The sequence below is a fragment of the Pleurodeles waltl genome, chromosome 9 (assembly GCF_031143425.1).
Source record: "Pleurodeles waltl isolate 20211129_DDA chromosome 9, aPleWal1.hap1.20221129, whole genome shotgun sequence".
NCBI classification, from domain to species: domain Eukaryota; kingdom Metazoa; phylum Chordata; class Amphibia; order Caudata; family Salamandridae; genus Pleurodeles; species Pleurodeles waltl.
Genome location: NC_090448.1, coordinates 1,038,313,177 through 1,038,385,265, shown reverse-complemented (window position 1 = coordinate 1,038,385,265; position 72,089 = coordinate 1,038,313,177).

The following is a 72,089-nucleotide window of genomic DNA, read 5'->3' as shown; positions in this document are numbered from 1 at the left end:
GCATCTGTGCATGGACCCTTCTCTCCACTTCTGACCATTCAGATGCTTCAAGATCATTTCCCAGCAGACACTCTACTGGGAGGGCAGGAGCTACAGCTACTTTTTTAGGGCCAGTCACACCTCCCCATTCCAGACTCACCATAGCCATGGGATGGAGTTTGGTTCTGGTATCTGCATAAGTCACCTGGTGGAAGACACCAGGTAAGACCTGCTCTGGAGAAACCAGCTTTTCTGCAACCATTGTCACACTGGCTCCTGTATCTCTCAGAGCTTCCACTTCAGTCCCATTGACTTTAGGCCTCTGCCTATACCTCTGCATGATGGGAGGTAAGGTGGCCATAGTTGCAATGTCCACCCCACCCACGGATACTAAGGTGACTTCAGTGTACCCTGATTCCACCCCTGGGCCAACTTCCACCCCCAACCCTACACTAGCAATCCCCTGGGATTGCCCACCAGTGGGGGGCTTCTTGGTGCAGATAGCATCTCCTCTTTTATGTCCTGGCTGATAACAGTCAAAACACTTGCCGGCCTTAGCAAGCTCCTGAAACTTTCCTGCTTTAGCAGGATCAAAATTCTTTCCCTGATACCCTTTCCCTTTAAAAGTGAATTGGCTCGGGGCTCCCCCTCCCTGAGAAGTTTTTGGGGACTCTTGTGAGGACTCTTTGGGTTTTTTGTCATCTTTCCCCTGGTTCTTCCCCTGAGAAGAACCATGTCCTCCCTTTTTCTGATCACCCCCTGGGGGTCTCTGGTTAACCCTAGTTCTTAACCAGTCATCTGCTGCCTCCCCCAGCTCTCTGGGGTTGGTCAACCTAGAGTCTACTAGATACTGGCGGAGCCTCTCTTGGACACAATTAGTTAGAAGGTGCTCCCTCATAATCAAATTGTACAGCCCCTCAAAGGTACTTACCCTGTTGCCCTGTATCCAGCCCTCCAGTGCTTTTACTGAAATGTCCACAAAGTCCACCCAGGACTGGGTGCTTGTCTTTTGGGTGTCCCTAAACTTAAGCCTATACTGCTCTGGGGTTAGACCAAACTTTTTAGTCAAGCAACTCTTCATACTGGGGTATGAGTCTGCATCCTCCCCACTCATGGTTAGGAGCCTATCCCTCCCAGAGTTGGGAACTAACTCCCAAAGGAGTGAACCCCAGTACTGAGGCTTGACTTTCCTCATCTGGAGGGCCCTCTCAAAGGCCCCCAGCCACTTATCTATGTCATCCCCCTCTACATAGGCAGGAACCACCCCTTTGGGTAATCTGGGGGCAAAACCCCCACCCAGGGACACCTCAGTTTCTTTCTCGCTGCCTCCATCTTTTTTTTCTTTGCTTGCCCACTTTTTCTTTTCTAGGGCAAGCTTATCTGCTTCCAAAGCTATGTAGGCTAGCTGGGCTTCCAGCTCTCTTTCCCTGATGGATGGGTTCTCTCCTCCTGAAAGGACCCTCTTCCTACCACTAGCTTTGGGTCTGCCCCTAGTGACTGTATCCACTGAGGACCGTTGCTCCTCTTCCTCACTTGGGGTCTGATGCCTTCCCTCCCCTGAGTGGTTAGAGTTAGCATCTTCCTCTTTTTCTTCCTCCTCTGGAGCTTCCTCTGTCTCTACCTCTTGGGCCTCAGCCCATGCTGTCAGGGATTTAATCAGGATTTGCTTCCTGAGATCAGGGGTTGCAGGCAACCCCCTCTCAATACACAACCCCCTAAGCTGGACTACTGTCAGTGTGGGTAGGCTAGCCAGATCAAGCTCCATGGTTCCCTAGTTTTGTGTCAACAAAAACTTTTTGCAAAAATTGGAAACAAGAATTTAGAAAAATTACAAAAATTCAATAATTGAAATTAATCCAAATTAATTAAAAAAAAATTAAAATTAAAAATTAAAAACAATTTTTGCACTAGGACAATTTAAAGGATTTTTAATTTGTTTTATCTAAAACTGTAACGTGATATTGAACACAAGTACAGGATCCCGTCGCTGCTTCCAATTATGTTGGAAAATGGGTTATTGGTAGGGCAGGTAGGTACCTACACCTAGCAACAAGCCACAAACCTCCACATAAGTACAGTTAGGTCTCAGTAAATTAATCCCAGCTCTACCCTTGGTAGCTTGGCATCGAGCGTCAAGGCTTAACTTAGGAGACAAAGTGTAAAGCATTCAAATATCACACAACAGTAATTAAATAAAACACAGGAAACAGTTTAAAAATCCAAAACCAATTTATAAAAATAGCTTATATTTTTATCTTTAAAATGACACAAAAACGATTAAAATCGGTTCAGGGGAACCGGAGATATGAATTTTTAAAGTATTATTATTTTCTAGCGCTTAGAAACAAAAAGCGCCAATCGGGTCATCTGGTTGCACCAGGACCGGGGCAAAGTCAAACTTTCAGGCCGACCGCGATGGAGCCCTGCTCGGCTACAAGTCGCGGGAGGCCTCGGTTAAAAAGTTACCTTCTGACTTAGTCTCTTTTTTGATGTTTTTCTTCCCCGGGACGAACCTGCCAGTTGGATCCGACCTCCTGGAGCCCTTGTCCGGATACGCGAAGTCGGTTTCCTCGGTGGTGATTTTTACCTTCGGACTTAGTCGTTTTTTCGAGATGAAAATCCTTCGACCGGGGTAAACCTGGATCTTGATCCGACGTCCGTGGAGCCCTTCTCGGATACGATGGCTGGAAGGTCCCGGTCAACTTTTTACGTTCGGACTTAGTCTCTTTTTTGGATGTTTTTCTTTACCGGGACGAACCACGAAGTCAGGCCGGGTCGCGGTTGAGGCAAGCCGGCTAGAATTTCCGCGTCGGGTCGGTCACTTTATGGAGCTTTTTTTCAAAAATTCTCCAATCTTTTCCAAACTTCTGGGGCTTCACCCAGATGTTCTTTTAAGGTTCTTTTGGGGTCCACAGCTCACCCCAAGGGTCCAGAAGTTCTGTGATGGTCCTTGGGAAGTGCGGACTTCAACTCCCAGAATGCACCTGGCGCAAACTCCTTTTTGGCCACTGGACAGTGGTCAGCTGGTCACTTTTTCAGGAGTTGGTGCAGGGGACTCTGGATAGCAATTTTTCACCTGTAGCAAACAGGGAGTCCCTCCTTGAACCAGTGGAAGCCAGGTAAAGTCCTTCTTGTGGTGAAGCCCAAGTGTGCAGCTGGTGCAGTCTTTCTGAGTGCAGGGTCCAGGTGCAGGCCAGGGGTCCAGCAGGGCAGTCCTTCTTCTCCTTGTAGTTCCTTCTTCTTGAAATTTGGTGGGGATCTGAGGCGTGGGTGCAGGTCTGCCAGTTTTATCCTTGCTCCTGGGTGAAAAGCAGGGGGGCCCTGGTTCTCCAATCAGGGACAGGGTCGTCCCCCTGTGATGACCACTTCCTGGGAAGTGTGGCAAAAATCCATCCCAGAAGGCAACAGTCTCTAAAAATCCAAAATGGATGAATCTGATTTTTGGAGGAGAGATCTGGCTGAGCCCACCCACTGGTGTGGCTAAAAATCATAAACACACCCCTCTCCTGCCCTCTCCTAATCTAATCAAGGGGGCACCTAGCTGTCTGGGGTTGCAGGATGTGGGGGTGTTGCTGGGTGCTGCAAATGTCCTTCTCTGCCTTTGAAGACCAGTTTGGCAGCCCTCCCCCTTCCTGCCTCACCATCTGCTGAGGGGAGATTCTCTCCCCCAAGCACATTCCTTTGTGTGAAGCCAGGCCACTTCACACCTCATTAAAGTAGCCTGGCAGAAGCTGCTGCAGGCTGGCCAATCAGAGCACAGCAGCAAAAACAATGCAGAGCTGAAATTGGCAACTTTTTAGGTAAAGTCTAAACTTTTTACCTGAACTAGTTATATTAAATCCAACAACTGGAAGTTGTGGGATTTATTATAACAATCAATTTGATACCAAATTCTTGGTATGTAACATTTAAGGAGACTTTAAAATTTAAAATAAAGTCTGCCCATTCTAGCCTATGAAGGCCATTTACTTCAATGAGGGAAAAACGAATTTGGCTGTTTTTACCTCACCAGGGCTTATAAATCTATTTTTATAAAGTCCCTGCTTATAGTTACATGGCACCCAGCCCTAGGGGCACATAGGGCACACCTTAGGGGTGACTTATATGTAAAAATAAGGTAGTTTAAGACTTTGGAAGTACCTTTAATTCCAAAGTCGAATTTGCATATAACTTTAATTTAAAAGCAGCCAGCAAGGCAGGCTTGCTTTTAAAATGACACTGGGCACCTCAGCAATGTACCTAGGTGTGCACCACCTATGCTGTGGTCCCTAAACCTACATGCCCTACCATATACTAGGGACTTATAGGTAGGTTAACTTAGCCAATTATAATTAGCCTAATTTGCATATCCATTTTACACAGAGCACTGGCCCTGGGACTGGTAAGCAGTACCCAGGGCACAGCCAAGAGTCAGTAACCACCAGTACCTATCCAGAAAGAGTGGGGGTGATCAGGCAAAAAAAAAGGACTTTCCTACAGGACACATTTCCCAAGATGGGTCCATGTGAGGATCAAACACTCATGAAAGCAGGCGACTAAGATCGGAGATTTGAAGGCCCTGAATGGGGCCCCTGGGCAAGAAATGCTTACATGGTGGTAACAAGATGGCAGTCTCTTGCCATCCAGGTTTAAGGGAGTGGAAATTACATCACTCCGCTGGTGGTAGTAGTCATGGTGGAAGGCGGTGTTCACCGCCATGCACCTAATCATTAGATTACATGGTTGTCAATGGGGAACGTGGGCTTATCATGATTACCGCTGGCTGTGACGGTGCACACCGCATCGGAATGTACGCTACGTCTTCATACCCTTGACTCCTGATTCCCGTGCAGAGCAGTATTCCACTGAGTGTGCTGCTGTGTCCTGAATCTGGTCCCTGAAATGGGGCGAGTCACAGGGGAACGTGGCCCCAGCCTTCACCATGGATGAGCTTGAGAAGCTGGTGGACAGGGACCTACCACTGTATGCCAAGTTGTATGGGTGACGAGAGGAGCAGGTGAGTTGGCGGCTGTCTTTCATGGATGTGTGTGATGGTGGCGGATGCCTCTATGCATGTGTGTTCGATTGTAACTGCACAGCCGTACATTGTGTGGTATGTACTGTTTGTGAGTTGGTAACATGACTTTTTAAAATGTCTGTTCCATAGCGGACAACATGTCATCTGTAATAGGAGCACACATAATGACATCTGTTTTTCTGCTCTGTGTGTCCCATGCAGGTCAGCACCCATCAGAAGAGAGGGCTGCTGCAAGCCATCACCAAGGAATTGCGGATCCTGGAGGTCTACAACTAGTGGAGCACCCACTGCAGGAAGCGGTGGGAGGACCTGAGGCGCTGGGCCAGGAATACCAGCAAGGCCCATCTGGGGAAGGCCTCCCAATGAGGAAGGGGTGCCCATCGGACCCCAAAGCCCCTAATGGCCCTCATTCTGGCGGTGGCCTATCTGGATTTGGATGGGCGCTTGAAGGCAGCACAGCAGCAAGGGGGTGAGTACCAACACTGTTGTAATACTACCTTGATGGAAGTGTTTGGGTGCTGTGGTATGTATACTGTCTAGTGCCAGGCACTCGGACAGGTGTGTTCCTGCAGTCCTGCCCCCTCATAGACCAAGGGATGGTGTGGAGCAGGTGTGGGGGGTCCCAATAAGCCCATGGGGGTTCACCTTTCTGTAATCTTGGATGCTTTGTAGGCTCATTGATTGGTGGATTGGCTGGGCATGGTCCCCCATGTGTGTACGCCACACAGTTTCTCAGGTTTCTGTTTCCTGTGGGTAATAGTGTGAATTCTGGGGTAGTAGACACTAGTCAGGGGCACAGTCATGACTATTGTTGTAGGTGCTGTGTGTAGGTGTGTGACCTGGATGGGAGTGTGTGAGAGCCAGGGATGTACATTCATTCAGTTATTTATAGATTTCTTTCATGTTTTGTCTCTCCACCCCTGTGCTCTTGTGTCCTTTGTGTACATCAGCTTCATCTGGCGAGGGTGCAATGGCACCGGTGAGTGGGGATGCAGCCGCCCATGGTACCAAAGAGGCAGAGTCAGCAGAGGCCAAGGGCACCAGTGGGTTGGAGGGTGAGGGGAGTACTACAGGTGAGGCAACTACCACTGGCGGTAGTGACACTGATACCTACCCCAATGGGAGCTCCCTGGTGGTGGCAGACCCTACTGGGCACACTCATTCTATGTCATCTTCCATCCACCCAGTTGCTCCCCACCCGATGTCCGCTCAACTAGGAGGGTGGGTGTCTCCTTCTCCCCAGGCACATTATCCCCTGCCCCAGTCAGCCCTGCTGCCCTCACAGAGGAGGATATTGACCTCTTGAGAACCATCTCTGTAGGGCAGACAACCATCGTGATTGCCATCCAGGGGCTAGCATCCCAGATGCAGCAATGCAATGCATACTTGGAAGACATTCACGGTGCCATGTCTGGCCTACAGAGATATTTTCAGGCTCTGGCATCCTCTTTGACGGCAGCCAATGTCCCCGGTTTTTCCATCCCCCCTCTCACCACCTCTACTGCTTCCAGCAGCCCACTCCCTTCACCCATCCCAAGCACACATCCAGACAGCCATGCACACACCTCAACACACAAGAAGCACACAGACAAACACTAGCACCACACTTCCCACCACAGGCATACACACACCCAACATACAAAGGCACACACAACATCCACTTCCCCACTGTGTCCACCTCTCTTGCCTCCCTGTCTGTCAGCTCAACATGCACACCCACAAGCACTGCACCATCCGTCACTGCTGCTGCCCCCATTCCTGCAGTCACCACACATCTGACATCCAGTTATCCACCCCATACACAACACCTGCAATCACCACAACTTCATTGACAGACACATGCAGCACACTCACCAGACCTGCAGACACCCAGACAACATCTATATACACTGGCAGCCTGTCCTGTCCCACTGTGTCCATCCCACTCCTCCCGAAACACTCAAACTTTCACAGCCACCCACACAACTCACATCCACCACACATTAGCACACTTTACAGGCATCTGCATCCATGCACGGCACACCTACGCCTGGTACAAGCACTCTCTTAACCTCCACTCCCAGAACTTCCTCCAAATCCCCCCAACTGCCCCTAAGAAGCTTTTCCTCTCCCACGTTGACCTGTTTGAACCCACTGGCCCACTCCGTCTGATCCCTAAACATGCCCATCTTCTTGATCAGTCCGCTCGTTCCACGTCCAAGTCCGCCCTAGTCCGCCCTTCCCATTTCCGTGCCCCTTCCCCTGGGAGGAAGAAGCCCCATGTTGCCCCAGGTCCCTCTGTCACCAACTGGTCCAAGCCCACTCCCCCACCTTCCAAGGGCAAGCCCAGACCCCCTCCACCTCCCAAACCTAAGCCTAAGCCCCTTCCAGATGTAAGTCCCCACCCCACCACCCCCTACCCCTGTTGCCTGAGGTGCCTGGCTGCCCCATTGATGTCCCTTCACAGTGGAGTACCCTGTGTACTTGTGGGAGTCAAATCCAGCCTATTTAGGCCCTCCAGGGTATTCAGAATGGACTGGCCAATGGCCTTATTTGGACTTTACATTTTTCTAGTTTTATTAAACTTTGAGTACTCAGTGGTTTCATTGTGGGGGTGTGGTGTGCACATGTTTGTCCTTTGGTGTAGGTCTTTGATGCCTTGTGTTGAATAAGTACATCTTATTCTGGTGTGTATGTTGTAGGATGGTGTGAGGGGTTGGGAGTGCATTGCAGAACGGGTGGGGTGGAACTGACGGCGGTCTTGTGCTTCATTATTTGGTGGACAGGTAGGACCTTTCCGCTGGCCTGTGGGCGGCCTCTTTTACTGACCTCACATGCCAGACACAAAAGAGTTTTGTCACTCTCGTGTCACTTGCCAAGCCAGTGGGAATACCGATGGTGCTCCAAAGACCCCCTTAATCCCACTGCCTGTGTTCAGGGTGCCCTTTGAGAGGGTGGGAAATTATATTATTGCCCCGCTTGATCCTCCAACTGCTTCTGGAAACAGATTCATCTTAGTGGTAGTAGACCAATGCACAATATATCCAGGAGGTATCCCTCTAAGGACCACTACAGCATCTGCAGTGGCAAAGGCCCTCCTGGGAATATTTTCCAGAGTTGGCTTCCCCAAAGAGGTAGTATCAGACAGTGGTAGTAACTTCATGTCTGCGTACTTAAAAACAATGTAGTAGGAATGTGATGTAACCTATAAATTCACCACACCTTATCATCCACAAACAAATGGATTGGCTGAGAGATTTAACAAAACTCTCAAAGGCATGATCATGGGACTCTCTGAGAAACTCAGAAGGAAATGGGATGTCCTCCTGCCATGCCTCCTTTTGCCTACAGTAAGTTACCCCAGAAGTTAGTGGGCTACAGCCCCTTTGAGCTCCTTTTTGGTCACCCTGTTAGGGGTCCACTTGCACTTGTCAAAGAGGGGTGGGAGTAACCCTTAAAGTCCCCTAAACAAGACTGTGTACTTGCCCTAAGAAAAAGAATGGCTGAGTACATGAAAAAGGCCACCAAAAACCTTCAGGCCAGCCAAGAGCTCCAGAAGCAATGGCATGACCAGAAGGCTGTCCTGGCTGAGTACCTCCCAGGACAGAAGGTGTAGGTATTGGAGCCTGTGGCACCAAGAACACTCCAGGACAAATGGAGTTGACCACATCTTACAGTATCTGGTGGACCTAGGCACTCCAAGAAGTCCCCTAAGGGTACTTCATGTGAACCGCCTGAACCTTACTATGATAGACCAGACTTAACACTACCCATTGCCACTGATGAGGGGCAGGAGGAAGAGAGTGACCCTCTTCCTGACCTCTTCTACAACACTGAAGCTGATGGCTCAGTGGAGGGAGTTGTTCTTGCAGACTGCCTCAAAGCAGAGCAAAAGAGGAGTGCAAGAACCTCCTAAGTCAATTATCTGAACTCTTTTCACTACTTGGTGTTAGCATACTATTGATACTGGAGACAGTGTGCCTGTCAAAGGTAAGATCTATAGGCAGCCTGACCATGTCAGAGACTGTATTCTGAAGCTCATAAGATGTTGGACCTTGGAGTAATTGAGCACTCAGGTGGCCCCTGGTTTAGCCCAGTGGTGCTTGTCCCCAAACCTCAAAGTCAAAATGGTAAAAGAGAAATTAGGTTTTGTGTAGACTACAGAGGGCTCAATACAGTTACAAAAACAGATGCTCACCCCATACCCAGGGCAGATGAGCTGATAGATACACTGACATCTGCCAAGTATCTGAGCACTTTTGATTTGACTGCAGGGTATTGGCAGATCAAACTATCAGAAGATGCAAAACCTAAAACTGCATTTTCAACCATTGGAGGGCATTACTAATTTACAGTTGTGCCCTTTGGTCTAAATGCACCTGCCACTTTCCAATGGCTGGTAAATACAGTCCTCCGAGGTCTGGAAGCATTCTGTGCAGCATAGCTAGATGATATTGCTGTATTTAACGCCCCATGGGATGACCACCTGGTCCACCTGTAGAAAGTTTTGAAGGCCCTGCAAAAGGCAGGCCTCACTACCAAGGCTTTGAAATGCCAGATAGGGCGGGGGAAGGTGGATTATCTGGGAAAACTAGATGGAGGGGAACAGGTTGAACCACTACAGGGAAAGATTCTGACTATTTTAGACTGGTCTCCCCCTACTGCTCAGACCCAGGTCCGAGCCTTTCTTGGTCTCACTGGGTATTACAGGAGGTTCATTAAGAACTATGGCTCCATTGTTGCCCCTCTTAATGACCTCACTTCAGAGGAAATGCCCTAGAAGATAATATGGACAGCCAGCTGTCAAAAAGCTTTTGAGGAGCTTAAGCAGGCAATGTGTACTGCACCTGTCCTGAAAAGCCCAAACCATTCAAAGAAGTTCATTGTCCAGGCAGATGCTACTGATGCTTCTGAGGAAGGGGTTGGTGCTGTTTTATCACAACTAAATTCAGAGGGCCAGGATCAACCTGTTGCTTTCATTAGTAGAAGCTTGCCCCCTAGAGAAAAGCGTTGGTCAGCCATAGAGAGAAAGGCCTTTGCTGTGGTCTGGGCCCTGAAGAACCTGAGACGATACTTATTTGGCACTCCCTTCATAGTTCAGACAGACCACAAACCTCTCTTATGGTTAAAACAGATGAAAGAAGAAAAACCTAAATTGTTGAGATGGCCCATTTCCCTACAGGACATGGACGTTAAAGAGGAACATAGACCTGGGAGTAATCACTCCAATGCAGATGACTCTCCAGATATTTCCACTTAGACAATGAATACTCATCTGGGCAAGGTTAGCCTTATTGTCCCTCATTTGGGGGGGGGCTGTGTAGGAAAGTACCATCTTTCTTGGCATGTTACCCCCAAATTCTGCCTGATTGTCAGTGTGTTTTGACTGTGTCACTGGGATCCTGCTAGTCAGGACCTCAGTGCTTATGGTTTGTGGCCTGCTTACCAGTGCACTTGCTAATCAGAACTCCAGTGCACATGCTCTCTCTGTTCCTAAATTTGTCACTATAGTCTAGTGACTCCATATTTCACTCCAAATTTGCATACTGGACCCCCCTTTTAATGTCCCTAGTATATTGTACCTAGGTACCCAGGGCATTGGAATCCTTAAGGGCTGCAGTATTTCGTTTCCACCCATAAGGAGACCATACAAACACTTCTTCAGGACTGCCACTGCAGCCTGAGTGAAATAGTGTAAGCACTATTTCACAACCATTTTTACTGCACCAGGTCACTTATAGGTCACCTATATGTCTAACCTTCAGACCCTGAAGGTTAGCTGCATAGTACCTGTGTGTGAGGGCACCCTTGCACTAGCAGAGGTGCCCCTACGTCATCCAGGTCCATTTTCCCGGACTTCGTGAGTGCAGGGTCGCCATTATAATTGTGAACTACATATAGGTCAATACATATATGTAGCTTCACAATGGTAGCTCCAAATATGGCCATGTAAGGTGTCTAACAACTGGGAATTGTACTCCAATACTGATTCTGGTATTAGAGGGCTAATTCCATACACCCTGGGGGCTTAACCATGGACCCCCAGTACTGCCATACCAGCCTTCTGAGGTTTGCATTGCAGCCCCAGCTGCTGCTACCTCACAGACAGGCTTCTAACCTCCTGGGGTTTGCGCAGCTCAATCCCCGGAAGGCAAAACAATTAATTTCCTTTAGGAGAGGGGTGTTACACCCTCTCCCTTTGGCAATAGGTGTTACAAGCATGGGAGAAGTATCCTCCCTCAGCCTCTGGAAATGCTTTGATGGGTACAGATGGTGTCCTCCTTGCATAAGCCAGTCTATAACGGTTCAGGGACCCCTTGTCGCCTGCTCTGGTGCGAAACTGGACAAATGAAAGGGGAGTAACCACTCCCCTGTTCATCACTACCCCAGGGGTGGTGCCCAGAGCTCCTCCAGAGTGTCCATGGGATCCGTCATCTTGTTTTCAGGATGGTCAGGGAACTCTGGGAGCATCTAAGTTGCCAGTGCCAGCAGGTGATGTCAGAGACCCCTCCTGATAGGTGCTTACTTGGTTAGATGACCAATTCCCCTCAGGGCTATTTAGGGTCTCTCCTGTGGGTGTTTTCTCAGATTTGTATTGCAAGACTCCAGCAGGACTCCTCTGCATCCTTTGCTTTAACTCCTACCGTCGGATCAACAGCAGAGCTGCTCCAGGAAGTCTACAACTTGCAACAAGGTGTCCACAATGACTAATGCAACTCTGTAACTTCAGCTCCTGCCAGCAACTGCAACAGTTTCCAAGTAGTGCATGCTCCATGGACTGCCTGTCCTCATCTGCACCAGAAGGACCGAAGGGATCTCCTGTGGAGTGATGGAGTCACTACTCTGTTTCAGCAGTCACCTCTCTGCAACAACGACCGGTAATATGGGTCACCTCTCCTGAGCATGGATCCTGGAACATAGGTGGTGGACCAAAGAGACCCCAACTGTCCAAAGGTCCAACTGTGCAAATTTGGTGGAGGTAAGAGCTTGCCTCCCCGTATCGGACAGTAACACTGGACAAACCATGTTTTGCAGCTCCTAGGACTTCTCTGTGCTTCTCCAAGGCCTTTTTTCATGCACAGCCTAGCCGAGGCCCCCAGCACTCTATCCTGTGATGCTCAGCTCCATGAATTGTTCTCCGGCAGCGTGGGATCCCTTTGTGTAGCGATGTGATGACCGCCATTTGCAACTCATTTGTCCCTGTGTCCTGGGACTCCTGTGGGCGTTGCCTGGTCCTCTGAGGGCTCTCTGATGTGCTGAGAGCTCCCTCTGTCTCCTCATCCTGGGTTGAGACCCCAGGTCCCTCCTGGGTTGGGGCAGCGCCATTTCATGCCAAATGCGTCTCTTGTGTGATCTAAGGCTTGTTGGTGGAATCCAGTGACAAAAAACAGCCTACATCCACTGACTCGACGTGGGACATCTCTTGCACCAAGCAGGAACCCGCAGCTGTTTTCTTTGGTGCATTTCTTCCAACCAGAGATTTTACTTTTGCCCCTTCATCCAGGTTGGCAGCGGCTCCTGTTCTTCCTGGACTCTTCAGCTGTTCTTGGACTTGGCCTCCTCCCTCCACAGGTCTTAAGGTCCAGGAATCCATTGTTGGTGTCTTGCAGTCTTGCTTGGTTTTTGCATTCTTCTTTATCACGTATTCTAGTGTTTTCTTAGGAAATTTGCTGTATTTTACTCTTGCTTTCCAGGTTTCTGGGGCGAGCTACTTTACTTACCTCTGGTGTTTACTTACACTCCCAGTGCCACTCTACACACTACTCTTGCCTAGGAGGGAAACTGACATTCACATTCCACTATTTTAGTATACAGTTTGTGTTCCCCCGGGCCCATTGTGAACTATGGTGTTTTTCACTGTTTGCACTATTTTATGAGTATTTACTTACCTGATTTTGATTACTAGTGTATATTTTGTGAATAATACTTACCTTCTAAGGGAGTATAGCCTCTAATATATATTTGGTATTGTTTCACTAAAATAAAGTACTTTTATTTTTTATAAGACGGAGTATTGTCTTTCATGTGTGTGATTACTGTGTGACTACCGTGGTATTGCGAGAGCTTTGCATGTCTCCTAGTTCATCATTGGCTGCTCTGCCTACAACTACCTCTAGACAGCCTGACACTGAGCACATTTCATTAGTAATGGATGATTGGACCTGGTATAAGGTGTAAGTACTTGTGGTACCAACTACATACCAGGCCAGCCTCCTACAGTGGACTCTACCCAGGAGGGGAATTCAATCAATCAATCAGGAATTTGTAAAGTGCACTACTCACCCATGAGGGTCTCAAGGCTGTGGAGGGGAGGGGGGAGAAGGGGGCGGAGGTGCTGCCACTGCTCACACAGCCAGGTCTTGAGAAGTTTCCTGAAGGTAAGGAGGTCTTTGAAGTGGTGCAGATGGGTGGGAAGAGTGTTCCACATTTTGGCGGCGAGGTGCGAGAATGATCTACCGCTGGTTGCAGTTCTGCGGACATGTGGGACGGTTGCGAGGGCGAGGTCAGTGGAGCGGAGATTCCGGTGTCAGGGTGTAGGAGAGTCGTCTCTTGAGGTATTCTGGTCCAGTGTTGTGCAGTGTTTTGTGAGCGTAGGTGAGGAGTTTGAAGGTGATTCTCTTGTTGACTGGCAGCCAGTGCAGGTTTTTCAGGTGGCCTGTGATGTGGCAGTGGCAGGGGATGTGCAGGAACAGGTGTGCAGAGGCATTCTGGATGCGTTGCAGCCTCTTCTGGAGTTTGGCCGTGGTTCCTGCGTAGAGGGCATTGCCGTAGTCCAGCTTGCTGCTTACGAGGGCTTGGGTGACTGTTCTTCTGGTTTCAGTGGGTATCCATTTGTAGATCTTTCGGAGAATACAGAGGGTGCTGAAGCAGGAAGAGGAGATGGCATTGACTTGCTGGGTCATGGATAGTGAGAGGTCCAAGATGAATCCTAGGTTGCGTGCGTGTTCGGTGGGAGTCGGAGTGGTTCTGTGAGAAAGTAGCCTCTTTCTAGCATGGTTACCCCCACTTTTGAACTGTTTGTGAGTGTGTGTCAGTGTGTTTTTACTGTGTCACTGGGATCCTGCTAGCCAGGACCCCAGTGCCCATAGATAAAAACCTATATGTCAGTGTGTTTTGCCTGTCGCACTGGGATCCTGCTAGCCAGGACCCCAGTGTTCATAGTCTGTGGCCTAATGTCTGTGTTGTCAGTAGTGCTTGACTGTGTCACTGAGGCTCTGCTAACCAGAACCTCAGTGCTTATGCTCTCTCTGCTTTTAAATTTGGCACTATAGGCTAGTGACTTCACTTACAAATTTCAATTGGCACACTGGACACCACTTATAATTCCCTAGTATATGGTACCGAGGTACCCAGGGTATTGGGGGTTCCATAAGATCCCTATGGGCTGCAGCATTTCCTTTGCCACCCATAGGGAGCTCAGACAATTCTTACACAGGACTGCCACTGCAGCCTGAGTGAAGTAACGTCCACATTATTTCACAGCCATTTTACAGTGCACTTAAGTAACTTACATGTCACCTATATGTCTAACCCTCACTTAGTGAAGGTAAGGTGCAAAGTTACTAAGAGTGAGGGCACCCTGGCACTAGCTAAGGTGCCCCCACATTGTTCAGGGCATTTTCCCCAGACTTTGTGTGTGCGGGGACACCATTACACGCGTGCACTACATATAGGTCAATACCTATATGTAGCTTCACAATGGTAACTCTGAATATGGCCATGTAACATGTCTAAGATCATGGAATTGTCCCCCCATGCCAAATCTGGTATTCAGGTGCCAATCCCATGCATCCCGGGGCTCCAGCATGGACCCTGGGTACTGCCAAACTAGCTCTCTGGGGTTTTCACTGCAGCTATCGCTGCAGCCAACCCACAGACAGGCTTCTGTCCTCCTGGGGTCTGGGCGGCCCAGTCCCAGGAAGGCAAAACAAAGGATTTTCTCTGAGAGAGGATGTTACACCCTCTCCCTTTTGAAATAGGTGTTAAGGGCTAGGGAGGAGTAGCCTCCCCCAGCCTCTGGAAATACTTTGAAGGGCACAGATGGTGCCCTCTTTGCATAAGCCAGTCTACACCGGTTCAAGGATCCCCCCAGCCCCTGCTCTGGCGCAAAACTGGACAAAGGAAAGGGGAGTGACCACTCCCCTGTCCATCACCACCCCAGGTATAGTGCCCAGAGCTCCCCCAGTGTTTCCCAGACCTCTGCCATCTTGAATGCGTAGGTGTGAGGGCACAATGGAGGCCTCTGAGTGGCCAGTGCCAGCAGGTGACGTCAGACACCCCTACTGATAGGTGCCTACCTGGTTAGGTGGCCAATCCTCCTCTGAGGGCTATTTAGGGTCTCTCCTGTGGGTTTCTCGTCAGATAACGAATGCAAGAGCTCACCAGAGTTCCTCTGCATCTCCCTCTTTGACGTCTGCCAAGGATCGACCGCTGACTGCTCCAGGACGCCTGCAAACCTGCAACAAAGTAGCAAGACGACTACCAGCAACATTGTAGCGCCTAATCCTGTTGGCTTTCTCAACTGCTTCCTAGTGGTGCATGCTCTGAGGGCTGTCTGCCTTCACCCTCACTGGAAGCCAAGAAGAAATCTCCTGTGGGTCGACAGAATCTTCCCCCTGCTAGCTCAGGCACCAAACCTCTGCATCACTGGTCCTCTGGTCCCCTCTCATCTTGACGAGCATGGTCCCTGGAACACAGGAGCTGGATCCTAGTGACCACGAGAGTCCAGTGGTCCTTCTGTCCGAATTTGGTGGAGGTAAGTCCTTGCCTCCCCACTGCAGACAGTAATCCTGTGTGCTGCATGATCTGCAGCTGCTGGTGCTTCTGTGCCCTTTTGCGAGAAATCCTTTGTGCACAGCATAGCCCGGGTCCCCAGCACTCAGTCATGCATTCCTCAACTTGCTGAGTTGACCACGGGCTTCGTGGGACCCTCCTTTGTAGTGTTGAGCATGGGCTCTCTGTGCTGCTGACTGCCCTTCTGTCTCCTTCTCCAAGGGGCAACCTCCTGGTCCTTCCTGGGCCTGGGCAGCACCCATTTTGTTCAACAGCGACCTTTGCAGCTAGCAGGCTTGTTTGTGGTCTTTCTGTGTGGAAACAACTCTGCATCTTCCAGCACACTGTGGGACATCTTCTGTGCAAAGAACACGTTCCTGGCATCTTCCGTTCTTCAACTTCTTCCACCCAGAGGCAGCCCTTTTGCACCTTCATCCGGGGTTTAGTGGGCTCCTGCCCCCCCTGGACACTTTCATGACTCTTGGACTTGGCCCTATTCCTTTACAGGTCCTAAGGTCCAGGAATCCATCTTCAAGTGCTTTTCAGACAGTTGTTGTCTTTGCAGAATCTCCCATCACGACTTTAGTGTGTTTCTGTGGAAGTAGGGTACATTTTCTCCTACTTTTCAGGATCTTTGGGGTGGGGTATCTTGGACACACTTAGGTGGTCATTACAACCCTGGCGGTCGGTGTTAAAGTGGTGGTAAAACTGGCAACAGGCCGGCAGAAAAAAAGGAATTACGACTGTGGCGAGAACCGCCAACATCGACAGCCACTTTAACACTCCGACCGCCAAGGCGGTACAAACAAACACTGCGACGGTAACCGCCAACAGACAGGCAGAGGACAATGTACTGCCCACATTATTACAAGCCACCAATCCGCCACCTTTTCGGGGCGGATTCACTGCAAACAAAAACACGACGGAAACAGGACTTGGAAGGGAAAACGCTCACCTCTACACATCCCACGAGGAACCAGGACGCCATGGAACCGGAACTTCAGATTCTTCCAACCCTTATCTTCTTGCTCCTCTACCAGGAGCACCAACACCGGCGGCGAAGACCACGGTGAGTACTGCACCTACGACACAGGGGAGGGGGGAGGGAAAAAACTGTGACACACACACGCAACACGCAACATCCCCACCCTCATCCTTACCCATGACAACACATGAACCAGTACATCATGATACATCACAGTTACAACCCCCAAACACCCCTGGAAGAATGTAAGGACAAAAGGAAATGAGTCAAATGATTGTAATATATACGAAGACAGTAATCAAAAATATATACATATATTAAGATATTCACACTATAAACAAATATATACACCAAGAATCCAAGTCCAAGGTATTCCACTATCATAGTCCGTGGACCACTGGGCCCAAAAGGCATGGGCGAGGCCCACACTCAATACCCGAACAAGACGGAGAGAACACTGCTGGGGCATCAGATAGAAATAAAACAGGCACCTAAGGGGGAAGGGAAGGTGGGGCACCTCAGCCGGATGAGTGCACAACACCAGATTCATGAGGGGGCTCCATGCCCATTGATGTATCCTGGGGAGTGCAAAGCCACAGTCTCTCAAGTCTCTCCAGTGTGTGGATTGCCCACTGCTGTATCCTGGGGAGTGCAAAGCCACAGTCTTTCCAGTGGGTGGGTTGCCCACTGCTTTATCCTGGGAAGTGCAAAGCCACAGGTTCTCAAGTGTCTCCAGTGGGTGGGTTTCCCACTGCTATATCCTGGGGAGTGCAAAGTCACAGTCTCTCAAGTCTCTCCAGTGGGTGGGTTTCCCACTGCTATATCCTGGGGAGTGCAAAGCCACAGTCTCTCAAGTGGATAAAATTCTCCACTGGTTTCTGGAGGGGGCTTTGTGCCCAGAGTGCTTTATCCTGCCAAGGACAGAGGTAGTGGATGCCTTTCTCCACTGGTTCTGGAGGGGGCTTTGTGCCCAGAGTGCTTCATCCTGCCAAGGACAGAGGTAGTGGATGTGATACTCCACTGGTTCTGGAGGGAGCTTTGTGCCCAGAGTGCTTCATCCTGCCAAAGACAGAGGTAGTGGATGCCTTTCTCCATTGGTTCAGGAGGGGGCTTTGTGCCCAGAGTGCTTCATCCTACCCCTGGCGGCCTCAGTAGCGTCGGAATCATTGATGCTCACTGGCCTGCGGTGCTGCTGGTGGCGGTGTCTTGGGCAGCGGGGCTGCTGGCGGCGGTATCCTGGGCAGCGGTGCTGCTGGCGGTGGTGTCTTGGGCAGCGGGGCTTTTGGTGGTGGTGTCCTTGGCAGCGGTGCTGCTGGCGGCGGTGTCTTGGGCAGTGGTGCTGCTGGCGGCGGTATCCTGGGCAGCGGTGCTGCTGGCGGCGGTATCTTGGGCAGCGGGGCTGCTGGCGGCAGTGTCCTGGGCAGCAGTGCTTCTGACGGCGGTGTCTTGGGCAGCGGGGCTGGTGGCAGCAGTGTCCTTGGCAGCGGGGATGGTGGCGGCGGTGTCCTGGGCATCGGGGATGGTGGTGGCGGTTTCCTGGGCAGCGGGGATGGTGGCGGCGGTGTCCTGGGCAGCAGGGATGGTGGCGGCGGTATCCTGGGCAGTGGGGATGGTGGCGCTGGTGTCCTGGGCAGCAGGGATGGTGGCGCCGGTGTCCTGGGCAGCAGGGATGGTGGCAGTCTTGTCCGCCGTGCAGATCTTCCCAGACTTGCTGGTTTTACTGTGCCCCTTCCCCACCTTGGATGGTGGTGCAGCTGTCTCCACACCCCCAACTGTATCCCTGGGAGCGGCTTTGGTGGCTGATTTATTTCCCCTCTCCTGACGGGTACTGGCCAACTTTTTATGCTTCACAAGTGGGGGACAGTCCGTGCTCTGGCTCCTTGCCACACTGGCTACCCTGCTGCCTGGCACATTCCAGAAGCCAGTTACTACTGGCACCACTGGTCCCACAGATGTTGTGGCTGAGGTGCCGGATTGGGACCTGGAGAGTCGGGCCCTAGGAGACTGAAGGGGTGGGGGCGGTGAGGGGAAGAGGTCAAGGTTGGACAGGAAAAGTTTCTTGGAAACACTGGGACGGGTAGATGGAGGGAGTTTGGGAGTGGAGGAAGAGGTAGTGGTTGTAGGAGGTGTACGTTTGGTGACTTTGGGTGAAGGTGCATGGGCTGGAGGCTGTCGTGAGGTGGATGGCTGTTGGGTGGGTGTGTGGCTGCGTTTGTGTACCTTGGGAGGTGGCCTCACAGACACACTGGGAGAGGACACAGGGGACGTATGAATGGTAGTGGGGGTGGTGACTGCACGTGAGCGGGATGTGGTGGTGGTTGTGCTGGTGATGGACGTAGTGGCTGAGGATGTAGTGCATGCAGGTGTGAGTGGAGACGAAACAGGGAGGGAGGAGGGATACGAGGAGGAGGGAACACAGTGGAGGCAGTGGATGTTGGTGTGTCTGCATGTGTGTGATGCTTGCGTGAGTGCCTTTGGGATGTGTGGTGCATATGTTTGCCAGAGCTTCCCTTGTGTGTTGAGGTGTGTGCATGCTGGTCTGATGGTGTGCTTGGGATAGGCTGAGGTACAGAGGCTTGGGTCCGGGTGGAGAAAGTTGGAGGAGGGAGGCTAGAGACAAGGACAATGGCTGCCATCAGTGCTGAGGCCAGAGTCTGAAAATCTTGCTGTTGGGCTGCCTGACCAGAATGATTGCCCTCTAGGTATGCATTTGTCTGTTGCAACTGCCTCTCTACATCCTGGATGACATTCAGAATGGTGGACTGCCCAATAGTGAGGGACCTGAGGAGGTCAATGGCATCCTCACTGAGGGCAAGAAGGGCTGACAGGGGGCAGGGGATGAGGTGCCTGGGGCGAAGGAGATGCCTACCCTCCTGGTTGAGCGGGCATGGGGCAAATGCTGAGGGGCTGCTGGGAGGGTGTTGCTGGTGAGGGGGGTGGTGGCTGTACCTGTAGAGCAGGGTGCACAGAAGGGCCGGCCACCGCAAGGGAGCTCCCATCAGAGCAGGAGTCCGTATTGCTGGTGTCAGCTCCTGTCCCTGCCGTGGAGCTCCCCTCGCCCTCCGTCCGACTGGTAAATTCCGACTCCGTAGTGTCGCCCACCAGGGCTATATGGGAAGCAGCTTCCTCCTGCTCCAGTGCCACTGCTCCTCCACCTGATGATGCTAATGCACATGAGAACAGGAAGACCACAAAAAGGTTGGGAAGACAATACAGACACAGAAGCCCCCTGCACTACGTCGCACACTTGGAGTTCCGTATTCAATCCCAGGGACATGAGTTACAAGGCTATGCCAGATTGCTGCACACAGGGATGTCACAGAAGCCTGACTAGGTGTAGTTGGCACTGTACGTAGGTGGGGTGGGGTGCCACAGGCCCTGCCTTAAGAAGGGTCCTTGGTTACTAAACTCGCCCTGGCCCAGGGAAACTCACAGCCCACCTCCCCACCCAGACACCTACAATGCGCGCTGAATCAGCTGAATGAGAGTGTACTCACCCCCTTGTGGCTGCTGTGATGCCCTCAAGCGCCCATCCAACTCTGGGTACTCCACCGCCAGGATCCTGAACATCAGGGGGGTCATGATGCAATGGGTACTCCTCCCACGTTGGAAGGCCATCTACAGCGGGGCCTCCGCTGTCTTCTTGCTCCAGCGACGAATGTCCTCCCATCTTTTCTGGCAGTGCGTGATCGGTCTGTGGTAGACCCCCAGGGTCCGGACTTCTTTGGCGATGGCACGCCAAATGTCCTTCTGCTGGTGGGTGCTGACCTACAGGAATAGTACAGCGGAAAAAGATAAGTTATTACCGTCCGCACCGTCACAGTCATTAGCCTGCATCCCTACCCTTGGCATGACGCACATACACTCACCGTTGTTTCATGCACGCCTCATTCGCCCCCTCCTATCTTTCATTCACACCATTCCACACAGGCATTGCCCATACAGCATGCTCACAGTGTACTTACCTGTTTGTCTGTAGGACAGTAGAGTAGCGTGTACTGGGTCATCCACGAGTTTCTCCAGCTCCTCCGCGCTGCAGGCAGGGGCCCTTTCCCCAGACACATGAGCCATTGTCTCTTCCAGACTGAGGTCATAGCATCACTTGCAGTGTAGGTCCTCTCCTGTCGAAGATCAGGTATCAAGTGATTGAACAGAGAGAAAATGGCAGTCACATCTGCAGCGGTGCGTACCGTCACCGGCGGCATACATCGTCATTGGCTCCTGGACCCTTCGGGTCCAAAGTTAACCAATGCAGGATTGCGCTGCGGTCTTCGACCGCCTACCGCAACAGTGTAGTTACCTCATATCCCATTGTCCCATTTTACAGGTCAGGCAGCCGCCATTTCATGGGCCCACATGGCATTATTTTGGACTGCGTCACACATATCTAGGCATTGCCTAAACACTCATACAGGCATATGTCGATTTGCTAATATATCTGAGTATGCTGTGTTTACGTACCTCAGAGTTGGTTGACTCTCTGCTCGCTGTTCTCCTCCATAGGCACCGTCTGCTGGGGCATGTGAGGAGATGGTGGCATCCTCCGGTGTTCAGACCGCTGGTGGACCTGTCGACAATGGAGGAGCGACATGTGATCATCACCCACAGAGTTGATCGTGCCACAATCCAGGAACTGTGTGCCCAGTTGGAGCCAGACCTGATGTCAGCTATCCGCCATCCCACAGGAATCCCCCCTCAAGTGCATGTGCTGTCAGTACTCCATTTCCTAGCAAGTGGGTCATTTCAAACAACAGTGGCCATAGCATCAGGGATGTCCCAGCCTATGTTTTCCAACGTGTTGTCCAGAGTGTTGTCTGCCCTGCTGAAACACATGCGGATCTACATTGTTTTCCCTCGGGTGGAGGATTTGCCGACAGTGAAGGGTGTTTTCTATGCCCTGGGACATATCCCCAACATCATAGGTGCCATTGATGGGACACATGTGGCCTTGGTCTCCCCCCGCAGGAGTGAACAGGTTTACAGAAACCGTAAGAGTTACCATTCGATGAATGTGCAGATGGTGTGTTTGGCCGAACAGTACATCTCCCATGTGAACGCCAAGTTTCCTGGCTCAGTGCATGACGCTTACATTCTGCGGAATAGCAGCATCCCTTACGTGATGGGGCAACTCCAGAGGCACCGTGTGTGGCTATTATGTGAGGACATGGACCCTATACAGTGTGGATAGTTGTCTGGGTCTGGGGTTGTCCCTAAGGGATAGTGTGTGTCTTACAGTTGTCCCTCGACATTTGCAGGTGACTCTGACTACCCCAACCTGTCATGGCTACTGACCCCTGTGAGGAATCCCAGGACAAGGGCAGAGGAACGCTACAATGAGGCCCATTAGCGAACTAGGAGGGTTAAAGAGAGGACCTTCGGCCTCCTGAAGGCCAGGTTCCGGTGCCTCCATATGACAGGTGGTTCCCTAGTCTACTCACCAAAGAAGGTATTCAAGATTATCGTGGGCTACTGTATGCTTAACAACTTGGCTTTGCGACGACAGGTGCCTTTTCTGCAGGAGGATGGTCCAGATAGAGGTGTTGTGGCAGCTGTGGAGCCTGTGGACAGTGAAGACGAGGAATCTGAAGAAGAGGACATAGACAACAGGAATACAGTGATCCTGCAATACTTCCAGTGAGACACAGGTAAGAAGACAACACAGCCTGCTACATGAGATTTAATTCTACTACCTCTCATCTGTCTGTCATTTTCACCCAGTGCATGGTCACTGAGTTGTCACTTTCCCTTACGATTTCACAGATGTGGGTCCCACTGTGTGACATCTGCTTTGTTTCCACATGGAATAGTGTTGTGTGACATAGGTATGTTGATATTACATTTGATATAGCATTTTGCAACTGTTATTGCAAATACACATTTTCAAAAGCACAGACTGACTCCAGATTGTTTTTTGATTTAAGAGTGTTTATTTAAGTGCTCAATAGTGGAAGGGGTTGTAAAATGGCCAGGGGTGATGGTAGAGGAATGTCCATGGCAGAATCCAGTCTATTAGTCTCACAGGTGCATTCTCCAAAGGGGTATAGGAAGTGGAGCTGGGGCAGTTTAAGTATGGACAGGGTGACAAAGTGGGACAGAAAGATGACAATCAGCGTGGTCTCATTTATTGGCGGGGGGCTTGGCATTGTTCTCTGTCTTTGTCCTGAATCTCAGGGACCGCTTACAGGGTGGTTCTTCCTCTGCAGGGTGTGGGGTGCTGGTGTTGTGATCCTGTGGCGGTGCCTCCTGTCCACTAGCGCTGGCGGAGGTGGTGGGCAGTTCATCGTCCAGGCTAGTGTCAGGGGCATCTTGTTGTGCCACAGTGTCCCTCCTGGTGTTGATGAGTTCCTTCAGCACCCCTACAATGGTGCCCAGAGTGGTATTGATGGATTTGAGTTCCTCCCTGAACCCCAAATACTGTTCCTCCTGCAGCCGCTGGGTCTCCTGAAACTTTGCCAGTACCGTTGCTATAGTCTCCTGGGAATGGTGGTAGGCTCCCATGATGTTGGAGAGGGCCTCGTGGAAAGTGGGTTCCCTAGGCCTGTCCTCCCCCTGTCGCACAGCAGCCCTCCCAGTTCCCCTGTGTTCCTGGGCCTCTGTCCCCTGAACCATGTGCCCACTACCACTGCCCCCAGTTCCCTGGTGTTGTTGGCGTGGTGGGTTAGCCTGGGTTCCCTGTAGTGATGGACACACTGCTGATTGACGTGTCCTGGGAATAGAGGTATGGGCCCGCTAGGTGGGAGCTGTGCTGGTGTTTCCAGAGGGGGCAAGCTCTGTAGTGGCCTGTGCCAGTGTGAGGGGAACCGACTGACCCGAGGTCCCAGATGGGCCAGGCTGGTCATCTAGATCCAGTTGGAAAGAGCTGCTGTCATCACTGTGGGCCTCTTCTGTGGGTGGAGTGGACATATCTGGACCCGCCTGTAAAGGCATGATTATTGCATCTGCGTGTGCCATGGTGTGCAATGGGTGGGTGACCGTGTACCCCAGTGCTTGCATTCCTGTGTAGGACCTTGTGTGATAATGGATTTGGGAGGTGTATGGGTATGTGTAGTGGCCATGCATTGGTGATAGGTGTCCATGCTTTGGTGTTACATGCAGGGCTTGGGTTTGGGATGTGTGGTTTGTGATATTAGGACATCTGTGAGGATTTGGAGTGATGAGGTGATGGCGAGGGTGGGGGTATGTGATGGCATGCAGGTAGGGGGGGTGAAAGTAGTGAAGAGTGACTTACCAGAGTCCCTTCCTCCAGCTACTCCTGCAAGGCCCTCAGGATGCAGTATAGCCAAGACCTGCTCCTCCCATGTTGTTAGTTGTGGGGGAGGAGGCGGGGGTCCGCCGCCAGTCCTCTGCACTGCGATGTGGTGTCTTGAGACCATGGAACGCATCTTCTGCCGTAGGTCGTTTCACCTCTTCCTGATGTCATCCCTAGTTCTTGGGTGCTGTCCCACTGCGTTGACCCTGTCTACGATTCTTCGCCACAGCTCCATCTTCCGAGCTATGGTGGTGTGCTGCACCTGTGAACCGAATAGCTGTGGCTCTACCCGGATGATTTCCTCCATCATGACCCTGAGCTCCTCCTCAGAGAACCTGTGGTGTCTTTGCGGTGCCATGGGGTGGTGTGGGTGATGTGTGGAGTGGGGTGTGTTGTGATGTGTGGGGTGATATTTAGAGGTGTGTTGTGTGAGGTGCGTGGATGTTGTGTGAGTGATGGTGTTGAGTGCCTGTGGATGCTAGTTTGTAGATGGCGGTGTCTCTCTCTGGCCCTCAGTCGCAATTGTGGTCGTAAGGGTTTGTGGGTGATGTGGGTGTATGTTTTATATTGTATTGGATGTGTGGGAGTGGTGTGCGTATGTGTATCAGGTGTGTGTGTTTGTAATTGTCCAATGTCGTAGTGTTTTCTAAATGTGTGTGTATTTTGAGCGCGGTGGTGTGTATCGCCAATGGAATACCATGTTTAAAAGACCACCACGTGGATTCGTGGGTCATGATAGTGTGGGCGTATTCCTGTTGGCGTGACGGTGTCGGTTTTGTTATCGCCAGTTTATCACTGACCTTTGGTGTGGCAGACTTGTGTGGGTGTCTGGATTTTGGCGTATTCCGAGCTGTAGGTCAAATGACCGTGGCAGAATTCCCGCGGCCGCGGCGGTGTATTGGCAGTCTTCTGCACGGCGGTAAGCGGCTTTTACCACCAATGTTGTAATGACCCCCTTAGTGTTTTCTTACACTCCCAGTGACCCTCTACACACTACACTAGGCCTGGGATCCCTAAGTGGTTTTCCTTCCACTTTCTTAGTATATGGTTTGTATTGCCCCTAGGCCTATTGCATCTTATTGTATTCTACAGTGTTTGTACTACTTTTCTAACTGTTTACTTACCTGATTTTGGTTTGTGTGTATATTTTGTGTATTTTACTTACCGCCTAAGGGAGTATATCCTCTGAGATATTTTTGGCACATTGTCACTAAAATAAAGTACCTTTATTTTTAGTAACTGAGTATTGTGATTCTTATAATATAGTGCTATATGATATAAGTGGTATAGTAGGAGCTTTGCATGTCTCCTAGTTCAGCCTAAACTGTTCTGCTATAGCTAGCTCTATCAGCCTAAGCTGCTAGAACACTACTAATCTACTAACAAGTGATAACTGGACCTGGCAAAAGGTGTAAGTACCATCACATACCCACTATAAGCCAGGCCAGCCTCCTACAGGAACCCAATGGTATCTTCCTAGGGTGCATTTCAGAAATCTTCGTCCAATGGGGGACTCTTCTTTTGCACCCTCTTCTTGGTTGGGTGGGGCTCCTGTCCTTCCTGGAACTTCTTTCGTCTTCTGGACTTGGTCTACTTCTTTTGCAGGTCTTCAGGTCCAGGAATCCAGCATTTGTTGTTTGCAGAGTTTGTTTGTTTTTGCAATAATTCCAATCACAAGGTGTAGTGTGTCCTAAGGAAACGTTCTGTACTTTACTCCTGCTTTTCTGGGCTCTGGGGTGGGGTAATTTACTTACCTTTACTGTATTCTTACTCTCCCAGTGATTCCGCACACACTACACTTGTCTAGGGGGGAAATTCGTGATTTGAATTCCAATTTCTTAGTATATGGTTTGTGTTGCCCCTAGACCTATTTTGTCACTTTGCATTCCATAGCATTTTCTATTGTTTGCACTATCCTATGTCTAATTACTTAACTTAATTTGCTGTCTAGTGTATATATTGTGTCTAATACTTACCTCCAGAAGGAGTATTGCCTCTAAGATATTTTTGGTACAATGTCACCCAAATAAACTACCTTTATTTTTGGTAAAACTGAGTATTGTCCTTACTTGTATATAAGTACTGCATAGCTATAAGTGGTATTGCATGAGCTTTGCAAGTCTCCTAATTCAGCCTAAGCTGCTCTGTCTGCTATATCTACCTCTATCAGCCTAAGCTGCTAGAACACTACTACATTTCACTGATAAGGGATAACTGGACCTGGTATAAGGTGTAAGTACCCAAGGTACCCACAACAAAGGAGGCCAGTCTGCTACATTGGTGGTGCAGTGGTGGGATAAGTACTTGCAATTGCTTAACTGCTTTGTTACTGATGCTTTTCACAAGAAAAGCTTGCTCCAATACTTAGAGCATACATAATATATACCTAGAAGTAATTTTCTAACTTTCTTGAAAGTTCTTTAAACTTTGCAAAAGTTTTTACAAAGTTCTGAAAAGGTTTCTTCTTTTCTCTAAAATGTTAGCTCTGTTATTCTACTAACTTTTTGCTCGCTTTTAATATATCTTCTGGAGAAGCTACCCCTAGAGTTGTCAGGACTTCCTATGAGAATCTAAACTTTAAAAGTTTGAGGGGTCTCTGTATTGAAAGACTTTTGGGATTGGTAAGAACCCCAATAAGGAGTTCCTCTTAAATCTTCCCCTCAAGGTGACCAGGGACTCAGCACAGACAGGGGAAGAAGTAGAGGATGATTCCAACCAGGAAGGCTCAGAGGAGCACACTGACATTCCTGGAGAGGGTACTTCCACAGATTTATCTGTTTACAAGCCCCTTAGTACAACTGGTAGTGGAAACGGTTCACACACTAGTAGGGCTCCCTTCACCCCTAGAGGCCAGGCACTAGGCTAGCCCCGGTTAGAGATAAATCTACCTCTGCACATTCCCATGTTACCTCTGTTTCAGAGGCATCCCACACATCTAACCCTGAGGCCCAATCCCTAGATAGGGAACTCGGAAAGCTGAGGTTAGAGAAGGCCAGACTGAGGCTAATGCAGCAGTAGTTGGACTTAGACAGGGAATCCCTGGCTGTGGAAAAGGAAAGGCAAGGTTTGGGGTTAGTTCACCATGGTGGCAGCAGCAGGTTTAGAAATTCAAATGTTAGGGAACCTTCATTTGACTCTAGGAATCTGCACAAAGTTGTACTTCCTTACAAGGATGGTGATGACATCTACAAGTAGTTTTCTGCACTTGAGAGGGCCTGTAAAGTTCAGAGGGGGTCCCTAATCAACAGTGGGCTGCTATCCTTTAATTATCCTTCTCTGGTAAGGGGAGAGACAGACTCCTTATTGTCAGAGAGGATGATGCAGACAATTACCAAATTCTTAAAAGTACACTCTTAGATGGTCTGGGCTTAACCACTGAGCAATACAGGATAAAGTTCAGAGACACAAGAAAGGAGTAATCACACGGCTTGACAGACTTTGTAGACTGTTCTGTGAAGGCCCTAGAAGGTAGGTTAAATGGCAGTAAGGTGACTGACTATGAAAGCCTATTTAATTTGATTCTGAGAGAGCATATTTTGAATAACTGTGTGTCTGACTTGTTGCATCAGTATCTTGTGGACTCAGATCAGACCTCTCCCCAAGAACTGGGAAAGAAGTCAGACAAATAAGTCAGAACAAGTGTGTACAGAAAAGTTCATACACAGGGTGACAAAGACAGCAAAAAGAAAGATGGTGAAAAATCTCAGGATAAGCATGGAGATAAAAGTAAAGACAAAGATCCTTCTTCAGGTCCAAATCACTTCTCTGGGGTGGGGATAAAACTTCTTCATCTTCTCACTCTTCACACAATCAGAAAAAGCCTTTGTGCTATGTGTGCAGAGGTAAGGGCAATTGGCCAGGGGATACGTCTTGCCCAGGGTAAGCCCCTGAGCCTACCACCACTAAGACATAAGACTCTAGTGCCCCTAGCAGTAGTGGCAATAGTGGTGGGACTACTGGCAATAGTCAAACTAAAGGTGTAGTTGGGTTTACTTTTGGGACCATAAAAGAAACTGAGTTAGACAGTCCCAAGACAGTTTCTGCCACACCTGGTGGCATTGGCCTTACCACCTTGACTGCATGTTCCCTTAACATGGATAAGTACAGGCAGTCAATCGTAATAAATGGTGTTGAGGCCCAGGCCTACAGGGGCACAAGTGCCAGTATCACTTTGGTGACTAAAAACCTGGTGTAACCTGAACAACACGTTCATGGACAGAAGTACCAGGTTACTGATGTCAATAAATCCACTCAGTCTCTCCCCTTAGCTGTTATTCAACTGCGTTGGGGTGGAGTTACTGGCCCTAAGCAGGTGGTGGTATCACCTAGCTTACCTGTAGATTGTCTCTTAGGGAATGACCTAGAGGCCTCAGATTGGTCTGAGGTAGAGTTTAGGACCTATGCATCCACGCTGGGTATCCCTGATGAATTGCCTCCTCTCATTTCTGGTGAAATGAAAAAGCAAAGGAGAGAAAAAGGCCTGAAATCTCAAGATCCTTCTCCACCAACAGGTAAGAAGGGTATCAAAGTATCTCTTCCCCACCCTGCCACTGAGGATACCATTTCTGTGGTAGAAGAAACCTCTCCTGGGGTGAAACCTGTACCAAGGGAGCCCTCAGCTATCACAGCTGGACTCCCAGAGGTAAAAGTACCTCTCTATGGAACCACTAAAGCATATGTGCAAAATTGCACCATTTTAGTAAATATGGCTCATCCCATGATCTACGGATGCGTGGGACCCTTCTTTGCAGCGCTGCACCAACCGCATTTTACACCTCCTTTGTACCTGTGTCCTGCGACTCCCGTGGATGTCATCTGGTGTCCTGAGGGCTCTCCAAAATGCTGAGAACCCCCTCTTCCTCCTCACACAGAGTTGAGGCCTCCAGGTCCCTCATTTTGATGCAAAACACAACGTTGTCAGAACCAAGGCTTGATGGAGACTTCCAACACAAAATCACATCTGCATCCATCTCCACGTCGTGGGACATCGAGTGCATTATGCAGGAACCTGCTGGCATCTTCCTAGGGTGCATTTCTGTAGTCTTCGTCCAACTAGGGACTCTTCATTTGCACCCTCTTCTGAGTTGGCAGGGGTTTCTGTCCTTCCTGGAACTTATTTCAACTTCTGGATTTGTTCCCCTTCTTTAGCAGGTCCGCAAGTCCAGGAATCCAGCAGTTGTTGTTTGCAGGCTTGGCTGGTTGTTGCAATAATTCCAATCACGAGGTGTAGTGTGTCCTAAGGAAACTTGCAGTACTTTACTCCTGCTCTGGGTTGGGGTAATTTACTTACCTTTACTGTATTCTTACTCTTCCAGCAATTCTGCACACACTACACTTGTCTAGGGGGAAATTTGTGATTCGCATTCCACTTTTTTTAGTGTATGGTTTATGTTGCCCCTAGACCTATTTTCTCCCATTGCATTCTATAGCATTTTCTATTGTTTGCACTATCATATGTCTAATTACTTACCTTATTTTGGTGTCTAGGGTATATATTGTGTATAATACTTACCTCCAGAAGGAGTATTGCCTCTAAGATATTTTTGGTACTATTGTCGCGTGGGCTCTCATTATCCTAAATGAGACTACTGGATTTCTAGGCAGCAGGATCGTTCACGGTGTGGGGGACTGAGTCAGACCCACTTGGAAGGACCTCTGTCACCCTAAACCCGGTTTTGCTCCGGCTAACTAGCAGTGCCTCATTTCTCCAAAAGGGTAGAGATGATTGGGCAGCCAACGCATGACATCTTTGGAACTTCTCAGGGAAGTCGTGGTCACTCAGATCCAAACCAACTCTCTCATTTACAATATGGTCTCATATACAAATGACAAAGGCAGTATAAGTTTTATATAATGTTTTAATAAAACGACTGCATTTTAGATATTAAGGCGTGAGCGGCAATAACCAGAATCATACAACACAGTAGGATTGAAATAGTCATGAGGAGAGTGAAACATAAGAACAACGCTATCATGGTGTTTAACAATTTCTACTCTCTCTCAGCTAGTTCTATTTCGAGCACAGCATGTTAAGCTTCTAACTTGCCTTTCTGAATCCCTGGGGAGACATCAGCCCTCATACCTGAGCAAAGCCTGTGATCTGGTTCAGCATCTGCAATGAGGCAGTCAGCGTCTAGTTGTGGTTCCCTGGTCGGAATCTCCCTCTTCCGTGTATTGGGACAAGGAACTGTTTTTATAACTAACACGTCAGCGTGATCACAAAATGTCCCTACGCAGAAATGCCAAAGACTAAACTCCTACCACGTCTATCGGCAATGTACCAGACTGTATCCTTGACTGAAGCACAGAATGAACAGGAATGTGTTATGGAGAACTCCAGTGCTGAAGTAGGCTAAACAGTGTGATATAAAAAATAAAACAAGACCGTAGAACTGGCTATTTGAAAAATAACAGATTGAAGCCGAATAAAAGCATTTAGAGCAAAGTGCACAGAGGCCCTAAGCTGCGAGCAAAGGAATAAAATACATCCAGGGCAAAATGCACAAAGGCCTAAAGCCTGAAGCTAATGCGCAAAGGATACGTAAAACTGACCACACTACACCCTCCCCTTGTCGGTAGCAAGTGGTTCCAATAATATAAAAGTATGCCCCAGATCTAAACAATACATCAAAATATATATTTCGACAAGGTCAGAGGACAACAAAGTCATAAATTTGGGAAGCATGTGACGATAAAGCCAAATTCAACACAATGTCAATTTGTAATTCATCAAAAAAAAAATCCAATTGTCAAACAGAAGCAATAGAAAGCAGGAGTTCCTCCACTTCGATATATGTCAATATTGGAAGATCCACGCCAAAAAGTACTATGGAGCAGGTGTGTTCCAAAGCCCCAAAACCATTCAGGGCGGCACCCCGTGCAGGGCCTACGAATGAGACAATACCATCTTCCTCCAGGAAGGGAATCTCATAAACTGCCTCACGAAGCAAATGCAACCGTAGTGCACAAGTCTGGGAATGAGCCCTAATCGGGAACATCAACAGATCAGCATCGACCACTGGGGGGCGCTGCAGTGAGAGACAGAGAGCCAGTGCATGTTCAAATGAGCACCAAAGGCACCGAAACATGGGTTGCACACAATCCAAAACCGGCCGGAATGTCAGAGACCAGTCACACTCCAATTGTCCCAGGAGTGTCACTCCAAAATGCTGCATCATGCGTTCACGACACAGCTGCGCTGACGGGACCGCCAATATGGGATCTTGGCGCGGCGGGACAGCCATTGGGGAAGAACAGCAGCAACAGCAAAACTCCAGCCAATAAAGCCAAAGTAATCGGGAAACCCCCGAAAATAGAGTGAATAGCCGAAGGTATGAAACCGAATATAGAAGAGAAGGTGTGAGCAAAACCAACACCAACGGTCTTAAAAAAATGGGCAATTCCAGCAGTGCTGGATGCATTAAATATACGTCCCACGAGTTCACCAAAGTGACTCGGAAAGTTAGTATTCAAAAGGGACTGTATTTCCGCCGATGACCTTGCCACCTGAAGTGCGTAGGTCTCGCTAGCAGATGTAAGAGTCACATGCTTTTGAAACAATAGAGCCTTTAGTCGACTCAACTTGTCGAAATTTACCTTGGAAGTAGCAATATGAGGCCAGATGTCCGCTACCTCCCTAATTTGAGTGGGGGGAAACAACACATTCCCGCAGCACATAACGGCCTTGGTGACAACGACTACGTAAACTATTCCGGCACGCATGCCACAACAGGGTTCACTGTTAAGAAGGACGTAACTGCCGTTTGAAAGCACCTGGAAAGTGTTTTTAATTACTGGGACTGGAACTCCCTTCAGATGCAAGGACAGCTGTTTACAAACCATGGAATGGCTGACAGAAGTTTCGCATTCGCTACTGCTAAGAAAAACCTCCCTCAAACCATTAATACATCTGTATAGAAAGGGAAGCTCCCACACCTTGTGTGTGTAACTGTCCCCCAACCGTTCATATCTACCCACCAGAATGTGCTTTAAACATGAAGTAAATTGCAGATTAATAACCCCATGAATCAACCACTCAGCTGACGGAATCTCAGCAACAGTAAAAGGCAGTTTTTCAAATTTTTCAATATGTAACATAACATATGTTGCTTCCTTTTTAGCCATCAGCTATTGTTGACAAGTCAAATTAAAGGAAATAAATGTCTCCCTGGCACGAATGTGCTGCCACGGAACGCGACCTGCCTTCAAGGTCTGTAGAGTCCAACCCAGCTGCATGATGGACCGCGTCTGACTGCCCATGATATAAAGAAGACATATCCGATTGAATAATGTCTATAGCAGAGGAAACGATGTTGTCAATGGTGTAAACACGGTCTGAAAGGGTATGCATCCCATTATCCACAACAGACAAAGCCTGTATCAAATTGTCTTGATCAATTTGCCTCAACTGGGCCGATGCCTCTTGTTGTGAAAGCTTCCAAATCTCATTATATACCTCATATAGAAAACTTTTCTTCTGCGGCATTCTTGGCCCTGACAAAAAATCTTGTAAGTCAGTATCATTAGACAGTAACGTGAGATGTGACTTAACTGCATCAAGCGTGGATGACTTCAACCATTGCTGACAAAGCTTCCCCACGCTGTATGTAGTAATGATATCAGCATGTTCTGATGATATGTAGCGAGGGTCTGCCCTACTAGTCCTGAACCCCCCTGGAGAGGTGACAAAACGCTGATGCCACCCATTAGTGTCTATGGTCCATAATAACCACCCGCCCGGATGTATCAATGAAGTGTTAAGCGTACTATTCTGGACCGAGTGTGTAAGCTCACCAAACGTGGTATTAACATATCGCTGCCAATTGTTCAATTTGGAAGGGACAGGTATACTAGGCAAATTCAAATTTCCAATCGTTGCTAAGCCCAAACAGCTAGTCTGTTGCACAGTGTCATTGAGGAAAATCATTTGGACAGGAATAATACACGCCCTAAATAAAGTGTCCCAGCCTCTCATTTGCCAATTTTTCGTTCCCCAGACACTTTTCAAGTCAACAGTCTTTGACCAATATTCATACCCCTCAACCGAAAGTTTAGATACAAACAAATTTGAATACAGTAATTTAGGGCCAGATGTAGCAAAGGTTAGCGACTCGCAAACGGGCAGAATCGCAATTTGCGACAGTGCAAAATCGGAAATGGGATGCAAAAAGCCCATTTCCGACTCACAAAAAGCTATGGGACCCGTTTGCGAGTCGCATCCGTTGCGACCCCATTTTGCGACCTGCAAATAGCAAGTCGCAATTTGCGAGTCGCAAACCATATGCAATTGCAACTCGCAAATTGCGACTAGTCGCAAAAAGCCCAGTTTGCATGTCCCATTTACCACTAACTCAGAGCAGGTGGTAACCAATACCAAAGTATAAAAGGGGACCCAGAAGCCATCTGGGTTACTTAAGATGGCGGAGATATACCTGATAGCAGTGAGGAGGAGAGTCTACGCAGCCCAGCAGAGGAGGAGGAGGGGCCACAGACAGGAGAAGATATATAGAAGCAGGCAGACTCTTTTTCAGCAAACTGAAGAGGAGATCTATGACAAATACCGCCTTAGCAGCGCAGCCATACTAGAATTAATAGATTTACTGAAACCACAGCTAGAACACCAGACTCTGTGTGGCTGCGCCATTCCTACGCATGTGCAAGTACTATGCTCACTGCACCTCTTGGCCTCAGGGAGCTATCAGGGGGTCATTGCTGTGGCAGGTGGGGTATCCCAAAGTGCAGTGTCAAGGTTCCTCAGGGCCTTCCTAGATGCCTTAGTCACGCACATGTCTCACTTCATATACTTACCAAGGAATGAGGCAGAAATGAACAGCACCAAACTGGACTTTTACCGCATTGCTCACTTTCCCCATGTCATAGGGTGTGTAGATGGGACACACATTCAAATATGCCCCCCTGCAAATCTTGAACACATTTTCCGCAACAGAAAGTGTACCCACTCACTCAATATACAGGTTGTTTGTGATGCCCATTATGTCATCACCGACATTGTAGCTAAGTTTCCAGGCAGTACCCATGACTCATACATTTTTAGGCATAGTGGGATACATCAACGCCTGGAACGTGGGGAATTCGGAGACGGTTACCTCCTAGGTAGAGCCACAGACACTTGCAGACATACACACAGGTCACTGTGCACGACAATCTGGACTTCCTAACCGTGTACTTTTGTGCCCAACAGGTGACAGTGCATATGCTCTCAGGCCTTGGATCATGACTCCGTTTTTAACACACAGCACTGAATCAGAGAGGCAATACAACAGTGCACATAAGAAGACCAGGAACCTGATAGAGCGCACCTTCGGACTCCTGAAGGCAAGATTCAGATGCCTCCACCGCAGTGGAGGTGCCCTCCAATACACCCCCATTACCACATTCAAAATTGTGGTCGCATGCGCCATCCTCCACAACATAGCCACCCGACGTGGGCTACCTCTCACCCCTGCAGACCCAGATCCGGATGATGAAGAGCAAGAACAACCACATCGCCATCATGGGGATCGGAGTATAGCTAATCAAGGCAGACTGAGACGGGACCACATTGCAACACAATATTTTGGACGGTACATGTCAACTCCCACCATACTCACCTATTAACCAAAAACTCCATTTGTTAAGTGGAACAAAAATAACTGTTTTATTAGTGTAATTAAGAAACTATATACAAGTCGAAATTGTCCATGGGCAGGAAAATGCCAACCAGTCATGTGGCACATTAACGCCATGTGCCACATTTAATGGTCCTGGGTGTTCTCTATGATCTTCTGCCCCTCCTGCCAGCCTGGCTGGTCCCTGCTGCTTCCGTGGTGCTCTGCCTACCACTCCTGAGCACCCTGCTGTCAGTGGCAGAGACACTGCTCACTGTTGAGCCCTCCTCACTGTCTTGGGGTGTTTCCCCTCTGGCCCTCGACATTTCCCGTGTCTCCATCAGTTCGATGATGTGGGTGAGACGTCCCAGGCCCCTAGCAACATCCCCAGCGAAATGGCCCATCTCTACTTGCAGCCCAACTGTCCTCCTCGACAGGCCTGTGGTATTCATGGCGAGCCTGCCGATGGATGTGGCCATCCTGTCCAGTCTGTTCATTATCTGCCGATCTCTGCGCCGCCCAGCCTCTGCCTGGGCCTGCAGTCCTCCCGCCAGTTCCCTAATGGCAAGGGCAAGGTCCCCAGTGTTCTGGCACATCATGTCCATACGTCTGTTGAGGTGCTGCATGCTGGCATGGTTGTTTTGCACAAAGCGGTGCAGCACACCACTAATTCTGCCCAAAATTCTGTTCTGCAGGCGCTGACCACGCAGCAGATGTGCCTCACTGGTGGTTGGAGGAAGTATCCCGGATGCAGACTGCAGCCCAGATGGACTTGACCTGCGACGCCTGCGCAGCGGTGGCTGCCCTGTGCTCCCACCTGTGTCCTCCCTGCCTGTTGCTGGGGCAGCCTCTTGCGTAATTGTTGCAGCAGGTGTGGCTACCGCAGGGATGCTGCTGACCGTGCAGGTGGGGATGCTGGCAGGTCCTGGGGTGTCCTCCTGGGCCTGGGTGCTTGTGGTGTTGGGGGTGTCTTGCTGGAGACCTGTGGGACATGGGGAACAGACTGTCAGTGTTTACTATCTATTGCACACTTCCTAATAAACATTTGCCTATGAACTGCCTACTTGACTACATTTCCCATAATGCATCATTCTGGCATTTTCTACCCTGAAATGGAGCTATTTTGGTTGTGCATGCACCTGTGTACATGGTGGGTGGGGGTATGGCATTGATAGGGGTACAGGCATATCACATGGTACTCACCGGTTGATGTGCTGGGCTCTGAGGTGTCCAGGTCCCCAAATCCACACACTGCCTCCTGCTCCAATGTTTCTTCCACCCTTTCTTCCAGGGGTGTGGGTGGTGCCACAGACGATGGTCCCCCTCCTGTGCCTCTCATCTCCCGGAGCCTTTCAGCCACCCTCTCCTTCGTCCAGGAGCGGAGGTCATACCACCTCTTCTTGATGTCCTCGATTGTCCTGTGGCTCACCCCCAGGGAATTGATCTTATCCTGAATGTCCTGCCAGAGTTGTTATTTGTGGCCTCAGGAACATTGAGGGCTGCTCTCCCAAATAGCTCATCATAGTGCTGACAGCATTCCTCTGTCAGCACCTCCAGCTCCCTCTCAGAAAATTTGAGCTTCCTCTTTCTTGGGGTTCCCTCCATGGCAGCTGCTCTTTGTTCTGTGTGAAAACCAGCAGTTATAAAAGGGTGTGGTCCTCCCTCCTCCCAGGTGTATTTGTAAACTTCCTGGCTGTGATGTCATCATCATGTGCCAGGAAGTGGTTCCAGAGTGTTCTGGTGTGGTTTCTGGAGTGTTCTGCTGCACCTGTAAGCAATTTTCAAGGTAATCGCAATTTGCGACACCTACTTGCTAATTGCGAGTTCGTTTTTTGCAGACTCGCAAAAAGCGACCTCGCAATCTGCAGACTCGCACACTGCGTTGCGAGTCCGGCTGCGAGTCGCAAATTCGGATCGTTTTTTTTTCTGGCATTACATATTGCGACTCGCATTTTGCGAGTCGCATCAACTCGCAAAATGCGAGTCGCAATTTTTTTTTTTGCTACATCTGGCCCTTAGTATCGGTCAATAACATTTGCTTATTAGCATGTGGAGTAACTTTAAAATAGTAAGACTTAGCATTCTGTTGATTATGCCCAGAAAAATATGCAAATTTATCATAATACGTTTTAGAACTCCCCTGTGGAGGAGTCGGGCAATGTTCTTGTTGCATAGTTTCAAATATCGACTTAGGGCTACTAGCTTTATGAATAAAGTGGTGTCCATAATAATTGTAGCAAAACATGTCACCATGATTATCTCTAAATTGGTAAGCATCTTCATCGTCATAGACAGTATAATATTGCAATTCTGTCAGCATAGAATCTACTGTCTTCACATCCCAATCATCAGAAACAATGCCTGGGTTAATGATATCATTCATTGATAACTTGAGAACATACGGTATTTGAATCAATTCAGTGGGACCATAAATATCACTTTATCCCACACAATCCCATGCAGAATCGGTACTGCAGAAATGTTCACATAGGACAAGTCTCTTCGAACCATATGAGACGAAAAATGTGGTTTCAACACCGTCTCCACGTGCTCAATGTCAGATCGTTCAGGAAGAAAATGACCATGTATTACCAAAAAAAAGGTAACCACAAATCCCAGCCACAAGAAAAGAGTCATTACAGTCATAAAATGCCACAGATAGTTTCAAGGAACAACAGAATATGTGTGTTTAAGCCAACACAGCAGCTTACGTGGACCCTGGGATGATGATAAAGAAGACGAGGAGTCCGACACGGTGTCATCAGTGGTGTTGAAGCAGCCAGAGGCAGTTCTTGCAAAAGGTGCAACCGTAAACAAAGAAGCAGAAGGTGGCTCTCGCCTTGGCACGCTATAAACCACATGTTCAGAAATATCATTAGAACGTACAGCTACTTGATCAAAAGATTCCAAACTAATCATCGTCTGTGGAACAATCGCAAGATCAGCTTCCACCCTCCCCAAGCTCGGAGAGGAAACAGCATTGGTGCAAATCACCTGCAGCGGGACTTCTTCCCCAGTAGTGAGAGGGATTCCGGAACTACTGGGTTTCCCTCTTGGTCTGCTGTGCAGAATCGGCCACATGTTGTAACTTGACATTATCAATGGAAACAAAGCGATTTCCTTTGGCACCTTGCAACGGTGGTAAAATTACAGTTCTCATGCCGCTGATCCCTATCACAGGGACAGGCACCCGATAAGAAGGACCAAATTCTTTTTTCACTGCGACCTTTTCACGCACAAGATCCCCAATCCTGGGAATCCAACCAGTAGGCGTTACTGGCTCATCCTTAATTCCTGTGGAGGCAGCACTTGCAGAAGAGTTATCTTCACGGAATTGTTGTAAATCCTGCAAAACAGTGACACGATCATTTATGTCAAAGGGCGTATCTGCTGTCTCCACACCAGGACCATCTAGATCAGGAACATACATTTGTGTTCCAAACAGGCACTCATATGAAATACGACCCCCCCAGGGACCTTCTAGGCAAGTTATTAAGTGCTCTCTGTACTCCATACAGGTGGGCTAGCCAACTACGACCCGTACCTATAACTCTGGCCATTAAGGATTGCTTTAAATCACAATTTAAATGCTCCACAACAGAATTTCCCTCGGGATGAAATGGAGACGAGAACTGGGGTTGGACCCCCAACGAAGCCATGGTGTCCCTGAATGCCTTAGAGGCAAAAGCAGGGCCCTGGTCCGAATGAAAAGCCACAACTGCAAATGTATCGACAAAGATGCGCAAATCTTTAATAACAGTCCGAGCGTCAGCCGAGCGATGTGGCCAGAACCACACAAATCTGGAGCACGAATCTACAGCAACCAATATATATTTGCATGCACTGTCCGGTGTCAGCTGACCACAATGATCCAAGTACACACACTGTAAAGGTTTATTTGAAATCAGAAGGGGCGTCTGCTGCGGGCGTCTAGCCGTCGAAGCTTTAATTTGTTGACAGATGTCACAACAAAGGACATACTGCTTTGTCTCTTTATAGAGACCAGGCCACCAGTAACGAGCCTGTAAGAGTGAAATCGTGGCAGCCACACCAGCATGTGCACATGCCGCCCCCTCATGTGGAGCAGATATTAATCGAGGTCTCTCAACTTTATAGGGCATTTCACGTACACCAACGCCTGGAATTTTAACTACAGCGTTCAGCATACTGCCCATGCAGTAACTATATTTAGAAGGGAATCCTTTAGGAAATGGCGTGCCATCAGGCGTAGCTTTTATGGCAGCTGAAATCTCTGTGTCTGGTTTGGAACTCGAACGAGTCACTGCAGCCACAGTGGCAACTGCCACTGCCGATTTAGCGGCTTTATCAGCCAAAGTATTCCCAGCAACGTCCATTCCAACGCGCTGGTGTCCAAGTGTATGTACAACATGGACATTAGGAAGCGTTTTTTTTAGATTCGCAACCTTCCCCCACAGCAATTTGTGTTTAATGGTGTTGCCTTTGGAATCTCTGAACCCATTCAACCTCCAGTAATGTAAATATTCATTGAAAGACTGAACACAGTAGTAGGAGTCACAGACCAGCAAGGTAAGTATCGCATGATCCGCGTGTTCTAAGGCTAAAAATAGAGCCTTGAGCTCAGCCAACTGTGCCGTATAATCTCCCAAGGTCTGCGTATAAGTATGTCGGGGGCAGAACACTTCCCCCTCCATAGTGCCGCTCACCACCGCACATGCAGCAGAATACTGTTGTTTTGTCCCAACCGCTGGCTGCGCAGAGCCATCTGTATACATGACCACCTGATACTGGTCAATAGGCAACGTGCCAGCGGGTACTGGGTATTCCATTTCATATTGAAGAAATTCTTGAGTCTGCAGTTTAGGGTCAAATATGTAATCTACATCAGTGGCTGTCAAAGACGTAGCCCATTGTATCCAACGCGGGTGTTAAGCTTTCGAATTAGGAACACTCGCTTTCGTAACAGCCTCTAAGGCTGGAATTGGGGAAACAACAATGATGCGTTGGCCCTGGGCAAGAGGTCTTTCTTTAATCACAGCCATCTGTACAGCAGTGAGTATTTTCTCAGTTTGTGCAAATCATTGTTCTGCAGCCGAATACAAGTGTGACGTATGCTATCGGGACTGTCTTACCCTCATTAAAGGTGACATATGTAAACCCAACGGCACCAGGTATTACCCTGATGACCAGATGCGTTTTATTGTCCCGAGTGTGTAAATGTTTAACAGCTAAGAGATCAGTATGCAGATCTCGAAGAATATGTGTATGCTCAATTGTCAAATATCTACTCGAAAAATTTGGGCAAATCAACTCGTATAATGGTTTTATACGTGTAGCATAATCAGGAATGTAAGTTCTGCCAAAATTCAGAAACCCCAAAAATGACAGGAGCTTCCGAACCGTATTAGGAGGCTGCAATTGAGCACATTTCTCCAAAAAATGTGGCTCTAAGCTCTTGCCCTCATTCGACAACTCATATCCCAGGAAAATGACGCTGAGGAAGGCAATCTTCGATTTTTTTAAATTAAACTTGTAACCAATTTCAGCAAACCCCACAACAATGCGTGCTACACGCCTTAGATGTTGTAGAATCTCATCGTCCATCAAATATATGTCATCAACATATGACAACGCTTCAGGGTCCAACTCGTGCAGAATTTCAGTTACACGAGCAGAAAATAGTCCTGGGCTATTCTCATACCCCTGAGGCAGACGACAAAACTTTTTTTTAGAGCCAAATGCACTGAAGCTGGTATAGTCCCGACTTTCGGGTGCTATATTTTGGCAGAAGAAACCATTCGAGATATCTAATGTTGTTTTATATTTTTTACGCACAAAATTATTCATAAGCGATGCGCTGTGTGAATTCTGTATTGCATATGTGCGTGTATGTCCATTTAAATGTCTAATCCACCACTATCCGATATGAATGGTCCGGTTTTGCAACTGGAAATAAGGGATTATTCATCGGCGAGACACAGGGTTCAATTACTCCCAGGTACTCCAACTGTGTAAGAATTTTCCCTACCGATGCCCTTGCCTCAAATTTTATAGGATACTGCGGCTGCGGCTGAGGTTTGCCCTTTATTGGAATTACATGATAAGGTGATTCTCTATCCCACCCTACATGATTTCTATATAGGGCGGGGGCCTGTGTCAGAGCCCATGATTTACTATAGGACTCCGCTAGTTCTCTCTGAACAAGTGGTGAGAATGAAGGTGTAATAACTTCCTCCCCAACTTGACAGTTGCAAACAAAGTCAGGTGGCCAATCATGTTCGGCCAGCAGAACGTCATATGATTTGACCACATGGTCCCAAAAGATGGCGTGTACAATGCGGTTAATGTCCCCTTCTAATTGCAAAGTTACTTTATATACTCTATCGGGATCAGAGACACGCATATCTGCCGTTTCGACCTGTATGAAGTCATCAGTTGCTTTCACCTCCAGATGCTCTAGAAGCCTCAAGGTAACTATTGTGACCTCTGCCGCGCTGTCTAACAGTGCTAACGCCCATGTCTTGTTCGTCAAGAGAACTCTCTTCTTGAGCGGCATGTCTAACTGAGACTGCTGCCACTTTCTTCTTTTTAAATTGTTGCTTTTGTTGGAGCGGTTTCTCCTCCTGTTTAACAGAAACCTCAGTTGAGCGTTGTGATTCCTGTCTCTGGTTCACGTACTCAGTTTTCCGCTCTGACCACCCACCTCTCTCACTTCTCTTGTCCGAGGAGTCCTGAAAGGAACGAGATTGGCGTGTATCAGTATATTGATATCTATCAGGCGTTTTCAAATTATCCCTATTCCTGAGATTATACCTATTCTGCAGGGTCTCCGGCTGCGGAGACTGTCCCTCATCTTTCTTAGGTGTTTGTTGTTTTTTCTCCCAGCGCTTCTTAGTACCCTCAGGCTGCTGTTGTTTAGCATTATCTTTACTATTTTTACCCTGCAATTGGGAGTTTTGTGGTCTAGCCCCTAGGCTATCACGACCAGTACTGGAATATGTTTCTGCTATTATTCTCGGGAGTTCCCGCTTCTGATTAAGTTGCGGAACATCTCGAAGACGCATACGCATGGCTAGCGCCACTGCCTCTCCCTTGAGATTACTCACAATAATAGAAGAAACTGCGGCAAAATTGCCCATCAGCTGCATGCCTAAATCTAAGGCCGGGGCAGCCCCATATTCATCTTGAATTTGTTTAAGCACTTCCGGTAGATTAGCTAATGCTGGTGTACCATGTGCTGTAGTGTAGAGCACGGCAAACACTGTGCCCCAGGTATTACAAAGGTCCACAGGAGGAACCATTCCATACGGCAAACACATTGTCAATATTCTATGTTTATCCTGAGATCCCGTATGGGGAAATACTGCTTCCAGCGTATTGATTTTTTGCGCTAGCCAAAATGGAGTTTCCTCACGTTTAGCCGGTACCTTACCCATAACTGAGTGTACAGTGGCTGGATTGATACCCGGAACCACTGTCTGTGGGTGCGCCGGAGCAGCACGCGCTGCATTAGTATTTAAGGTCTGCATGACAAACTGAACCAGTCTTCTGTATGTAGTTGCTAAGTCTATATATAAACGACGAACGTCAGCCACTGCCAAGTTAGCAATCGCAGGATATGGTATATATGTAGCCAATAAAGGCCAGGTTGGACCATCATTACTCAGCGGACCCAACCTAACTTGTGCTACTGTGTGTGGGAGGGCGCCATCAAGCCAATTATGGTGTTCTTGATAAGATAAAGGTATCTCTAAGTATGCATATGCCCTGTACTGTCCAGGGACGTTCGCAATAGTGTATTTATGAAAAGTGTTTGTACCCCCATCAAATGCTGGAAATACGACCCAAGAATAAAACGTTCTGTTCTATAGGCTGCATGGGCGTCCACCATAAAAGTGACTGGACCCCCCTGGATTGTCAGACCATGTGCTGATGTCCTGTGAGCGGTTGTCGCATATTAAGCGCAATGTTTACTACCTGAGGATTCGCCATTATAAAAACAGCACTGGGTCAGAGAAGGCACAACAATATTGGGGTTTTCCTTTCAGAGTTCAAGCTTGAACAACCGACCACTAAGTAATAGGTTGCACCTATCCCGTGGTGGCGGAAATCCTCAGCCCCATGGACGTCTCCGCTAACGGTATTGAGGAGTCAATATATATATGAGACCGAGAGAGTCAGCCGGACCCGAAAATTAGAGCCAGACCAATCGTTGGCGGCGCCATGTCGCGTGGGCTCTCATTATCCTAAATGAGACTACTGGATTTCTAGGCAGCAGGATCGTTCACGGTGTGGGGGACTGAGTCGGACCCACTTGGAAGGACCTCTGTCACCCTAAACCCGGTTTTGCTCCGGCTAACTAGCAGTGCCTCATTACTCCAAAAGGGTAGAGATGATTGGGCAGCCGAGCGCATGACATCTTTGGAACTTCTCAGGGAAGTCGTGGTCACTCAGATCCAAACCAACTCTCTCATTTACAATATGGTCTCATATACACATGACAAAGGCAGTATAAGTTTTATATAATGTTTTAATAAAACGACTGCATTTTAGATATTAAGGCGTGAGCCGCAATAACAAGAGCCATACAACACAGTAGGATTGAAATAGTCATGAGGAGAGTGAAACATAAGAACAACGCTATCATGGTGTTTAACAATTTCTACTCTCTCTCAGCTAGTTCTATTTCGAGCACAGTATGTTAAGCTTCTAACTTGCCTTTCTGAATCCCTGGGGAGACATCAGCCCTCATACCTGAGCAAAGCCTGTGATCTGGTTCAGCATCTGCAATGAGGCAGTCAGCGTCTAGTTGTGGTTCCCTGGTCGGAATCTCCCTCTTCCGTGTATTGGGACAAGGAAGTGTTTTTATAACTAACATGTCAGCGTGATCACAAAATGTCCCTACGCAGAAATGCCAAAGACTAAACTCCTACCACGTCTATCGGCAATGTACCAGACTGTATCCTTGACTGAAGCACAGAATGAACAGGAATGTGTTATGGAGAACTCCAGTGCTGAAGTAGGCTAAACAGTGTGATATAAAAAATAAAACAGACCGTAGAACTGGCAATTTGAAAAATAACAGTATGAAGCCGAATAAAAGCATTTAGAGCAAAGTGCACAGAGGCTCTAAGCTGCGAGCAAAGGAATAAAATACATCCAGGGCAAAATGCACAAAGGCCTAAAGCCTGAAGCTAATGCGCAAAGGATACGTAAAACTGACCACACTACACTATGTCACCCAAATAAACTGCCTTTTTTTTTGGTAACACTGAGTATTGTCCTTACTTGTGTATAAGTACTGTGTAACTATAAGTGGTATTGCATGAGCTTTGCAAGTCTCCTAGTTCAGCCTAAGCTGCTCTGTCTGCTATATCTACCTCTATCAGCCTAAGCTGCTAGGACACAGAGGGTGGACCTCAACGACATAGACTGTCCTGAGGTCCTGCTGATGCAATTTGGAGGAGGTAAGCCCTGGCCTTCCCCGAGAATGACGGTACTCCTGTGTTTTGTGTCTTCTTCGACTCCTGAGGCCTTTGTGTACTCTTTGTAAAATTCCTTCGTGCACATCCTGGCCCAGTTCCCCAGCACTTCAACCTGCAATGCTCAACTTGCTGAGTTGTTCTCCGGCGGTGTGGGACCTTCTTTTGTTGTGCTGCATCAACTGTGTTTTGCACCTCCTTTAAACCCAGATCCTGTGGCTTCTCGGGGTGCTGGCTGGCATGCTGAGGGCTCTCTAAAGTGCTGAGAGCCCCCTTTTCCCCCCTCACATAGAGTTGAGTCCTCCAGGTCCCTCCTGGGTCCATCAAGCACCATTTTGATGAAAAACACACTTTTGCCATAGCCAAGGCTTGTTTGTGCCTTCCAACACGAAATTTCATCTGCAATAATCTTCACGCCGTGGGACATCTTTTGCATTATGCAGGGACCCACTGGTCCGAGAGTGCATTTCTGCAGTCTTCAACTAAACAGGGACTCTTCTTTTGCACCCTCTTCTGGATTGCCAAGGCTCCTGTCCTTCCTGGAACTTCTGTCGACTTCTGGACTTGGTCTCCTTGCTTTGCAGGTCTTCAAGTCCAATAATCCAGCAGTTGTTCTTTGCAGACTTGGTTGGCTGCTGCAAAATCCCAAAACCGAGGTGTAGTGTTTCCTAAAGAAACTTGCAGTACTTTACTTCTCCTTTTCTGGGCTCCTGGGTGGGGTAATTTGCTTACCATTACTGTATTCTAACTCTCCCAGCAATTCTGCACACACTACAGTTGTCTAGGGGGGAATTTGTGATTCACATTCCACTTTATTAGTATATGGTTTGTGTTGCCCCAGACCTATTTTCTCCCATTGCATTCTATAGGATTTCCTACTGTTCGCATTGTTCTATGACTATTTACTTGTCTAGTTTTGTTGTCTAGTTCTTATATTTTGTGTATAATACTTACCTCCAGAAGGAGTATTGTCTCTAAGATATTCTTGGTACTGTGTCACCCAAATAAACTACCTTAATTTTTGGTAACATTGAGTATTGTCTTTACTTGTGTATAATTACTGTGTAACTATAAGTGGTATTGCATGAGCTTTGCATGTCTCCTAGTTCAGCCCAAGCTGATCTGCTATAGCTACCTCTATCATCCTAAGCTGCTTGAACACTACTACATTTCACTAACAAGGGATAACTGGACCTGGTATAAGGTGTAAGTACCAAAGGTACCCACTACAAGCCAGGCCAGCCTCCTACAGGTTCTGAGAGTGGCAGGCCATTAGGAGTCATCCCATGTTGAGGGGGAGGAGCCGAAGATGAGGAATTCCGACTTGTGGGAATTGAATTTGAGGCAGCTTCTCTTCATCCAGTCAGCGATGTACTTCATTCCTTCATGGAAGTTGGTCTTGGCGGAGTCCCTGGTGAGGGAGAGGATCAGCTGGATGTTGTTGGTGTATGAGAAGCTGTTGATGTTGTGGGATCGGGTGATGTTAGCGAGCTTGGCCTTGTAAACATTGAAGAGGGTCGGGCAGAGGGACTAATCCTGGGTTATGTTGCAGATGATTTCAGTGGCCTCCGAGCAGAATGGGGGGAGGTGGACTCTCTGGGTTCTGCAGGTGAGGAAGTAGGTGACCTAGTCCAGGGCTCTGTTGCAGATTCCAGCATTGCTGAGGCGTGAATGTAGGGTGTGGTGGCAGATGGTGTTGAACGTGGCCGAGAGGTCCAGGAGGATGAGGACCCCAGTTTTGCCACCGTCCAGTATAGTTCTGATGTCATCGGTGGCAGCGATAAGGGAGCTTTCAGGGCTGTGGTTACTGCGAAATCTGGATTGGGAAGGGTCCAGGGTGCGGTTCTCCATGAGGAAGTGGGTTAGTTGTGTGTTGACAGCCTTCTCAATGACTTTTGCTGGGAAAGGGAGCAGGGAGATAGTCCGGAAGTCCTTAGGGACCACCTTGGGTTTTTGAGGAGGGTGTTGATCTTGGCGTGTTTCCAGCCCTCTGGAAAGGTGATTGACCCAAAGGAGCTGTTGATGATCTTCCGTGGTTGGGGTGCGATGACAGAGCTTGCTTTGCTGAGGATGTGGTGAGGGCAGGGGTCAGATGGAGAGCTGGATGGATGGTGTTCATGATTTTTATGGTGTTGTTGTCGTTGACGTGGGTCCAGGAGAGCAGGAGGTTGGTAGGAGGTGAATCTGTGATGATGGTGGTTGCCAGGGGGTTCTGGGTTCTGAAGCTGTCTTTGATGTCTGCAATCTTGCGGTGGAAGTAGGGGGCTAGGGAGTTACAGAGGTCTTGGCATGGCGGGATGGCATTGGCATTGGAGCTGGGGTTGGAGAGTTCCTTCACGACGTTGAAGAGCTCCTTGTGCATTGTTGCTGATTCTGTCTTTGAAGGAGGTTCTCTTTGTGGCTTGGATGATTTGGTGGTGTCTGCGGATGGCGATTTTGAAGGCTGCGAGGTTGTCCAGAGTCTGACCTTGATGGCACTTTCTTTCGAGTCTTCGGCAGATTTGCTTGGATTTGTGGAGGTTGGCAGTAAACCAGAAGGCCTTTCTGTCGGTGCCTCTGTTGAAGGGATTCCTGATTGGGGCGAGAGTATTGGTAAGTGTTGACCCATTGCCTGAAGTTGAGGGCAGCTGCATCAGTGTCAGTGGTGTTGATGGGTGGGTTCTGGGAGAGGGTCGCAATAAGATGGCCTTGTTCCAACTGCAGTGGGGGATCCGTTGTGGGTTGTGGTGTGTTGTGAAGTGGATGCAGCAGTGGTCTGTCCAGTGGAGTTCGGTGTTGTGGCTGAAAGAAACGGGATTGCTGGCAAAGAAAATAGGGGTGAGTGTGTGTTCTGTGGAGTGGGTTGGTGTTGTGGCAAGCTGTTTGAGGTCGAGAATGAAGAAGTTGTCGAGCAGGGTGGAGGTGTTGTTGTTTTTGGTGTTCTCGAGGTGGAAGTTTAAGTCTCTGAGGAGTACATAGTCAGTGGATGCAAGAGTGTGCATGCTGAAGATGTTGGTAATCGAGTCGCTAAACTGCTGTCGTGGTCCGGGAGGGCCTGTAGACAAGGATCCCTCTGAGGGTGGTGTTTGGGTCACTGTGGATTTGGAAGTGCAGGTGTTCGGCAGTGCTGAGGGTGTCTTCCGTGTTGGTCGTGATGCTGAGTGTGTTCCTGTGGATAATGGCAATGCCTCCTCCTGGTTTGCTGGAGCATTCCAGGATGGCTATGATGATGTCAGGCACTGAGGAGGGGTTCATCCAGCTCTCGGTCAGGAAGGCGACGTCTGGGGAGGCTGAGTTGAGTAGATTCCATAGCTCTACTGCGTGCTTGTGGACGGAGCGGGTGTTGAGGAGGATACATCTGAGATGGTTGCGTCCTGCCTTGGTGGTCGGGTTGTTGGCGTGTAGGCTGGTGAAGGTGCAGTTCCAGCAGGAGAAGGGTCTGGGGGTGGTCTGCGGGGAGGCTTGAAGGCAGGCAGGAGAGCGGTCGGTGTTGAGGGCACAGAGGGTGGTGGCGTCGTAGTGAAGGGGTGTGTGGCGGAGGTGGGGGGACGGAGCCAGGGATTCTGGTGCTGGGCGAGGTCCAGGTGCGGATGGGCACAGACAAGCTTGCCTTTGGCACACATACTACACGTGGCCGCATTAAGTAGGGTGGTGGGGGGAGGAGAAGACAGCTGGGAGGTGGGGGGGATGGAAAACAGCATAAAAAGGGGGGCGGAGCTGAAAAAGGTAGCAGGCCGTGGGGGCAGCAGTAGCGGGGGAGAGAGAGAAGGGGAGACCTAAATTGAGAAGTGAGAGAGAGAGAGAGAGCGGAGTGAGAGAAAAAAAGGAGGAAAAGGAGCACTAAGAGACAGTAGTGAAGCAGAGCTGAGAGCAAAGCAAAGCAAAAGGAGGAGAGAGACAGAAGGTAGCCCAGTAGGAAAGCAAAGCTCTCCCACTAGACACCAGGGATGAGACGCAGGCAGAAGTCTGCAGGCGGAGAAGGGCCTTGAACTCCTGACAGGGATCAGGAGTTCAGAGGAGCCAGGGAAAGTGCTCTACTTACAGGGTTGAGCCACTGGAGGCAGAGCAATGCACTGACCAGGTCAGAGGTATTGCTCAGCATACCACGCAGTGGCTGCCATTAAGTAGGGAGGTGGGGGGAGGAGAGGATGTCTGGGAGGTGGAAGTGGGACGAAAAATAGCACGAAAAAGGGGGCACAGCTGGAAAAAAGGGGTGGGGCCACAGGGGCAGCAGCGGCAGGGAGAGAGTGAGAGAGAGCGTAAAAGTAAGACAGGGAGAGAGGAGTGAGAGAGAAAGGAGGAAAAGGAGAGCTAAGGGACAGTAATGAAGCAGAGCAGAGAGCAAAGCAAAACAAAAGGAGGAGAGAGGCAGAAGGTAGCCTAGTAGGAAAGCAGAGCTCTCCCACTAGACAACAGGGATGAGGTGCAGGCAGAAGCCTGCGGGTGGAGGAGGGCCTCAAACTCCTGACAGGGGTCAGGAGTTCAGAGGAGCCATGGAAAAGGCTCTACTTACAGGGTGGAGCCATGGGAGGCAGAGCAATGCACTGACCAGGCTCTCAGCAACTCAGCCCACAGAAGACCATACAGCACTCACAGGAGTCCCACATCACAGGGACAAATAAAGTGCAAAGGGAGGCCCATGCAGCACTACAACAAAGGGTCCCAAGCTTCCAGAGAACTACGCAGGAAGTTGTGCGTCACAGGAAGGAGTTCTGAGGGCCAGAGCTGCAGGGTGAACAAAGAACTTTGTGGAAGGATGCCAACAAGCCTTGACAACTGCAAAAAACATGGTGCACGAGGGCACTGTCTTCCATGTGGAGGCAATCTCTTACCTCTACCAAAGTTGGACAGTTGGAAGTCAGGAATATTTGGACCACTTCAGTCCACCACCCATGATTCAGGATCCATGCAGCTTGTCAGGAGAGGGGTCTCACACAACCGATCATCGTTGCAAAGAGGTGCCTGCTGAGGCAGGAGAGTGACTCCTTCACTCCAAGAGAGATTCCTTTATTCTTCTGGTGCAGGATGAAGACAGGCTGTCGTATGAGGATGCATGACTGGGAAACAGTTGCAGTTGCTGGCAGGAGCTGAAGACACAATGTTGCAGAATTCATCTTTGCTTCTTTGTTGCAGTTGTAGAGTTCCTGGAGGGTCCAGATGCAGTTTCTTCTAAAAGAAGATGAAGTAAAGGATGCAGAGGATTCCTGCTGGAGTATTACAATCTGAATCTGAAGAACCACCCAAAAGAGAGATCCTAAATAGCCCTGAAAGCGGGATTGGTCAGCTGCACAGGTAAGCACCTATCAGGGAAGGCTCTGACATCACATGCTGGCAATGGTAACTCAGATGCTCCCAGAGTGCCCTGTCAACTTGGAATCCAAGATGGTAAAACCCAGGGGCCCTCTGGAGGAGCTCTGAGCACCACCTCTTGGGTGGTGATGGACAGGGGAGTAGTCACTCCCCTTTCCTTTGTCCAGTTTCATGCCAGTGCAGGGTGTAGACTGGATTATAGATGGTGCCCACCAAAGCATTTCCAGAGGCTCTGTGAGGCAACCCCTCCCATGCCTGTAACACCTATTTCCAAAGGGAAAGGGTGCAACACCCCTCTGCCAAAGGAAATTCTTTGATCTGTCTTCCTGGGCTTGAGCTGCTCAAGCAACAGGATGGCAGAAATCTGTCTGAGAGGTGACAGCAGCTGGGGCTGCATGGAAAACCTCAGAAGACTGGAATGGCAGTACAGGGGGTGCTCTAGGCAGCCCCCAGTATATATGGATTCATAAAACCAATGCTTGCGAAAGCATTGGGGTATGATTCTAACATGTTTGATACCAAACATGCCTATGTTTGGAGTTACCATTATGTATCTGGACATAGGTAGTAAGCTATGTCCAGTACAAGCGTAAATGGGTGCCCAGCGCACCCCGAAGTCTGGGAAAATGGTCCTGGAGGTCCTGGGGGCACCTCTGCTAGTGCAGGGGTACCCTCACACTAGATAAGTGTTCAAGGTGATTCCCAGGCTTCTGACAGTCCCCTTACAGCGCTCCCTAGAAATGAGTCGAGTCTGCTGCTCACCAGGGCATCAGTCATGGTTCTGATCCATATGTAGATCTTCCAGAGCAGTTGGAGAGTGTGAGAACAGGAGGATGCCACTGAGTTGACTTGGCGGGTCATGGTGAGTGATCAGTCATTGATGAAGCCGATGTTGCATGCTTGGCCCGTAGGGATGGAGGAGTGCCGAGGGTGGATGGCCATCAGGAGTAATTCCAGGCTGATGTGGAAGGTCCCAGGATGAGGATCTCTGTCTTGTCAGAGTTTAGCTTGAGGCAGTTCTCCTTCATCAAGGTGGTGACAGCTTCCATTCCATTGTGGAAATTCTTCTTGGCAGTTGTAGGATTTTTGGTCAGAGAGATGATCAGCTGGGTGTCGTTGGCATAGGAGACAATGTTTAGCCCCTGGTTCCTGATGATGGATGTAAGCAGGGCCAGGTATATGTTGAAAAGTGTGGGGCTCAGGGAGGACCCCTGTGGAACTCCTCAGCTGACCCCTGTAGGTTCTGACAGGTAAGGCGGGAGTCTGACTGTCTGGATTCTGTCAGACAGGAAGGAATGTATCCATTGTAGGGAGAGCATTTTCGTGGATGCCGACAGCGTGGAGAGAGGTGTGAAACCATGTCAAATGCAGCTGATAGGTCCAGCAGGATGAGGGCTGCTGTGTGGTCTCAGTTAAAGAATAAGCAGATGTCATCTGTGGAGGCTAGGAGGGCAGTCTCCTTGCTGTAGTTGCTCCTGAAACCTGATTGGGAGATGTCCTGGATGTTGTTGTCCCCAATGCGCTTCTGGAGCTAAGTGTTGATGGCTTTTCCGATGACCTTGGCTGGGAAAGGCAGCAGGGAGATGGGGTGGTAATTCTTGAGGTCTAGTGGGTAAACTGTAGGTTTCTTCAGTAGCAGATGGATCTTGGCATGCTTCCAGTCCTCTGGGAAGGTGGCTGTATCTATGGAGTAGTTGAAGGTGTGGAGGAGCTTGGGTGCAATGGAGGTGTTGGCTTTGTTGAAAATGTGGTGAGAACAGGAGTCCGTAGGGGCTCTGGAGTGGAGGCTGCTCATGGTGGTGCAGGTCTTGTCCGTGGTGTGGGTGGTCCTGCGGTGCAGGATCTGCAATATTTTTGGATGGTGGATCTGGGCAATTGTGGGAGGGCTTGGAGGGTCTTGGGGTCTGAAACTGTCATATATGTCTTTGATTTTCAGGTGGAAGTAGGTGGCTAGTCTTTAGCAGAGATCTTGAGATGGAGGAATATTTGCTGTTTCCGATTGGGATTTGGTGAATGCTTTGACCAGGACGAAGAGCTCTTTAGTGATGTGGGTGGTTCTGCTGATATGGTCACACAGGGCAGCTTTCCTGCTGACTGAGATGAGGTGGTGGTGGGATGTAGTGGTAGCTCTGAAGGCCTCAAAGTCTTCTGGGGACTTGCTGTTTCTTCATTTTTTTTCTACCCTTCTGCAGGTGTGCCTGGAGTCCTGGAGTGTGGGGGAGAACCAGCTGGTCTTCTTGAGGAGGTGTTTGGCTGAGGTCTTGCAGAGAGGTGCTAAGGTGTTGACACATTTGGAGATCCATTGGTGAAAGTTCTGTGACGAGATGTTAGCATCTGTGGTGAGGGGAAGGGGAGACTTGCTTAGGAAGTTGATGAGCTGTTCCTCAGTGATCTGGTTCCATTTTCTGCTTAGGGAGTATAGTGTGTGAAAGTGGATGGTTGGTGAAGCAATGGTGAAATTTATGTAGTGGTGGTCAGTCCAGTAAAGCATGGAGCTGTTGTCAACTGTGATGTTGTTGCTGATGGAAAAGATGGTGTCCAGTGTGTCTCCAGCGATGTGTGTTGGCGAGGTGACCAGTTTCTTTAGTCCTATTCTGGCGAGGTTATCAAGCAGGGAAGCGGTGTTGGTGTCATTGCCAATGTGGTAGTTCAGGTTGTCGAGGAGGAATCATCTTATGGAGGGGAGAGCGTGAGAAGAAATTATGTCAATGATGGAGTCGCTGAAGGTTGGGCGGGTTTGGGTGGCTTGTAGATGAGGGTGCCACAGAAGGTAGAATTGGGGATGGCGTGAATTTGGAAATGAGGTGCTTCATGAGTGGGGAGTGTTATTCCGTGTTGGTTGTCAGGGTGAGTGGATTTGTGACTGATGGCCAGGCTGCCGCCTGGGCGAGGCAGCAGATCTTTGCAGAGCAGTTTTTCGTCACTGGGGATGGTGATGTTCGGTGCTGATGCTGGATTTGTCCATGTCTCGGTGAGCAAGGCAACGTCTGGGCAGGCAGAGTCAAGAAGGTCCCAAAGTTCTACAGTATGTTTGTGAAGGGATCTAATGTTGAGGAGGATGCAGCTAAGGTGCTCCGGTTTGGTGTTCGGTGGCTCAGTGCTGGGAGGGTCCACAGCTTGGTGTAGGAGAAGGGTGCGGTGTCAGTAGAGACAGGAAAATGGTCCATGGGTATTCCTAGGCAAAAAGGCAGGTGGCAGAGCATCCTGTGTTCAGCGTGTGGAGAGTCTCTGAGTTGTAGCCTTGGGAGGGCAGATGGCTAGGGTTTGTGGCGTTAGGTGTGGTCCAGGAACAGACGGGAGCAGAGAGGCTTGCCTTTGGCGTGGCCGCTGTGTGAATGGGCTGCCATTACAAAGGGGGGAGGTGGAAGGTCCAGTCGACTTGGAGGAGGGAGGGGGGAAAGCACTTTGCAGGAGGGAGGGAAGCGGAGTCACAGGGGCAGCAGCAGCAGGGAACAGAGCGCGGGGAGAGTACAAGGCTGAAAGGAAAGAGAAAGAGACAAGAATGGAAAGAAAGGAAAAAAAAAATAAAGATGACAGAAAAAATGGTAAAATGAAAAGAGACAAGTAGATACTTACACTCAGATGGCCATTAGGCCACCAAGGATGAGGTGCAGGTGGGCCTCAAACTGAGAGTCAGGCAGGTTGTCTGTTCACTCACAGCAGAAGCAGCAGCAGCAGTAAACAAGTGGAGCTGAACAGAGGAGGGCGAACAAATGCTGACCAGGAGGTAAGAGGGGTCGCTTTCTCAGTGCACAGCACCCGCTAATAAGAAGGGGAGGTCAGCTGGGAGACAGGAGGGTGGGAAAGTGATTTGTGAGAGGGAGGAGGGCAAGACTGCAGGGACAGCAGCGGCCTGGGACAAGGCACCGGGAGAGTAAATCACTGAAAAGAGAGAGAAAGAGACAAGCATGAAAAGAAAGGAAAAAATAAATAAAGATGACAGGAAAAATGGCAAAAAGAAAAGAGACAGCAGATAATTACACTTAGATGGCCACTAGGCCACCAGGGATGAGGCGCAGGCAGGAGTCTGCAGGTGGATGCGGGCCTCAAACTGAGAGTCAGGCAGGCTCTCAGTTCACTCGCAGCAGAGACAGCATCCTCTTACCATGCCCTTTGATCATCGAAAAAGACTGATGTTGACACAATTGTTGCACCTGCACCTCACGTACACTTAAATGGTTCTTTTGTTGGGAGGGCATTCCTTATATTAGCAAGTAGTGATATGATGAGTATATATACTGTATGATAATATATTGCGGTATTTATAGAGTGCATTCAGGCTGTAGCATCGAAGAGCTAGGGAGGAAAAGACTGAAAGTCAAGTGGAACCAGATCTTGGATCGGGGCAGGGAGTCACAGAGCATAAGTGGGAGACCTACTGCCTAATGCAAAAACAGCCAGGTTTTAAGCTGTTTCCTAAAGCGGAGATATGTCTCCTCCAGCCTATTTATTCAAATGCTGGCAAGAACCAGAATGCACATGTGAACACTGCAATGTTTCACTTAATGATAATACTATTTGAGTTCCAGTCATCACAGCAAGAAACTCTCCCTCAGTCCTGTGAGGTATTACAAGACAATCAGAGGGGTTTAAACCATGTTGGTTTGACTATCCTGGAGAACAAGGAAAGTGTCACTAAGTTTTGGAAGTTAACAAATAGCCCACCATTATATACAAAGAACCCGGAAAAGCCTTTGCAGTGACTGACATTGCCAAACACGACAAAAGTACAGGATCATACCTAAGGTGGCATTTGACAGCTATCATCACTATATATGGAATGAACACTTGCAAATAAGAGAAACGAGTCAGGCATAAATTTTAAATACAGAGATTTCAAATGTAGTAAACAGAAACGTGTAACATTGTGGATCGTAACTATACATAATTTTGAACTGACTGGGCAGAGTCATACAGAAGGAAAGGTTTCCAAATAAATATAACTTTACTGTCAAAGAATCAAGCAACTGTATGTATGTATATTCAGCTGCAGTCCTTGTAGGAGGCCGGCTTTCTATGTAGTGTGCAAAGATGTGCCCACTGTGCAGAGAGTCCAGAATCAATGGAAGAAAACTTTAAAAATGCATATAAATCAGGCAATTCATTTACCAATGTCTCCTTTTGTTCTTAGGTCAAGGATGTTGAGAAGTCCGGTGGCCCAGCCTGAGGAGTTCGGGTAATCCCTGGTTTTATACAGAAGAGCTGCAGAAAAGTCACCGGAGCTTGTGCAGGACCACTGCAGGGGACCACTTGAAAAAGCAATGCACAGGTGGACTTTGAGGTGAGTCCGGTGCAGCTCCTTGGGGTGTTTTGGTCACAAGGATTAGGGAACCCTTAGAGCGCAGCTGGTTCACTGGTGCTGGGCCTAGGTAGGCCGGGTGCAGAGCAGACAGATGAGCCAATATTTGTGCGCAAAGGTGCCCTAGGAAGCAGGAGGAAAGTCACTTTGAGTGTTGCTTGAAGGTCAGCAGGGCCACTCGGTGTGTGGCTCTGGTGCTTTCTGATGTCTCTTGACTGGGGCTTCCTCCTGGTCTTTTTGGAGTCCGGAGTGGACTTTCCTTCCTGGTATCTGATGTTGAGTGAACTGTACGAAGGGCTATTACACAGTTCAGCCCCTGGAAGTTGCAGTGCCACTGAGCTTAGAACACTTCCAGGTTTTTCCTCACAGTCCATTGGATGAAATTTGTTCTGGCTGTGGCATCTGGTTCTTTGGTCAGCAGGTGGTCAGTGATCTAGACTTCGCTGGTCTTTTGGTCTTGGTGACAGGAGAGGTATGCCTTCACTCTGGAGGAAGGTCCTCTGGGGATTTTTAGAGTCTGTCCAATGTCCAAGGAACCCCTAAGAGGTGACGGTTGAGTCCTGGGTGCTGCAGGAAGGGTTTGGCAACTTTTTCTTGATGCAGTAAAAATTCAGTTCTCGAGCCTTAGTTTTTCTTTGTTTCTGGTCTTCTTGTGGCCTTGGAATCTGAATCTCTAGTTTAGGGATGCCCACTGAATATTGTGTTTAACGGGAGTTAAGGGGAGTATCTATCAGTGACTAATGGGCCACCTACCTTAGAGTGTCTACACCCACTATGTGACCACTTCCTTTTGGCGAGGTTACTTCCCTATCACTGATAGGCTATTTTCCTGCCATGCAAGATAGAGGAAAATGAAATAGAGGGGATACCTCATTTGTAACACCTCATGGGGTGGTGAAAGCTGGGGCTGACCACTCCTCCTTTCCTTTTTGTGTTTTCTCCCCATTGCTCCCACCAAAAGTGGGGGTTTATAACAGGGACAGCCAGCTGCAGCTAGCAGCAGGCCTGGGGGTCGAGTTTCAGGCGTGGTAAGCCCTTTAAAGTCCACTAGCTGGGCAGTGCACATTCCTGAGGAGGCAAGTCTGACACGTCCACCCAAGAAGGACTTGGTTCTGGGACCCAGAGAGCAGGAGCTCTCATCCCAGGGTTCCACAATGTTGTCTGGTGGTGGCAGGCTGGTTGTGACTGGTCAGCAACCATGACAGTGTTAGTTAGCTTTGCAGGTGTCACCTCCAAGGTGCCCCCTGGGTACATTTAGCAAAAAATCCAATACTGGTACCCAATTTGATTTATCATTCTGAGTTGTTTGATACCAAACAATCCAGGGTTCAGAGTAGCCATTATGTATCTATGAAACTCACACTGCCCAGCGTCCAGCACATGCATTTAAAATAGCTGCTGTGTTCACTTACTATGTCCCAGGTTTGGCAAGGACGCAGTGGGGGCCTATTGCTCATGCTTCTAGGCCCACACATACAGTATAGTGCACCCTGCCTTAGGGCTGGAGGGTCTGCTAGAGGGGTGGATTACTATACTGCATGCAGTGCGTGGAGGACAGGGCACCCAGGCTGTGTGCCATGTCAAGTTTGCATTTTAGGATTGCACCAGGGCACTCAGCCTCCAATGGAAGTGCTGGGTGCATCTGGATGCATGACCCAGGAGGGTGGCACAATCTGTGCTGCTGTCCTCAGGGGTCTAACCTTAGTACCCCATGCCCTAGGTACCGAAGTACCATTTACTAGGGACTTCTAATGGTGGCTAAAGGTGTTGCCAATTGTATCTATACCTTTGCAATTTTAGGGAAAGAGCACTGGCAATGGGGGCCTGGTTAGCAGTATGCAAGTGCACTCTAGTCCTAGTTGCATCCAAAACTAGGCAAAATGTGTGTGTGGGGGGCCAGTTTCCCACAGTCCTACTGGTGACTGAATGGTTAGTAACCTGTACTCTTCCTAAATGTCAGATCTAGAAGATGCAAGGCAATAAAAAACGCTGACAGTCATTTTTACAAGATGACTGCACTCTGGCATGTCTTGGAGGCAACACCATAGATTACTGTGAAGTTTCGACATGACAGTTAAACATAACAGGGAGGGCTGATGCTTGGCAAGTTTATTAGTGAAACATTTTAACTTTGTAGCTAATATAAAATACTACTCAATCTAGCATGAGAATGGACCATATAAATCTACATTCTCATAGACTGATTTCATAAAGCCTGAGGTTCCATCAGTAATTACCTATCTGATAACAGAAACAAAGTCTACAACTCTATTGTCATTGCCGTTCCATTTAATTGTTACACATTATTTGGTATCCGTGAAAACAATACTTTACACTTCATTGAGGAAATGCAGCCAAATTGATTTAGATCAGCAAAACTAGAAATCAAGCACCACGTTTCAAACAAATTGTACAACTAAGACGAGACCAAATGTACTTTGGGCTGATGTAATATCGCTGGGGCATGCGAAGAATTGACAAAGCCAAACATTAACATTGTTTCTCATATGTCATGCATGTTTTTTAACTCTTGGTCAGATTTATGAAAAGTGGTGGTGCACCTAGTGCAGCGCCACTTTTCTTACGCCCCCTTAGCGACACCATGTGCGTGCCGTATTTATAATACTGGGCACCATAATGGTAGACAGGAGTACAGGCGCCATTTTTGTTTTTACTCTAATCTGGCACTTTGCAAATTAGCATCAAAAATGTTGACGCTAATCCTGCAAAGCACTACGAGGCCCATTGAAAATAAGGGGTGCCTCTCTTTAACTCCTGCTCTTAGCAGGCATTAAAAATGCAGAGAAAAATGACGCAAAGAAATCTCTTTGATTTTTTTGCACCATTTTTATGCCCCCCCTTAGCACCGGAATGCCCACCTTGCATACATTATGCCTGGCGCAGGCATAATGTGGTGCAAGGGGTTATGAAGTGGAGCAATGCAATCAGTGCACCACTTTGTAAATATTTGGAATTTCAGCGCCACATTAGCGTAAAAAATGACACTAATGTGTCATTTGAATGGAGCTAGGCCCTCTTAAATCTGGGCCTTTTTGTTTTATAATAAAATGCTCCTCATTCCTAAAATGGACATGAGGATGCACTTTGCAATAAAAAAATGTATAAAATGGCAAAGCTAGCATTTCTCGCATAATGCATAATTTACATAATGTTCGTGGCATTTTGCGTAATTTATGCAAAGGAAATTCTATTAATTTCATCCAGACCTACTTACAACACCAAAAGCAGTAACGGCATCAGGCTTGACACCAGAAACTATAGCAAAGAGAAAATAAGGTGACAATCTTTCGGACACCTTCAAGGACACCCTACCTCTCTTACCATCTCCTTTTTCCCTTGTACCAGCCTTACTATCCCACCTCTCTTTTTGCCTCTGTCCCTTTGGCTCCATAGTGTTCTCTTGTCACTTTGTTAACCACTCTGTATGCAGTGTTGTATTACTTTACAATATATTTTTTATGCTATTTATGTGTCTTATTAGTATATGTCCACAAAACCTCTAAGAAAGTTTTGCATGCCTTCATTCTTACCTTACTTATCGATTTCAACTATTTGTAAACCAATGGACTGTTGCCTTGCCAATACATTAGAGAATTAAGAAAAGCATGATTAGTACAAGATGTACGGGCCAGTGTAGGAACATTTTAGGAAGATCTCCCAGTTTTTGCTTTTCAGATTATACATTGATGAATTTAGATTCCAGCCTCTTCCGCAGTTTGAATCCTTGTACTCGAAGACAACTGCCTCCATTATTCTGATTATTCTAGTGGCACAGTGAGCAAGTGACCCATGTCTAGGCATACCGTAGTCACTTAGGTGGACTTTAGCAACACAAAAGAATGATGGACGCAGTGCTGAAACTTTTCAAACACTCACTCCTAGTCACAGATCTGGGTTTAATCCATTTTTCTTTTGCCCACCATGCTACCCTAATTTGGACCCAGCCATATGCCAATCTGCCTTGACCCTGTTCCCCATGGGAATAGTCTAGCCCTAAGTGCCAGGCCAGGTCCTTCCTGGACAGAAACAAGCATTTTGAGACCAGTTTCGGGAATCAACCCTCATCAGCCAGGCTAACTTGAATCCAGTGGCACAGTGAGAAAGGGACCCATGTCTGGGCACATTCTGGCCACTTAGGGCAACTTTAGCAACAGAAATGGATGATGGATGGAGTGCTGCAACTTTGTAAACACTCACTGTCTGTCACAAACCTGAGTTTAATCCATTGTTTTTTTGCTCACTATGCCACCCCCGTTTGAACCCAGCTTTACACAATATGCACATATGCACTTGCATATATGCAAAGTGTGTGTATGCATATGCATAAGCGCGCTCTGCTAGACTAGAATCAACATTTTTTACACTAGTCCAGCAAGCACCACAACTGCTTTTGAAATTCTGATGCAGCTATGCTAATGAGTGCCCTGTTGCGCTGTATGGTAAATACAGGGATACCATGGTGTCATTAGGGACGCGCATGGGGGCAAAAGAAGACTGGCGCATTGTGAGCGATCCACCAGTTTCTTCTAAAAGAGGCACTAAGAGTTTTTGCTAAAATACTGGACTTACATCACTTTTATCCTCAGATCTTTCATCAGTGGAGTTTTTTCCCAAAGATGACCAAAAGCTGACTGAACAATGGGGATCAGAAGATATTGTGGATCTTATTTGGAGCTTCAAGCAACATTTTGAAGCATGGGGCATAAAGTGATCAAAATAAGAAAACTCACATTATCCTTGACCATCCCTACCAAAACCATTGTTAAGACGAAGGGTTAATTCAGTCCTAAGGATTGATTGCCGTAGGAGACAAAGGGGGTCATTCTGACCCCGGCGGTCTCAGACCGCCGGGGCCAGGGTCGGCGGGAGCACCGCCGACAGACCGGCGGTGCCCCGCAGGGCATTCTGACCGTGGCGCTTTGGCCGCGGTCAGTGCAGGAAAACCGGCGGTCTCCCGCCGGTTTTCCGCTGCCCGTCAGAATCCTCCAAGGTGGCGCAGCATGCTGCGCCGCCTTGGGGATTCTGACACCCCCTACCGCCATCCTGTTCCTGGCGGTTCGCCTGCCAGGAACAGGATGGCGGTAGGGGGTGTCGCGGGGCCCCTGGGGGCCCCTGCTGTGCCCATGCCCATGGCATGGGCACTGCAGGGGCCCCCGTAAGAGGGCCCCGCAAAGTATTTCAGTGTCTGCAAAGCAGACACTGAAATACGCGACGGGTGCAACTGCACCCGTCGCACCTTCCCACTACGCCGGCTCCATTCGGAGCCGGCGTCCTCGTGGGAAGGTCGATTTGCCCTGGGCTGGCGGGCGGCCTTTTGGCGGCCGCCCGCCAGCCCAGGGCAAATCCCAAAATACCCTCAGCGGTCTTTTGACCGCGGAGCGGTATTTTGGAGGGGGAACATTGGCGGGCGGCCTCCGCCGCCCGCCAATGTTAGAATCACCCCCAAAGTATGTTCCCACAAAGTATGATCCTGCAGAGCCCAGCCTTAATCAGTGGCATCAGTGGAACAGTTGAGTTGGCTACCAGCTACCCTCAATGCCCCTAAAAATAATTGACCTAGGCCCCTGCCTAGAAGTGTATCTAGAGGGGGTCTAATCTGAACTTCACATCCTTTCCTGGAACATTGCAGGGGCTACACTGTTGTTTCAAGAGGGAACACCACCACGGAATGTGTGATATAGCTCTTCAGGAGACATGGGCAATAGATGCATTACCGTTGGATGGCTACACTCACTACTATGTAAAGGCTGAAAATACTGAACGTTATAGGAGACCAAAGGGCGGCTCAGCTGTTTATGTATCATTAGCCCTAAATGTTAACATGGAGAACGTGCCCCATGTCTGAATCAACAGTGTTAAGGGAAGGCCCAGGATGCACGATTCAAGGATGGGGCTTTAACAGTCCCCAACAAGGGGCAGGATATACCATCAATGAAATAAGCTCAAGCTTGAAAAAATGAAATCATTCATTTTATTCGCAAGACAGAGCTAAAGCGATAATAATGAAAGGCAGAAGAGATGGAGCTCCACGACCCGATGAAATCCCACAGGCCATCTTTAAACAGGACCTGGAATACTCGGCACGTTAGCTATCTATCTTATTTAAAGAGGTGGAGTTGACAAGCTGTATTCCATCGACCTGGGGTGGCTCCATCATCAACCCTATATACAAAGTTGTAGATTGTACAAACCCAGCGAACTACAGGTTATTGCATTAATAAAAGCAGGAGCAAAATACTATGCATCATTGCTCCTAGAAGATCTTATAGAGTGGTCTGATAAGAACAACTAAATCCCACCTAATCAGATTGGATTTTCGAAGAGGGCTTGGCACAACTACACACATCTTAGTTATCTCCCTAATAGTAGCTAAGTATAAGCAACACTATCAAAAACGACATCTCTGTTTTGAAGACCTGAAAAGCAGCATTCGATCATGGCATTTTATGGAGGAAATTACAAGTGTGCAACATCTCTGAAAGAGTACTACTAGGAATAGAACAACTTTATACATTAAACCTGGATTTGTGTTAAATTGGGGGATGTCTCAAGGATATGAAGAAATATCGTCACAAATATGGGTCTGAAACAGGGGAGGGTTTGTCGACTCCACACCTCTTCAATTTGTTTATGGCACACTTAACATCACAGCTTGATAAAGTTAACTCACATCCACTACACTTGGGCTCCCTACCACGGACTCACCTTTCTGATGCAGATGATGTGCTTTTAATGTGTCTAACAAAAGTAGGTTTACAAAGGTCCCTGAATGAACTGGGAAATTATGTTACAACCAATGAACCGGAAATGAACACAGCAAAAATTAAGACAATGCTAGTTGGGGAACCTTCTGCCTCTCCCCTCCCCCCCCGCTTAGAATATGGCTGGATGAAGTCCAGTAGGAGGAGGTAAAAAGTTATAAGTGTTTGGGCACATATATTGACACCAGATTTAATCACCAGGAGCAGACAATACATATTAAAAAAAAGTAAATGCTCTGGTAATGGCATCTTGTGCACTGCAAATAAATTAGAGGGCCCCTCCTTCAAACTGCTGCTCTCGGTAATCCCAGCAAAGATGCTCCAGGCGGTGAGATACACAAGCATTGCATTGCATGGAAAAGACACATGCATTCTGAACACATTGCAGGTAACTGCTCACAAGAGGCTGTTTCAACTCCCACTAAGTGCTTCGCCAGTGCAGGTTCAACTGGAAGTTGGGCATCTCAATGAGACCTTGGGGAGGATGTACGAGTTTATAAAAAGTTTTTATAAGATCAAATTAAGTAGAGATCACTCCCCACTAAACAGCGCAATATGGGGGTTATTCTAACTTTGGAGGAGGTGTTAATCCGTCCCAAAAGTGACGGAAAAGTGACGGATTTACCACCAGCCGTATTACGAGTCCATTATATCCTATGGAACTCGTAATACGGCTGGTGGTATATCCGTCACTTTAGCGTCACTTTTGGGACGGATTAACACTCCTCCAAAGGTAGAATAACCCCCTATGTGTGGCACTAGAAGGTGACCCTCAGTTGACATATGACAATTACCTCCTCAAGGCAGTTAATCACATGAGCACAACAGAGATATGGGATACGCACTTACCATTTGCATCATTCAGAAAAATAATAAACAAAGCTGAAAGACATCATTCTTTTCTGGTCGATAAGGGCAGTTTTAGCCTGCGCTCTCATACATGGATGGTGCTTAAATACTATGAAATTCTGAAGCCGACACCTTATCTAAGTCTCACTTTCCCGGTGCACACAAAAAGGAAATTGATGGCCATCCATTTTGGCTGACTTCTAACTATGCGCTGATCAACCATCTTGGAAATATAGAGGGTCATTCTGACCCTGGCGGTCGGTGGCCGCCAGGGCCACCGACCACGGGAGCACCGCCAACAGGCTGGCGGTGCTCCAACGAGCATTCTGACCGCGGCGGTTCAGCCGCGGTCAGAAGCGGAAAGTCAGCGGTCTCCCGCTGACTTTCCGCTGCTCGTGTGAATCCTCCATGGCTGCGGAGCGCGCTCCGCAGCCATGAGGATTCTGACCCCCCCTACCGCCATCCTGTTCATGGCGGGAAAGCCGCCATGAACAGGATGGCGGTAGGGGGGGGTCGCGGGGCCCCCGTAAGAGGGCCCCGCAAAGTATTTCAGTGTCTGCCTTGCAGACACTGAAATACGCGACGGGTGCCACTGCACCCGTCGCACCTTCCCACTCCGCCGGCTCGATTACGAGCCGGCATCCTCGTGGGAAGGTCGTTTTCCCCTGGGCTGGCGGGCGGTTTTTCAGCAACCGCCTGCCAGCCCAGGGGAAAACTTGTAATACCCGCCGCGGTCTTTTGACCGCGGCGCGGTATTTTGGACGGCGGCATCCTGGCGGGCGGCCTCCGCCGACCGCCAGGATCAGAATGAGGCCCATAGTGTTAATACATCACGTAGAATGCAGTTATAACAAAGAAAACTTTACACATTTGACCTGAATATGTCCTTGTCTGCATACATCTTGTGTTAATTTGCTAAAAATAAAGGCTTCATTGCCGGAGGTATACTCACAAGTAGGGCAGCAATAATAAAAAGTATTGATCCAGCTAAACCCCAATTGAACACTAAACTGATGAAGTAATATTTGTTACATGAACAAGCAATTAAGATTCATAGCTAGGGGAAAAGCAATAGCGTGCCTAGTGTAGATCAGTTGATGATTGATCACCCATTGTATTTTTCAGCTGGTTGTTATGTTGACTTCATTTTGTTTTTACTTCTATAAATATTTTGATCGTTTAGGATGGTCAGTATTAAAAAAAACTAAAGGGAAGTCAAGTAATTAACAGATTTTAGCAACTTTTTAAAACATTTGATTGATTTTATTATCAGTATGAATTCATGTTGATGGTCTCGCAGAGCAATATATTGATATTGCGTGCTTCATGGATATTAGTATTTGTATGTAATGAGTAATAGCGTTATGGATTTAATTAACTAAACAATAAATATTTGATTGATTGATTACATATTCACTTCACTTGTTTTAGACTTCAAGATCAATAAATATCATACTTATTCGCATGCTTTTTCACTCTTAACCCTGAAACTCTAGATGTTATTATTTTTGTCCACCCCTTAGTGTGGATGTTTTCATGAAAATATTAGAGAAGTGCTAAGAACTTCCCATTATGTAGATTTGAATCAGTACCTCACCAACGATAAATAGCCTGTCATAGTAAAACAAAAGCAACATATGAAAATGATTTCAGATGTCACCTTGAGGCACTTCAGAGTAAAAAGAAAATATAAGCTGTTATTAAGTGTTCCAAAAAGCATCTCAAAGAGGCTGACAACATGAAACCTGTGTCCTCCAAAGTGATTCAACCAATGTGTCAGTTATGTCTGTTAAAAGCGGGCTGCAAGCAGGTTCATACAAGCTGATACTTACCCAAAGACATCGCAAAATTCATATTTTTTTCTCTATTGGGAATAAAGTTTTGCCATAATATAACAAATTGGAATGCGGGTTATGGATATTGCTTGCACTCCCTACAATGCTAGAAAACATTTATGATTATTTACCTAATGACTAAGGGGTCTAGCACCTCCTTGTGCATCATGAGTGTCATTTTTTATGCTAAAGTGGCCCAACGAGGCCTAAAACAACACGCCAAATTTACGAAGTGGCACAATACATTCAGGCCCGTATTTATACTTTTTGACGCTAAACTGCGCTAACGCAGTTTAGCGTCAAAAATTTTTGCGCCGGCTAACGCCATTCTGAAGCACCATGCGGGCGCCGTATTTATTGAATGGCGTTAGCCGGCGCAAGCAGACCGGCGCTGCCTGGTGTGCGTGGAAAAAAACCACGTACACCAGGCAGCGCCGGTGTTGGGAAAAATGGCGCTAGGGCGTCTTAAACATGGTGCAAGTCAGGTTGACGCAAAAAATCGCCTCCACCCGATTTGCGCCATTTTTAACGACGCCCAGATGCCATTTACATGACTCCTGTCTTAGTAAAGACAGGAGTCATGCCCCCTTGCCCAATGGCCATGCCCAGGGGACTTATGTCCCCTGGGCATGGTCATTGGGCATTGTGGCATGTAGGGGGGCACAAATCAGGCCCCCCTATGCCCCAAAAAAAAATAAAAAAAATAAAAAAATTATACTTACCTGAACTTACCTGAATGTCCCTGGGGTGGGTCCCTCAAGCCTTGGGTGTCCTCCTGGGGTGGGCAAGGGTGGCAGGGGGGGTCCCAGGCGTTAAAAAGAGGCGCAAATGCGGGGTTTTTTGACACGACCACTCCCGGGCGTGATTTTTGCCCGGGAGTATAAATACGACGCATTTGCGTCGCAGTCATTTTTTTGGACGGGAACGCCTACCTTGCATCTCATTAACGCAAGGAAGGCGTTCACGCAAAAAAATGACGCTCTTTACTCATACTTTGGCGCTAGACGCGTCTACCGCCAAAGTATAAATATGGCGTTAGTTTTGCGCCGAATTTGCGTCGAAAAAAACGAAGCATATTTGGCGCAAACAGAGTATAAATATGCCCCTCAGTGCTCTAATTTGCAACCCTTTGCACTACATTAAGCCTGCGCCAGGCATAATGTATGCAAAGGGGCTCTCCACCATTAGGGGACCTGAAAAAATGGGGCAAAGAAAGCTAAGAGATTTCTTTATGTCATTTTTTGCAGCACTTTTAACGCCTGCTCACAGGCACAAAGCTCCGAACTAGCATCTAAAATGTTGATGCTAGTTCCCTAACTCCTGCCATGGTGCACCATCACACAGGGTGGCGATAGGAGAGCGCTAAGATGCGAAATAAAAGTGTTGCTGTACTGGGTGCAGCGCCACTCTTCTATAATCTGGCCCTACATTTTTTTTCCCTTCTACAATGTTGTTTGAATGTAGAAAGTGATAGAAACATGATGTAATAATACAAATGTGGGGTCGAGAAGGAATCCATATGTTTGCACAGCAACTGCTTTGCACTGTAACCGATGTATTAATCAGTCGCAAACTGCATTTTCACAGGGAGCCACAAAATGTCCTGTCTCATTAATATTTATGCAACAGGAGTCTCTTTGTATTGCCCTCTCAATGGCTCTAAATGCAGGGAAAGAGAGCCGAGAGGGGAAGCAAAACCCTGTTTGAATGCCAGCATTTGTTTTGAAGCATCTATTTGAATGTAAGGGACAAGGCATCCTTTCAAATCTTAACTTTGGTATTCAGTGGATGGCATAGGAAGGAGCCCCTGAACTGTTGTCTGCTGCTAGGAGTTCACCAATCACAAGGTGGAAGCTGTCTCTAGCGAGCGAACAGCTTCCAAAATAAGAAATACTTTTTAGAAAAGCACGCCGTTTGAGAGCTGGTGAAAGGTCAATGGTTTGTGACCACAAATGTAGTCACAAAGCATTGATACTTTACATAGCCGATTACAATGGAGAAGGATAACGCCCCATACACACCCCATTCTTTTGTGACTCAGTAGGGGTAGTAAAGTGCACTTTTCAACTGAGAAATACATTTTCACCTCTTAAGTTATCTTTTCAACAATGCAACCTGCATTTTTTACTGTTTTTAATTACAGGCTACGCAACCGCAAAAATAATTTGTTAATTTGTTAATTGGACCCATGTTTATTTTCTGGGTTGGAAAATATTAGAGAGACAATTTGATCCAGACTGCACATCAGAAACGTCTTTGCAGTATCAGCTGGAACGTTCCCGCTTCTTTGGTAGATGTCTCAAACCAACAAAGTCCAAAATAGCTGAACGTAAGGATTTGTAGATATCCATCATCATCAATATTCATGAGACCTCATTCTTTCTGTCAGTATCTGGAGCCGCCTGCAAATGAAGAGACTGGTGCCTAATACGAGCAGCAGCAGACGTCTGGTTCTCCATTTTATTCTGAAGGTTGTGATTACTGCAGCAACAGTCTCCTAAAGGATTCGCAAATGAGACATTGTATACTCTCACTGATTTACTCCGTTGTCATTTGACCGGTCGAAGCTGTTCCTATTGCTCAGATCCCACCGTGCAAAAAGTTAGCAACAGAATGGGTAGCTGGTAAATGTTCATGCTTTGCAACTCCGAAGCAGTGGCAAACTATTCCATACGAATCACTTAGGAGGGGAATACTGTTTTTATCTGTCCCTTTTGCTTGGAATTTGTAAGGAATTTCTATGTTAACACTGGGTTACAAAGACATTTTCTATGTGCAAGGGTTTTAGACACACATGACATGATTCACAAAGGTAAACTTACACTATGTTGTATGTTTTAGAATTGTTTGCTATTTGCAAAGCTATTCTACAAGTAGAATTGTTACGAGTGCAAATTCTCTGTGCATGAAAAGTTAGTGTGAGAAATTGCGATTCGGGTTGGCAGAGGCATGCACCCTGTGCAAGCAAGAACCACAGTCCTAGTCAAGGTAAGCTAGATACTCACCTGTGATCACCCTCTTGTAGCTTGTCATAGAACAGTCAGGCTTAACTTGAGGCAATATGTAAATTATTTGTGCAACACTTAAGACAGTAAAAAGAGAAAATACCACACAAAAGATCACACTCCTGATTAGAAGAATGCAGCTTCAGTTTATGAGTAAAACAAGACCAAAACAACAAATATCCAATAAGTAGATGTCAAGATATGAATTTGCAAAGAATAAACTTATAGGGCTTCGAAGCATAAAGCACCAACCGGGGCTATCTTGTCGCATTAGACCACATGAAATCCAAACGTTCATGTCAACCACAATGGTCTATGGATTGAATACATTCCTAGACAAGTCCCATGAAAGGTCCATCGTCTCAAAGTTGAGCCAATAAGTTTGCTTGGTGCAAGGAGGATGTTGCTGGTCTGCAGGCTCAAGTAGTTTACCAGGTATCGCGGCCGGGCAGACTGGAGCCTCATGGCCGTAAACCGTGATGATTGCTGAGTGAATAGATGGACTTGCAGCAGTTTGCACTGATTCTGTGCGTGAGCGGTGTTGTTAGGTTGGACGATGGCTTAGAGCCCAAAAGCTTGATCTCAGGAGCCGTAAAACCACTTTTAATGGCCTAGGACTGGAGGGGTGCCTCTTGGGGGTCAGGAGCTGGTTGAAGACAGTTCCAGGAGCTGTTGCAGATGTGGTGGAAGTATTTTGGCCCATATTTATACTCTTTGACGCAAAACTGCGCTAACGCAGTTTTGCGCCAAAAAAATTAGCGCCGGCTAACGCCATTCTGAAGCGCCATGCGGGCGCCGTATGTATTGAATGGCGTTAGCCGGCGTTAGCCGACCGGCGCTGCCAGGTGTGCGTGAAAAAAAACGACGTACACCAGGCAGCGCCGGCGTAGGGAAAAATGGCGCTTGGGCGTCCCAAAATGGGGCAAGTCAGGCTGAGGCAAAAAAATCGTCTTAACCCGATGTGCGCCATTTTTTTTGGGCGCCCAGACGCCATTAACATGACTCCTGTCTTAGCAAAGACAGGAGTCATGCCCCCTTGCCCAATGGCCATGCCCAGGTGGCTTGTGTCCCCTGGGCATGGTCATTGGGCATAGTGGCATGTAGGGGGGCACAAATCAGGCCCCCCTATGCCACAAAAAAAAAAAATGAAAAAATACTTACCACAACTTACCTTTTCTTCCCTGGGATGGGTCCCTCCATCCTTGGGTGTCCTCCTGGGGTGGGCAAGGGTGGCAGGGGGTGTCCCTGGGGGCATGGGAGGGCACCTCTGGGCTCATTCTGAGCCCACAGGTCCCTTAACACCTGCCCTGACCCACGCGTTAAAAAGAGGCGCAAATGCGGGGTTTTTTGCCCCGCCCACTCCCAGGCGTGATTTTTGCCCGGGAGTATAAATACCACGCACATGCCTGGGAGTCATTTTTTAAGACGGGAATGCCTACCTTGCATCTCATTAACGCAAGGAAGGTGTTCACGTAAAAAAATGACGCTAACTCCATGAACTTTGGCGCTAGACGCGTGTAACGCCAAAGTATAAATATGGAGTTAGTTTTGCGTCTAATTTGCGTTGAAAAAAACGATGCAAATTTGGCGCAAACGGAGTATAAATATGCCCCTTTGTGTCCCTGAGACTTCAGAAGAACAGGAGGTAATCCCATGGAGTTACTCAGGTTCTTGGTTGGAAAGTTTCAGGGCAAGTCCTTCTCACTAGCAGGCATGGAGGGCGGCATGTCAGCAGAGCAGAGCAGGAGTATAACAGAATCCAACAGGGTCTAGCAGAGTTACAGTCCTTTCAGCAGCACAGCAGTCCTTCTTCTTGGCAGAGTATCCACAGGTCCACAAGTGTACTTTGGTGTCCTGAATCTGGAAGGGGGCAGAAGCTTCCAAACAGTGGCTTTGAAGAGCAGGAAATCCCTTCCTTCCCTTGCCCTGGATCCAAGCTGACTGGAGTGACAATGCACTATTGTTAGGCCTATTGTGAGTAGACAGGGCACAGCCAATTCAGATGCAAGTGAGGCTGTTCTTAGCTCCGCCACCATTAAGCAGTTAATGGCCCATCAGGGCCCATCAACTCAACTTATGCTTGCTTTGTGAGTGGCTGTCTAGAGGGAGAACACACAAGCCCAGCTGTCACCCCACTCCAGACGTGTATTGCAGAGAGGCAGCTGGCACCAAATGGTTAAAGCAAGAAAATGCCCATTTTCTAAAAGTGGCATTTTCATATTTACAATCTAAAATCCAACTTCACCATAACATATGATTTTAAGTTGTGATTCTAGAGACACCAAACTCGGGGGTCCCATCTTTTCCCAAATTTGGAATTACGCCTATAAAATGTCATTGGGCAATCCTAGAGTTATCCTGTCAGAAAGCTTGGCCTTGCAATGGTGAAAAACACATTTAAGAGTTCTTCCCTACTAGGACATGTGAAACTTCAAAGTACATGTCCTACTTTTTAAATACACTGCACCCTGCCCTTTCGCTGGCTAGGGCCTTTCTTAGGGCTGACTTGTATATATATATACGAAAAATGAATGTTTGGGCCTGGCAAGAGGGTTAATTTGCCAGATTGACATGGCAAACTTAAAACTGCCCATTCAGGCTCTGAAATGGCAGGCCTGAGTCATGTCTAAATGCTTACTGAACAATCAGTGCTGCAGGCCCACCAGTAGCATTTAATTTACAGGCTCTGCACACATGTAGTGCACTTTACTATTATTAGGGACATATAAGTAAATTAAATATGCCAATGGTTGACAATCCAATGTTACCATGGGCCAGATGTATCAAAAGTTTTTACCCATCCTATGTCTATGGGAAAATGTGTTCATACATATGGCCCCATATTTTAAGCAGAGGGCACATGCACTTTAGGGCTCGCTAGCAGTGGTAAAGAGCCCAAAAATGAAAGGTGTAAGCTTACCTTTGTGAATCAGATCCTCTGTGATAGGTTATTTATTTTTGTGACGTGTGCCACTATACCTAGTGTGGGCAATGTTAAGGATGAGCAATGGTGAAAAAATCTTGCCAGAAGCACTGAAAGAAATTGATTCTAAATTCCATCTGACTCCAAAGGTTGGTTATAATAAAAATGGTTGACCTTTTTTGCTCTGCTTTAAAGTATGATTAAATATGCTGCAAATGTTTTCAAATCCTTCTGAGTAATACTGCAACAACGGTATTTAACTGTTCCCTGGCTTCATTAGCAAACAAGCAAAAATGATGGGCGGAATGTGGAACCAATGAAACATCCACTTCCAGTCACAGATCTGGGTTTAAACCATCAATTCTTTTGCTCACCAGGCCATCCCAGTTTGGACCCAGCCACATGCAAATTAGTCTTGACCCTGTTCCCCAGGGGAACAGTCGAGCCCGACCTGCCAGGACAGGCCCTCCCTGGACCGGAAACAAGCATACTGGGACCGGTTTCGCACAAGGTAGACCTGACAGCCAAGAGTTGTTCCCAGTAACCATGAACACTGCCATCTTGTCACGAAACATCAATAGAAAGAGAGGGAATTGTGAATTCCAATCTTTAGCAAACAGATTCACCTTGATAACCCTCACCTCCTGCCTATACCCCTAAATACAAGAGGGCTCAGAAGAAAACCTGTGAGCTCAGAATGGTCCTACTGAGGTAATCTGCATGTGATTTAGAGATCCTCTGATGTATATTGCTCTGAGATTTAAGAGGTTTTCTTCAGACCTCCCCTAGGTACAGATCTGTTATGCTATCCAGTCTAGTGAGCTGGAGCCTTTTTCAAACTGGTGGAAATAATTCATAATTATTATATTCTCTGTACAGACTAATAGAACCCTCGACCTTACTAAATGAACAAAGGAGCAAATTTGCATCCATACTGCCATAAACTCTTTTCAGTTGGAAGTTCTGCCTTGTCCAGATCCTCTCAAAGTACCTGAATAGTGTGATTCCCCAGGACCTCCGCTCAACATAGGCTGCTTTCATCCGTTGTTAGGATTACTGTTTTGGGGAGACTGAAAAATTATTCTCTACCCAGAGACAGAGGCTTTTTTGACCATGCTGGACTTTCTCGAACTGAAGATGTAACAGGGATGAAGCCCTTGTAACTTTTATTATAAGGAAGCCAGTGAGTTAATATATAGGAAACCACCTAGTCCAGATTTCCTCAAACCCAAGGAATTATAATCAGAGATGCAGCCTGGAAATAAAAAGATCATAAAATAGCTAACTCTTCTTAATAAACAACCAGAGACTGTGCAGAGAAAACAACACTTGCAGTTCTACCACATTCCCCTAAACTCAAAGCCACTCTCTGGCTGGAGCCTCTTGTTTCAATACAAAACTCTGTAATAAGTATTGGGGTGTCCATTTCATAGATTCTGGGAGTAACACAAGACTCTGAATTGCATTGAAAGTGGCTCTTTCATAATCCAGTCACTGAGATAGCTTCATGTTGGACTTCTGCCAGTTGATCAGGAAGCCAAACTTCTATAGATCGTTGATGATCAAAGTAGTATACCCTACTGACTTGATGAGGAAGGGAGATTCATTAAGAAGGTTGTCTAGATATAGGTGAACTACCACCACCTGAGCATGCAACATACCCCTAATTGGGGCCAAGACCTTGGTAAGAACCCTCTAGCAGGGCTACAAGCCAAAAGTCAACACCCAGAATTTCCAGTGCAGATGGCCCACAGCAAACCAGAGGAAACTTTCATGGAAAACAGTGATTGCTAGGTACAGGTAGGCATCTTGCAGATAGATATTTGTTGAAAAGTACCCCTTTGAGATCAAAAGGATTACCCTCTGAAGGGTATTAATCTTGCAGCAAGTTGCAGGAATTAAGTGATTCAGGAATGTTATATATTTGATCACCCTGAACTCCCTGAAGCTTTCTAAACAAGAAAGACCTTCAAGTACCAACCTGACTCCTCTGCAGAGGGGGCTCAGGAAGTATTCCTTCCTTCTGTGTCAGTAGTAATTTACTGTCCTGATTTGCC